The 66593-nt window shown below is 46.8% G+C and overlaps 1 long non-coding RNA gene across 2 annotated transcripts; it reads left to right on the top strand.

Annotated features, from left to right (window-relative positions):
* The first annotated feature begins 11047 nt into the window (after positions 1 to 11047).
* On the top strand, positions 11048 to 41027 carry LOC127023391 (uncharacterized). 2 transcript variants are annotated; one of them, XR_007767436.1, is made up of 3 exons: positions 11048 to 11224; positions 38689 to 38878; positions 40891 to 41027. It is a non-coding gene; the product is annotated as an uncharacterized LOC127023391 (long non-coding RNA). The 2 variants fall into 2 exon arrangements; XR_007767437.1 differs by lacking the exons at positions 38689 to 38878; positions 40891 to 41027 and adding exons at positions 12050 to 12137; positions 12723 to 12817.
* Positions 41028 to 66593: the final 25566 nt, after the last annotated feature.

Below are 66593 nucleotides of genomic sequence, written 5' to 3'. Positions count from 1 at the left end.
GTAAAACACATATATAAATTCTTAATCAACCTGTTATCTATAACGGCCCCAAGTAGTACAGCTGGTGGCACTGCTGCGTGTTGGTGTCTTTGCATATTTGAAGAACAAGCTGATTTTCCTTTCCTAGCGCTGTATTGTCTCTTGTCAAGCTGAGACCGCACACAGGTGAGTTTGGGGGTCCCAGGGTCCAGCTGAAGGCCTGGGGAGTGCCTTGCTTGTGTCGCAAGCCTGGATGTACTTTGATTTGAGGCAGAAAAGCTCAGCAAAGACTATTTCTGGACTTGAATTCAAAGTGGAAGAGCTGCCTACAGTGAAAGTTACACCCCTAAGCAGGTCTTTTTGCACCAGCAATCGTGTCAAAATCCTGGATTCTTCTCCCACCCCAGCATCCTTCCATCCTGGCTCCTTTGCAAAGCTGCCTGAGTCTGTGAAACTCCTCCCTGCATCGGCTCCGCACCCATCAGCAGCAACCATAGCTGTTTTCATGGGCGTATGACCCAGCAGTGGAGGCACAGGGAGGCTTTTTGGCCTCCCACTCGCTGATCTGGAGCAGGCTGTGCAGCCATGCTCGTGCACCTCCCAGGCCATCCGCAGTGTGGTACCTGGGTTCGCCTGGCTTCCAGCTGGCTGATTGTGTGTTTGTGGGGTAACAGCAACACTACCCCATGCTCGGCATTCTGGGTAACCTTATGCAAATGAATGTAAATATAACAAGACCTACCCTACTGACATAATGATGGGAATGGTTGCTTTGTCAGGTGTTAGCTCGAACACGTTTCTATCATGGTTCTCGACACACAGTGTCTGGAGATTTCCAAGACAGACTTTCGGCAGCTGTGCAAGGGAAAGCTATTCAAATGGGAGAGAGGGAAAAATGGAAAACAATCAATGTTACAACATCACTATCAAATATGTAGGAACCCACGGAAGAGATGTGTTCATTGTCTCTCAAACCATTATCGTTGTATCAAACACAAGAGCTCACTCTGGGATGCTTGTGCCCATGGCCAGGCATCGCACACTCAAAGCAGGTGCAATGAGCAAAAGTGTCCTTGGCCTTACCCCTTCGTCTCCTCCAAACAGCCAGTTTACAGGTTTTTTTGTAGCTTATATCAGAGTTAAAGTTAATCCTCAGCCTCACGATGGGGCAAAGAAATATTAGCCCTTTCTTCTCTGCATTAGTGAGGAGCTGAACTGTTGGCAGCTCCTGCAGAGGATGGGTTTGCAATAAGCACATCTCGCCATGCTGGGGTTTTGTCTGCTGCAGCTGCACAGCCAGCCTCAGCGAAGCTTTTGGCTGTGTCTGCCGACACGGTGGCAGCACAGTGGCATCCGGCATCGCTGTTGCAGCAAACCATCACTGTGGCTCCCGGGCTCCAATTTTGAGCCCGTGCTCTGGCCTGGAGGCAGCTGAGCTACAGCAAAGCAGAACCACTGTCAGGAGCTTTAATTTGCTTACAGGGGACTCTATCTGCTGGGAAAAATAGTGAGGGGTAAGTTAAAAAAGGTTAAAAATTGCTGTTCCGGCGTGCGGCGTCGGGAGGTCTCGCTGGAGCAGGAATGGGGGCTTCTACGGCCCCAGTGTGAGCAGGAGTCAGAGCAGCGCACAGACCTGGCATGTTAATGAGCAATTTAATGAGGAGCCACATCGACTGGCAGCTGTTGGCTGCCTGAAGGGACAGAAAACCTCACCCTGGTGCTTGTATCATGCGTTTTGCTGCTTCCCCGTGTGCTTTGGTACCTCCACCTGGGAGCAGGGGAATGCCTGCCAGCTCTAGCAGGAATTGCTCTAGATACTCGGCCATCTCTTTGTTTATCCAAAGTGACTAGCTGGGTGGGCTGGGGCCTTAATCAGTAAGTTCGGGATTGGAGTAACGGAGAAGAAGACCCAACTGCCAGATTTTCCAGTGACTTGAGCAGCCTATTCCTTGTGCGCCTGTGTTGACTCTCAGAAATTAACTGAAAAAAATCACAAGAGCTCAAAGAATCCGTCCCAGAGAGGATGTTCAGGGTAAAAGACTAAAATGTTACTTAATCATGTCATACAAGAAGTCGATAAAGAATAACGCAACACAGATCTGATGTGGCGAATTAATATCTGAATGCCAGACTCTGCTTTTATTATGTCCATAATATATCTCCATTGATGCAAGATAAATATGATCATAACATTTCATCTTAATCTTGAGGAGATAAAAATAATGCCTGTTGGCAAGATGGTGCTCCTGCTGTTTTTCCTGGCTGTTAGTCCACGGGAAGCGTTGTCTCACCCCTGCCGGGCACACGCTTTCTGGTCCTGTAACTTCCACTGAGCTCAACCAAAGCTAAGTTCACCCCAGCTGCATGGAGTATTCGTTTAAGCTGAGTGACTGCTCGCATCCCACTCTCTGCTCCTGCTCCTGTTGGCTCCAGAGGTGTGTGGTAACCTCCTGCAGCGTTGTCCCCTCCATCGTCCCTCCGGTGCAGGAGGGCTGAGCCCTGGCAGGACCCCAGGGGCCACCCAAGTCCCAGGAGGGAAGAGGCGAGGAGAAGCCCCCAGGATGTACTTTTCCCTGCTCATTTCCAGCTCATGGCAGAAGATCTGAAGCAGGTCTTGTCTCCCGCATGGTACCTCCTGGGGCATAACAATTAATCAGTCCCCAGCTGCTATCTACCTGGGAATTAGCTAATTTCCTGAGGATTAACCTAATTGTCTAATTATTCGTTATATCGCCTCTCCTCCCGCTCCTCATTCATTGTTTGATTGTTTTATTTGTAAAATATCTTTAGTCTCTTTTATTTGAAGACATTCAAGAGACTTATTTTGGGTTTGGTTTTGCATGCATTTCTTTTCTGAAAGGTCCTTGCTGACACAAACCTCTCCTCAGCCTCCCTGAGAGCAAGGACCGGGAGGTTCGGCCCTTACGGTGTGTCATCTCCCCCCTGCCTACATGAAAGGCCTCTAATCCATTTTTGTTCTTGTGTTTGCCTTGCCTGACTGGCTTCTGAGACAATATTACGCTGCAAAAGGGATGTGTCTCTAGAGAAGCTGCTCTACGGGAACTCCTTGACAGGAGTTTTAGGGTTAGGGCATAAATGTGATTTTCTCCTTCAGTGGGTGTTTAATTAATTGAGTTTGTCCGTGCCTCTAAAGAATCCACCTGCATTTGCAGAATCTGCTCCTGCCTCCAAGAAGCAGTTGCGTGTCGACACCTTGGTCTTTGTTCACAGGGCACAAATGGTCACCCCCCGACAGAAAAGCAAACAAAAAAAGGAAATCACCCACAGAGCAGCCTTTTGTGACTGTGAATGGATATGTTGGGAAGCGCAGGGATGGATTCTCATTCCCCTATTCCAGCTGCCTTTGCAGAGGGGCTTAGAGGATCCTTTAAAGAAGCAGCCAAATTGCTAAGTCCTCTGCAGGACCCTCATGCCGTGGGCGTACGAGCTGGTGTAAGCTCCAACCAGTTAGCTCCAGCTAGCTCTTACCAGCTGGTGTAAGCTCCAGCTGGCTTTCACAGCCTTCACCTGCAGTGATGTGCAGGGAGCTGGTCTAAATTTTGATTTGGGGCTGAAATACCCCTGGTTGTGTCCAGAGTTAAAAGTGAGTTAAAATACGCCTCCCTTGATGAAAAAGGAGTGCTTGCTCTTTCCTCTCCACTTTGGTACTAGAGGTAGGAGCCAACGTTGGGGGGACAGTCCGGCAAAGCTGCCACCGTCACTCAGGCAGAGAGTGGCTGAATCACTGCAGATAATAATCCTCTATTGATTTTGCCTTGTTTTTACAATCATTTGAGAATTTTCACTGAGCAGAACTAGAAAATCTTCTAATCCCCCAGAGGGTTCTCTTGTTCCTCTCGTTCTCTCAAGGAAATAACAACAACAAATAAACAAAAAACAAAGCAGAAAAATTAAACCCATGAGTAAACCATAAATAATGGGGTAATGCTGACTGAGAGCGCTTTGATGTTCAAATGCATCAGTTACTTGTTTCGGTTCTTTTCCTTATAATTTTCCTGTACTCACTTCCCTAACTTTTCATAGGCAGGATCTCAGTACCAGGCATGGCTCCTCAACAGTCCATGAGCATTTCCAGCCCTACGTGGAGAAGCATGAGCTGGGCTGGGCACGGGTAGTTTTGTTTCTTGGCTGGGTGTTTCTGTCAGAGGCTTTTGGGCATCTGCTTTGGGGGTCATTCCTCTGGGACAAGTCTGTCCGATAAGGTCTTAGCTATGTTTTGATGAGTTCCCAAAATATGTGTGTGTGTGTTTGTGCATTGGCTCACTGTGTATGTCTATGCTGGACTTGGGTGTCAGGACTGATGTAGGCTGGAGTTTGTGCCCATGTGGTGGTTGTCTCTGGGGATTCTTGTGGATTGGAGGTGACCCTGAAGAGTTTCCCATGGCATGGGGAAGGGGGGTGTGTGTGTGTGTGCATGCACGCATGTGTGCTTGGGGATGACGTTCTGCACATCTTGTCCTAGTGCAGGGTTTGCAATAGAAGCTAATTCCAAGTGCTAGCAGTGCTGTTCTGCTGCTCAGAGGTGCTTGTTGGCTCACACAACTGAAAAGATTATGACATTCAAAAGAAATAATTTATAAACAGCAGATGTTTCATAAACTATGATAAAAAAACCCCAACAACCAGAACACCAGCCCACCCAGTACGTGCATATGCCTCGACTTGGAAAAAGGTATCTAGACAGAGCAGCTGCTGAGAACGCCAAGGGAGGTCAGCTCCAGAGCAGCACTGAGATACACATGATGCCGAATGCCTAATAAGAAAATTAGAAGTGATACAAAGAAGGCATCTGAGGGAAATTAAACTCATGCATTTTTTATAAGAAATAGGGGGAAGAATGATATGAAGTGGGGAGATGTAAAGTGGGGAATGGGGAAGGAAGAGGGAAAAACAATAATGAAGATGCAGCAGAGCCAAGCCACAATGTGAAACACTTTGACAGTGAGCTCTGAGCAAAGCTGGAGCACTTTGCAGCCAGCAGGCAGCAGTGTGACCCTGTCCCCTGCCTTCCCGAGCCTGGCAGGGGTGAGAGCGGGACTGCTGCTGGGGGACAGGTCCTGACAAGGGGAAGGGGCAGCAGAGGCTGACACTGCTGTGTACCCCTTCCCAGAGTGCCTTTTTGATACAACTGTAAAAAATTCATTTCAACATCAAAGCATGTTTTAATTTGAGCTTTTAGTTTGATTGATTTAATTTCTTCTGTGTCTGCTAAATAATGACATGAGCATTTTCAGAAAATGCCCTTCTAGTGCTCTCTAACTGCCTGGTTTTGGCCTGTAATCAGCCCTCCTCCTCCTCCTCTTGGTCCCTGCAGCCCCTGCCCAGGCAGTGGCAGCAGCCAGGAGAAGGTGGACTCCCTCCTCCTTGTGCTCCAGCAGGGCTGGGCAGCTGGGGTGGAGCACCCGTCTGGGGTGCAGAGCTGCTGGGTGAAAGCCTCCATCCAGCTGTGCCTCCTGGGGACACATCTGCCATGTACCCCACGGACCAACTGCAGCTCGTTCCATCTCTCCCTGCTCCCACCACTCCACCAGTGCCCATCACTCTGCATCTGTATACTGTCGGGAGCAGCTCCTTCCTTACAGCCTTTCCTCCATGAACCCACAGATCTTCTGTACTTCTCCAATTTTAGTCCCTTTCACGTACAATTAGAAGACATCTCCTGCAGCCCCAGCCTTGGCCATCAGCCTCCCTGGTATGATTGCATAGGTCTCCCTAAGGTATTACAGGGATGTAACTCATTTGAAGGACCTTGTCAGTTCTTTCCCAGCTGGCTATTAATCATTGTGTTTGCCCCAGAAACCCTTTGGCAGAGATCCACATCTCTTGACCAGCTTTTAGCAACCCCCAAAATAGCCTTCGGGGCTAGCCAGTGAAGTAGTTTCCCATTCACACCCATAAGTGCCTGCTAATCTGTTCACCATCTGGATAAAGATCTGGATGAAACAGATGAATGTCTGGTATTGCCACCCGAAAACTACTGAGCAATGCAAACGAAATAGGGAGTATAGAAATGTGGAGTGAAGGAGGTCTCAGGAGGGATCCGGCCAGCACCTCCTCAGGGAGGCTGGATCAGGTAGCAGGTGCACGAATCTGTGCCCATCGTGCAAAAGAGTTGATAAATTTCGTAGGTGCCAGCCAGAAACCTTAGCTGGGATCTCAATTTCTCACTGGCTAAAGATGGAGCTTTCATGGCTCCCATTTTTGTGACTGCCATGTTCATGCCCTCCACGTTGCACTGACTGCCAGAGGAGACAGTTCACAGCACAGTGTCCGGGTACCTGGCACATTAAATCTGGAAAACACAGCCCCCTGCAGCCATAAGTTATTTTATTTGTTAAAGACTTTTGACAGCTGTTCCTCCTTCTAGCTTGTGTTTCCTATTACTTGTTCTTCCAGTTTGTCCCTGTCTGGGAGCCAGTGGGGTTTCTGGGCTTAAGGAACTTTTTCCCTGCTAGATGTGTAATGGTATCCAGAGCCTGGGTTTATGCAGCGTTGCAAAAACAGCTGAAACCAGTGTGGGCATCCTGAAAGAAGGAGGCCATGTTCTGGTTTAATAATAACTTGGTCTCCCTGGAGACCATCACATGTAGACAAGCTTCAGAAAAGGCTCCTAAAGGACCTTAGAAATACCCTTAATTTTCACTCCCCCTCCTCTTCGCATGCCCCAGGTCCATCACGGTTGAGTTACTTAGGCAGAGCAGGCTGTGCATTTGCAGGTGGTTTATTTTTTCATAGAAAGACAGAGAATTCATACAAACCTGGTGCTGTCTCATCCCCTGGGTCAGGGCTGAGGGCTCATGTTCATGTTCAGCATTGCTCATTTGTTCTCATTTCCATGAATGAATTGCTTTTTAGAGGATCTCCTTGGAGAGGTGCTGTGCATTAGATAGAGCTCATTCAGATAGGATTAGTGCTGTCACCATTACCGGCGCCATCCTAGACTTTCAAGCTCACACCACTTGCAGTGCTGTGTCCTTACAGAATCATGGAATGGTTTGTGTTGGAAGGGACCTTAAAGATCATCTAGTTCCAACCCCCCTGCCATGGGCAGGGACACCTTCCACTAGACCAGGTTGCTCAAAGCCCCGTCCAACCTGGCCTTGAACACTTCCAGGGAGGGGGCATCCACAACCTCTCTGGGCAACCTGTTCCAGTGCCTCACCACCCTCACAGTGAAGAACTTCTTCCTTACATCTAATCTAAATCTATGGTCTTTCAGTTTAAAGCCATTACCCCTTGTCCTATCACTACATGCCCTTCTAAAAAGTCCCTCCCTGGCTTTCTTGGAGGCCCCCTTTAGGTACTGGAAGGCTGCTATAAGGTCTCCCCAGAGCCTTCTCTTCTCCAGGCTGAACAACCCCAACTCACTCAGCCTGTCTTTATAGGAGACGTGCTCCAGCCCTCTGATCACCTTTGTGGCCCTTCTCTGGACTCACTCCAACAGGTCGATGTCCTTCTTACGTTGGGGGCCCCAGAGCTGAACACAGTACTCCAGGTGGGGTCTTACTAGAGCGGAGTAGAGGGGGAGAATCACCTCCCTCAACCTGCTGGTCACACTTCTTTTGATGCAGCCCAGGATACGGTTGGCTTTCTGGGCTGCAAACGCATATTGCTGGGTCATGTTGAGCTTCTTGTCAACCAACACCCCCAAGTCCTTCTCCTCAGGGCTGCTCTCAATCCATTCTCTGCCCAGCCTGTATTTGTGCTTGGGATTGTCCCAACCCATGTGCAGGACCTTGCACTTGGCCACGTTGAACTTCATGAGGTTCGCACGGGCCCACCTCTCAAGCCTGTCAAGGTCCCTCTGGACGGCATCCCTTCCCTCCAGCGTGTTGACTGCACCACACAGTTTAGTGTCGTTGGGTGCTTGCTGAGGGTGCACTCAATCCCACTGTCCGTGTCACTGACAAAGATGTTAAACAAACAGCGCCAGTCCCAATACCGACCCCTGAGGAATGCCACTTGTCACTGCTCTCCACTTGGACTTCAAGCCATTGACCACAGCTGTTTGAGTGCGGCCATCCAGCCAATTCCTTATCCACCGAGTGGTCCATACGTCCAATCCATGTCTCTCCAATTTAGAGACAAGGATGTCGTGCGGGACAGTGTCAAATGCTTTGCACAAGTCCAGGTAGATGATGTCAGTTGCTCTTCCCTTATCCACCAACACTGTGACCCCATCATAGAAGGCCACCAAATTTGTCGGGCACGATTTGCCCTTGGTGAAGCCATGTTGGCTGTCACCAATCACCTCCTTATTTTCCATGTGCCTTAGCATAGCTTCCAGGAGGATCCGCTCCATGTTCTTGCTGGGTACGGAGGTGAGACTGAGTGGCCTGTAGTTCCCTGGGTCTTCCTTTGTTCCCTTTTTAAAAATGGGGGTTATGTTTCCCCTTTTCCAGTCAGTGGGAACCTCCTCAGACTGCCACGACTTCTCAAATGTGATGGATAGTGGCTTAGCCACTTCATCTGCCAGTTCCCTCAGGACCCGTGGATGCATCTCATCAGGTCCCATGGACTTGTGCACCTTCAGGTTCCTTCGACGGTCTCGAACCAGATCTTCTCCTACAGTGGGTGGTTCTTCATTCTCCCAGTCCCTGCCTTTGCCTTCTGCCACTTGGGCAGCATGGCTGTAGCACTTGCCGGTGAAGACTGAGGCAAAAAAGTTGTTGCATACCTCAGCCTTCTCCATGACCCGGGTAACCAGCTCACCCATTTCCTTTCGGAGAGGGCCCACATTTTCTCTAGTCTTCCTTTTTTCACCGACGTACCTATAGAAGCTTTTCTTGTTGCCCTTGACGTGCCTGGCCAGATTTAGTTCTATCAGGGCTTTAGCTTTCCTAACCTGATCCCTGGCTGCTTGAACATGAGCAGCTGCTCATGCAGCTCGGACATAATCCCTGGCTGCTTATGGACATGAATTTCTCCAGTATCGAGGAAGACAGAGACCCAGCCTGAAGGTGTCTGTCATAGTTATGTCTGAACGGGCACAGAAGGCAACCCTGCTCACACGTGACGTGCAGGCTGTGCTTTGCAGAGCTGCTGCAGAAGCTGGACCAGCCACCCTAAAAGTGACCTTCTCCGGCAGGTCTCCCTCTTGGTGGGAGCTGTCTTGTGGCCATATGAAAATTTTAATATTTTCTTTATAGAGTGAGGGCTCTGAACAATCAGCCATCCCTGGGCTTTTCCATCAATAAGAGATTAATTTGGGGATGGTGGTTACCTGTCAGAGCAAAGGCCCATCTACCCCAGCACCCTCACGTCCAAAAGCAGCCAAGGGAATGGGTTGAATTCAGGGAAAACAGCGGCTGCGCTTCCCCAGCCTGCAGCCGCTCTCCCTGCCTGCAGCTCAGGCACTTTCTTGAGGGGCTATGTTTAATAATGTTGATGGGCTTTTTTCCCTGTGAATTTGTCTAATTGCTTTTTGTATTTCTGGATATCCATTTGCTGGTCTCATCCAAGGAAAGGTTAATGAATTAGAGCCCTTAAAAGTGCCCAAAGGGTTTTAAAAGAAACAATTCGCTAAACACAAAGCCTCATGTTCTCATACTGTCATTAATAGCTGCAGGGTTGTTTTGAGAGTGGTTGGTGCAAGTGTGGGGACCTCAGCCCTATCCTCCTCCCGACCCATTTCACAACCCAGAGAAACTGGAGTGGTTTCTCTGGGTCTGCCTGAAACCTGCCATTCCCATTAAAGCTATTTTGTTCTGCGCTTGGAGGGTTTTGATTCCTTTTATTTATTTATTTCCTGTTAGAGGAGGAGGAAGAGTTTGAACTGTTTTTATTTCAAATGCGCAGCCTGAAAAACAACACCTGCTTATTAGGGTGGGTTTCACGGGGCCCAGAAAGCGAAGGAGAGAAGAAAAGTAACGGAGCGAAATTTGGCACAAGTGGAAATGATCAGCATGAACACAAACCTGCTGGAGGAGAGGTGTCCAGAGGAGAGAGGTTTCAGCAACGTGGTGCTGCTGGCAGAGCCCTGTGGAATGGGATGTATGGCCGTGGTGAAGGGGGGACGGGGGTCCTCACTCTGCGCCCCCCATGCTGGGCCAGTTGTGCTGGTGGGGCACTTAAACATCTGCTGGGGGCTGAGGAAGCTGCCAGCCCCAGGGATGCTCTGCTAGTCCCCTCGTCCCCCTCACATCACTCATGGGTCTGTGCGCTCTCATATCTAGGCTGGGAGAGGACATCTGGGTTTGGGAGAAGCGTGGCTTTGCATCTGCCCGTGCATGGGCAGGGAGAGCAATTGCTCCAACAATGCACAAGGGCAGTAAAGGAACTAAAAAGGTGTTTGGGGACCATCCCCTCTGTTCGTGGGGTGTTGCATTTAAAAGCAGCGCTGGTCCGTGGCTCCTGGTGGAAAACACTGGTGGCTCCGGGGTGACAACAGCGGCTGGGGAGCAGCAGAGCGATGTGCTCCTGTCCAGGCAAGACTCCAGGGACAGCTTATGCAGGGAACGCACTGATAATTACTCAGCTCCCAAATCTGGAATTTGGGGGTGTAATTAGGGCAAGTAGGTTGTAATTAACCACAGGGATCGAGCACATAAACTCTCAAAGTATAAGAGGAGTTTAATGGTCTCCTGGAGCCTCCCACGGTGGTGGCTGCAGTACCCTGGCTCCTGGGAGAAGGTATGGGTACAAAACCCCATCTTGTCTATATAGCTGTGGGGGACCTCTGCAATATCACCTCTAAATGCATTTTATGGAGAGGGTCAAAGACGGGACAGGTGAGGTTACACACTGCATGGTGGGTGCCTCGTGCCAGTCTGGGAGGACAGTAGTGAAGCCCCAGCATCAGGGCTAATAGGGTAGGGCCAAGCCCCCAGGACCATGAAGGAAAGCCCTCCTGGAGGTCTGCATGCATCTCCAGGCTCTAACCACCCTGACCAGCCTCACCTGGGACCTGTTCCCACCTACCCACTGACCTCCAGCCCTTAGCCAGGGGCTGCATTTAAGCTCAGGCTCTTGGCACTCTTTGTTTGCTTGGCTGGGCTGTGTGGGTGCTGTACCTTGCCTTGCTCCTTGGCCCTGGCTTCAGGGTTGTTCTTGGACCTTCTTCATTGCTATGGACCTGCGTGGTGGCCATCACTGCCCCAAAACTGGCTCTCCTTGCTCTGGTACTGAGCCCCTTGTTGGTGAGGTTGCTGTCCCCCTTGGTTCCTGGCTCATCTTCCTTTGCAGAACAGCCACCTCTTGCTGCTTCTTGATGCTTTATCCCCAGGTAGGTCAGCTTTTGTTTTATTTTATTTTTGTTTAATGCTTTTTATTAATGGAAGAGCTGACATCAAGATGCGGTGCAGTTTCTCCCTGAAATTGTCTCATCTGCTGCCTGGACAGATGAGCAACCACCTCTCAGCAGTGAAAATGTCGGTGCAGACCCTGGGGAGGGGGAAGGTGTGGGGGTTTGTGCAGGAAGGACTGGGTTGTTGCAGGGGCTGTGTGTTATTGCCACAACTCTGGCAGCTGCTGGTGCCCTCAGGACCATTTGCAAGTGAGCAATGCTTGCTGATGCTGTGCAGACCCTGCTTTGTGGGGGGTGGAAGTTGCCCAGAGTAAAGAAATACTTTTACTCAGCTTTCCTCTCATATTTTCTTCCTGCTGTTCCCAGTCTCTGAAGGCTGAGGAGTTGGCTGTGCCAGGCTGCTGCAGGATTTAGGAGCTGATTTTAAGGGCTCAGAGTGAGATCCCACCCTCTGCTTCCAGCTGCTGGCAGAGTTTTAAAGCACCAGAGGCTGCCTCTGATACATTCTGCAGCACAGCTACTGATGGGGGCATGGAGGGATGGGTACAACAAGGGAAAAGAGCTGAGGAAGCACAGAGTGTGAAAATAAAGATGAACCGAGGGGAGGGAAGGAGAACTGGAAGCAGCTGGTGGAGGATTGTAATAAGGTGATAAGCTAACACTTTAGCAGCTGCTTGGTGCACTTGGTAACCCAACACATTTAATGAGATGCTGCCTGCTGCTAACTGAGAGGGCTGATTTCTTTAAATAAATATTATAATAATATGTGGGGGACTGCTCTGACAGGGTGCTCCGTCCCCCCAGCTCTCCCTGTTTCACCTGGCAGCGCTTTACTGAACCTGCTCTTTTCCCACATGCTGTGGCTACTTTCTGTGACCAGCTGCACTCCAAGGTGAGCACAGGAGGCTTGGGCTGTGGGGGGATGTCTGCTTCCCTGGCGCAGCTGGGAGCACTGGTTCTGCCTGCTCTCGTGGAGATGGGCTACGGCCTAAAGGAGGAAGGTTCAGGCAGGCTGCTTGGACACATCTTGGCCAGGTTGAGTGAGCGCAAAGCAAGCGCCAGGCACGGAACCTGGGCAAGCGTTTGGGCCAGTGCACCTCTGTGAGCCCCTCTCTCCTGGTCAGAAGCATAGTTATCCCTTCAGTGTCCAGTCTCAGATGCCTGTTGCCTTCAACAGTACCACAGCTGCTTTAGGCAGCTTAAAGCTGCCTCTGAAATCCACTTTAATTTCCCCTCTCCCATGCTGGCCTGATGACCAGTTACCAAATCTGGCTGCTGCTGTGGCTGCTTTCTGCACTGGCTGGGCACCTCTGAGAGCCTGGGAGGCTGCTCTTGCCAACCTGGAGAGGGTCTGGGCTTGGAGAGAAGGAGGGAAATGAAGGTTTGATGGACAGGGCTGGGCTGTGGGCATTTGTGATCAAACCCAGTGAGGATGAGTGTGCAACAAGACTAATACCACTCTGTAATGCGTGTTTAGACCCTCAGGTGAGATGCTGGTGTTCTTAACTAGGATGCTGAGTTGCTTTTTGGTGAAACCTGCTGTGGTTTTTATGGCTGCATCAAGGTGCTGACCAGTGCTTGTAACCAGCCTTGAGACTGGCTGAAGCAGCTGGGCTTAATGGCAGAGCAAATCCCTTCCTGCAGAAGCAGCAGATTGGCAGATTCCCTTTACTCCTCTGGAAAAGCCCAGAGCTCTTGAGGAAGACGAAGAGCTGGCAATAGTGGCCAGGTGATTGAAACCAAAGGAAAAGGTTAAAAGTCCCAGCTGCACAGCTGTAATAACAGGAGCACTGAGCACTTTGCTGCAGTACAAGTGTAAGATCATTCCAGACTTTATTGCTCCTCCAGGCCCTGTTGCAGCTGATCTCCTCCTCCTGTGCTCTGCCACCAGCTGCAAAACCAACTGCAAAAGGAAGAGGCGAGAGGAGCTGGGAGACCAGTAATGGACTAGCTGGAGCTCCTCTGCTTCAGCTCAACAGCCGCTTTGCTCAAAAGTGCAACTGTCTGTAATTCTTTCCATGCAAAGTGCTTGGTTTTAACCTACTTTTTTGATAGTTTCTCTCTAGCTTTTGTGGCCAAATACTGGTTTTGCTTCCCTGAGCAAGGTCAGGTGGCAATATTCCTGCTTCTGCTTTTCCTAGAGTGCTGGTTTTCTGTGTGGAAATAATACAGGTTTCTGCTGTTAGAAAATGGTTGGCAAGCTGAGTTGTTCACAGGTTGCAAATGCACCGTGGGTTGGCCCCCAAAAGCTGGGCAGGCACCATAAAAAGTTCCTCCTTCATCTAAAATTCAGATAAGTGCTCCTTTAGGAGCTTCATGTGTGGGGAAAAGCTTGTGTTGTTTGTTTCTACACTGGAAAAGGTGTTCCATCATGAAGAGCTCGAGAGATATGCGGGGTGTGGGTGGAGATGTTATGAAGTTGTTGGGGCTGAGGGCTGCTTTGTCCTGTGACTCGAGAGATTCCTGCTTCCTATCACTCGCTGCTAGCTGTGGAAGCCCCATGCACTGAAAGGGACAGCAAGAGAGAAATGCTGCTTGCTCAAGGTAGCCATGATAGAGCACCAAGGTGACAACAGATTTCTCCTGCCCCTGGTGTAGGCAGGGGTGGAGGACTGTTTCTGCCCAGCTGAACCTGGAGAGAAGCAGGGCCACCATCTAAACCAAACCTGAGCACTTCCAGACTGCAGGTGTTCACCTCAAGCCTGTCTCTGGGATATGAGCAGAAGTCATGTTGATCCGATTCTTGCTGGGGCTCAGGCTCTGAGCTGGAGGAGCAGCTGTGGTCTGGGCCACCAGTGGCCTCACTGATGTGATGGCAATGTTCTCTTCCATCCACCACATACCCATCATCTGTTTTACCCATAGCTTTGAAAAGTACTAGAGCAGCCTTAAAATAGATGGTAAAAGAGAAAGTGCAAAAACAGTTTAAACCATTTCTGCATAGTTTGCTCTATTTTTAGCCACAATTTGATAAATGAATGTAGGTCAAAAAATGGGGGAGTTTGCACTTTTTCTTTTGTACAAAATTCAAGAGAATTTTGGAAAACTGGAGCAGCTCAGGAAAGGACTAAGTAGCTACTGAGCACAAAGCTTGTTTCTGCCTGAAGAGCAGGCTCCTTGCATGGTGGGCAGGGAGAAGTTAATTTTTATTTCCTTCCAAAATGTTCCCTACTTTGTTGGAACACGTACATAAAATCTTACCTAAACCACAGGTTTCCACCTCACTTATGGAGATTGTGCTGTGGTGCAAAGGGCACTTTCTCAGGTGCCTGTGCTCAGTTTTGAGGAGAGGAGGGCTGGTGCAAACCTGCACTGTGCCTGTGGTGAGCAGCCCTGCTCAGCCACCATCAAGCCCCCCAAAAGTGGACCCAGCTAATGCATGGACCAGAATGGCAATCCTGAAAAGGGAGCTGAGGCTGGGATGTGGTGCGTGATCTGATAGCTGTGCCTTAATACAGCACTGGGTTACTTGTTATACCAAAGTTTGTTCTGCAACAAAGCACTGGGGGCTGGCTTCATTAAGGGCTCCAGACACTCCACTAAATTGTCTAATGGGAGAGCTGGGTTTTTGGGGCATTTCTTTGAAAATTAACAGGACTAAAGCTCCAAGGTTCTTGACTCTTTGGAGGAGGTGAGAGCAGAGACTTCAGTTTTTTTCAAACTTTTGTTTTTGGCTGAACCAGTTTGTTCATGACAAAGCTGGGAGCTGTCCTCAGTGTTCACATCCTGGTTTCCATGTTCTTCCACTGATGCTCTCTGAACGTAGGTGCTGGGTGTCCCAGGAGATTGTGCTCCGAAGCTGAGGTCGGGAGAAGGGACCACCGCCAGTGTTTGAGGAGCAAAACCCCCTCTGCCACAGCGAGCTGTGGAAATCTCTCCTTGAACCTTTTCTTCCAGGCAGACAAGGAATTAGTTGGTACCAGCAATAGCTTAATTTGCAGAGTTAAAAAATGAAACTTAAATGTTGGCCTCCTGCAAGCAGCCAGCTCACTCCTCTCCAGCCTGGGGGTGTACCTTTCGGTAAAGTAGTTCAACCAAAGACACCAATTGCTCCTGCAAAATATATCTCAGCCTTGCTCACCAAGTTACTACAGTAGTGTGTACAAATTGGGCAGGACGCTTAGTCCTCTGACAGGGGTGAGAGATGCTGCTAGATGGAACTCAGCTAGTCCAACTTAATTCTGCTAAACTATTAATATAATTAACTGTTTGATGCCTGTGATGAGACATAGGTTGTGTATCTATCATGACAGAGATATCTTTTAAAGGATAAGAGGTTGATTTGTATGTTCCTGACTCTTCTGCAGAGATCAGGGGTTTAAATTGTTCCTGGACAAATTGACCCTGTGAGCTGCAGGGTCGGGCTCTTGGGTGCAGAGCCAGACTGGGAGGGTTACTCAATCTGAGCAGCTATTCAATGGTTAAGGAAGAACAGCAGACTTCCCAGTATGCAGAAGTGTTATGTTCCTTATTATAGCTGTTACAGAAGTTATAATTTAACCTGCACTTAAAAAAACCTCCCCAGAATGGAAGTAGACTTGGTATCTTTTTTCAACTTATTACTTGGAGTATATGGCAGGTGTCGGCTGTTTGCTGCAGAGTGTTTGAAATACCCAGCAGATTTAAATGAGAGAGGTACTAAGGGGTATACCCAGGGCAGAGAAGCACTGAAGTCTCATCTTGGACACTGCTTAGGAGGGCTGTTGGGAGAAGGGCTGAACTTCGTAAGAGTTAAGAGGCTAGTATGGTCTCCCCCTCTGCAGAGCAGCAAAAAGGAGCCTCAGGGTGCACCAGGCCTATAAGATGACTGCTGAAGATGTGGAAAAACCCACCTGGTGGATACAGATGCAAAATCTAGTTTATTCTTCTGTCATACGTTTCTGCTCCATGGGAAGTTTTTGAGGGCTGGGTTTATGTTGGGGGGCATAAAACAGGTAGAGGTGCATGGGAAGGTGAACTGCTTTGAAATGGGACATAGACTTGACCTAGTCCCAGGTATAGCCTCAGCTGGGTTTAGAGAAGGTTTTTCACCAGGTTTTCTTGATCTCAGGATCCTTTGAAGGAGAAGAGGAAGCAGCAGTAATGTAATAAGGAGAGCAGTTGTATGAGGGACATGTGTGTTTTGATAGAGGATGCCTGAGGATGAATGTTCTTCTTCTCAGTACACTTGAAGGTGTTCCCCTGTCAGCCCCTCAGGAGGCAGATTACTGCTGTGGGTTGAATGAATCCCTTTGCTGCAGCAGCTGAATCCCATGGGGATGAGCCTGGAGTGCTCCCAATGCTGCAGTGTCCAGGAGGGATGCTCTGGGCTGTGCCCCTGAACAGCCCTCTTCCTGTCTCCTACTTTACTCCACCCTGCAAAGAAAAATCTGCCAAAATAACTTTCTTGTTGTCGTACTCAGTTACCTTCAGGACACTTGCTCACTCCTCTGCTAGCTTTCAGGCATATGCAAATGTAATTAATATGTTCTATATTAATCTTCAGCACACAGGGGAGCAAAAAGACACAACCTTCCCTGACTTTGTCCTAGTCCCCATTTGTCCTAATGATGGTGTAGAATAATAGGACTGCAAGAAAGAGCATTTAATATCCACCTGTGCCATTATGAAGGTGTGCTTGCAGCTCTCTGCATAGCCGGATAATCATTGTACCTGCTGCTGTTGGACTTCTCAGTGTGAGCAGGGATGGTTGGCACCTGCAGGCAGCCTCCCTGGCTTGCTCAGGCTTCAGCAAATGTCACTGCTGCATCACTGAGGAAGCTCAAGTGCCCCCTCAGCCCTCTCCCTGCTGGGCTTTCTCAGGTGGTACTTGGTGAGGGACCATCAAAGAGCTCAATGCCCTGGTCAACCATGCTCCAGCTGGGAAAGCACATTGCACACCAGGAAACCAAAGGACAAAATAATCATAACTTAAAAAAAGCAGGAAAAGTATTTGGTGGCTGCTGCAAATATTTTCCAGCCTAACTCACTGTCTGTATGTTGTGTTTTAACCACATCTGGAAACTAAGCCCCACACAGCTGCTTGCTCCCTCCCCCCCTGCCCCAGGGGCGTACCTGCTCTGTCGTGGCCTTATCCATGGCCAGATGCTTTGAGGTGCTCCAGCATGACCTCATGCACAGCCGCTGATGCTTCAAGGTGTACCTGCTGCAGCATGGACTTATCCACAGACACAGATGCTTTGAGATGTACCTTCTCCAGCATGGACTTATCCTTGGGCCACAATCCTTTCAAAGGTATACCTGCTGCGGCACAGACATATCCACGGCCACAGATGCTTTGAGGTGTACCTGCTCTGGCATGGACTTATTCACGGCGACAGATGCTTTGGGGTGTCCTGCTCCCATGTGGATTCATCCACAGGTCACAGTCCCTTCGACTCGAGTTCACACTGGAGTTCCAGCCTGTCCAGTACAGCAGCACAGAAATGGCAGCGATGCCCTGGCCATCTGCCAGCCCAGGCGCGTGGCCATTGCTGTTATCAGAATGTTCCCAGGCACAGCAGAGTAAGATGATCAGCAGTACAGCAAGCAGTGAAGGCAAAAAGCAGCCACTAATGAGCACTAGGCTTTAATATACACTAAGGCAAGGAAGCCCCATGGCAAGCTTAGAAGCCTGCCAGTTAATAGCTAAACAGCAATAACAGCTATAAATTCAATCTAGCACATTCCAATCAAATCTGTTATCTCAAACCCTTCGAGCCCCATGCTAGGTGCCAAAAAGGACTGTCATGGTTTAACCCCGGCTGGCAGCTAAGCACCACCCAGCCGCTCGCTCACTCCAGCCCACTTTTGCTGGCACATGCAGTGCTTGGATGATCACTTGTCCTGGTTTCGGCTAGGACAGAGTTAATTTTCTTCCTAGTAGCTGGTATAGTGCTGTGTTTTGGATTTAGTAGGAAAATAATGTTGATAACACACTGATGTTTTCAGTTGTTGCTAAGTAGTGTTTATACTAAGTCAAGGATTTTTCAGCTTCTCGTGCCCAGCCAGCAAGAAGGCTGGAGGGGCACAAGAAGCTGGGAGGGGACACAGCCAGGACAGCTGACCCAAACTGGCCAAAGGATATTCCATACCATATGACATCATGCCCAGTATATAAACTGGGCGGAGTTAACTGGGAGGGGGGATCGCGGCTCGGGAACTAACTGGGCATCGGTCAACGAGTGGTGAGCAATTGCATTGTGCACCACTTGCTTTGTATAGTTTAATTCTTTTAGTATTGCTATTGTCATATTATCATTAACATTGTTTTTCATTCCTTTCTGTCCTATTAAACTGTCTTTATCTCAACTCACAAGGTTTTTTTTTTTCCTGATTCTCTCCCCCATCCCAGGGGTGGGGGGGCAGTGAGCGAGCGGCTGCGTGGTGCTTAGCTGCTGGCTGGGGTTAAACCACGACATCACTGAGAACGTGTTCAGCCTGGCCTGAGCCTCTGCTCCCAGCTCAGTCCTGCCGCTGCATTATGTCCCTGAGCCGTGGCACCTCCTGCCTGTGGTGGCACAGTTGTGTCCCAAGCTGCATGGTGGCTCTGGGAGCGCAGTAGCATTAACTTTGGGAAGTTTCAAGAGCAGCAGGTTTTTGCATTACTTCTGTCTCATTTGTCTCTGGTCATTTAAAAATATTTATGTATTAGTGGGAGATATGCCAAGTTGCTTGTGTCTGCAAATCACGTGTTTAATTATGGTTTAACCTACATTAACAGCTTTTTATCTAGAAACCTCAAAGCAATTGGTGAGGGGAGGAGATGCGTTGCTGTGACAGTGCAGGAGGTGCGGAGCATCACTGTGGGGATGCGGACGCCTGTTCCCATACCATGTGAGAGGCTGTCGGGGATGGCCGTGGCCTGTTCCCGCGTGGCTGGATGAACCTGTCTCCCTCTGTGTGTGTGTGCATGCACCAACCTGGCTCTGGACTGCAAGGAGACCTGTTTGCACGGCCCAAGAGAAAGCCAGGCCCTTCCTTGCTAATCCCTGGCTTTGAATACCTACTCTTACTCCCCACCCAAAGTGTTGTTTTCCCTCGAAAGGGCATATACAGATGTCAGTGCTTATGTGTCTGCATTTGAAAATCTGGTCTCTAATGTATCTTTCCAGTGTTTTCTACAGATATACTCACATAATATCAAAAGCCTCTTTTGTTTATAGATTTGTTAGCCATCGGTGGCCAGCAAGTGGTCTACTTGCACATGCTTGGCTTGTGGCAGAAAAAAGTGGCTTGACTCTTTTTTTTAGACTCAGCTAAAGCAAGATTAATGGAAAATCAACATGTGTGCTGTAAATTCTGTGTAGTTAATACATACAATACTTTAAAAGTACAAAATAATAGAAAAGCAGGTAGGGTAAAAAGACAGTAATTGATGGATTGCCTTTGATTTTTGTAGAGAGAATAATTGTGTGTGTAACTCTGAGATGAGGCACTTAGCAAGCTGACATGATGTTCTGCAACTCTTCCATCCATTTAGTCATGAAAATCACTGTTTTCAGCGTACCTGGAAGGCTGCAACAGAGAACAGTGTAGCACATTTATTATCAAGTCTCAGAGGTATGTTATACATGAGGAGCAGCTGAGAAGGCTGCAAATGTGACTTGTAAAATGCTAACCTTGTGTTTTGTTGGATATGGACACTTTCTCACGCACCTTGTGTGCTGACTCCCTCCCATCACCACCAGTGAGTGTCTTCTAGGCGGCAGGACTTGCTTCTCTTAATGGGTAGGAAATTGTGCTACCCTTGGTATCATTTTTGCGATGAATGCCTGGTGAGAAATGGTTCACTAGCTGCTAACTGTGTTCCCAACTCATTAAATCTCACGGGAGTGAACACTCCCTATGCTTAATACTTTGTCGAATGTAGCCTACTAGGGAGTGACTGCCTGTCACAGCAAAGCTCAGCAAAAGCCTGCCCTGGGGTGGCAAACAAGATGAGTCCCTGGTGTCAGGCTGTCTACAGAGAGAGGGAGTACCTCTGATCTTAATAGCTTGTAATCCGAGTAAGTGACTGGACAAAGTGCAAGAAATAGTGATGATGTGGTGTTTTTTTGCCTATGGTCTCAGGACCAGGGAGGCAGGGACAAAAGCAAAGCTCCCCAGTTGCAGCCCTATCTTCTTGATGGGGAGATTGGGCAGAGAGGGATCCCTCAAGTCAGGAGCCATCCTGAGATGGACAACAAAGCTCCCTCCAGGGATGGTATGTTATCATCCTTAACTGCTGCATACTTTGACATCCTGCAGGGGTGAGTGGCTGTTGGAGGGACTCCAACTTTGACTTTTTTACAGCTGTCCTACTGACAAGGTAGTATTTTCCAGAGCAGGAAATCTTTGAGTCAGCCACATCACCAGCCTACCCCAGGGAAATATAGGCATAGGTGCAGGTTTGTTATGTAATGAATATTTAAATTTGAGGATGAAGTTTCCCCTGGAGGTCCAATTTAGTCTCCAAGAGTTAGTGTACAAAATATCATATTCCATGACGGGTGGGGAATAGAGTTATGACAGCCTGCAGAGCAAAGAAGTCTATCAAGGAAAGATGTAGTACTTAATCTTCACGCCTTAAATGGGTTACCAGACCTTCTGGGCAACAGTCTCATTAGCTCAAGATACACAAGCATCTCTCAAAAGGCAGTGCGGTGTCCTGCTGATCATTCCTGAGGTGGTTTATTGGATGAGGTCTTGACCAAAACCTCCTCCATAGGAAGAGGAGGGTTGGCTGATGGCAGCATAAAGGTGAGATTTTTCCGTGCTGCTCTTTAACCTGGAACTGGCTCTGTGAGAGCTGCTTGGATCCATTAAAATATCCAGCATATTGAGCACTTGCAAGCAACTGATGGCAGTTGTGGATGCTAGGAAGACTCCTCAAAGGCACAGATGGCAGGTCAGGGCCTGATTCAGATCGCTGTACAGGAGCCAGGGCCCTAGGAGACTCCATGGGGGCGCAAGGACCTTTTCCTGAACAACCGAGTAGCCCATCCTAATTGTCTGACTCTGTTGTACTCTCAAATCCCGGTGCTGGTTCTCATCTTTATTCCCCTGCAGGCACCAGGCTGTGGATAGATGCTGTAGTGCTAGCTTGCACCTATGCAGCAGGAGTGTGGGATGAAGCCTAGCTGGAAATTGTACCCTGAGGAGCCACTTCTAGAAAAAATTCAAGATACTCTGAAATTTTCAGGCATGAAGCAAGTACTATGCCGACATAGCTACTCCTGGAAAGGCTGGTCTTTTCACTTAAGATTGATTACTCTGCCTCAGCGTGTGTTATTAAACATAAAAAATACAAGGATGCAAGGGAATAAACTCTAGTATAAAAACCCAAAGATTTATGCTTGAGCTTTTCCACCCAGCTTCTGTATTTGTTTTACTGCTTACTTAAGGGGCTCAATTATGTCTTGGAAGAGGTGGGAGGCAGAAGGTGGGGAAGAAACCTGTCACCTAAATGACAAGGCACAGTGCTCACACAGTGAGGTGTAATGCCTCTTGGCTGCTGGTGGAAAGGAAGAGGGACCGGTTTGGATGGCAGTAATTGGGCAATGCTGTTTCAGCAATAGCCCTCTTAGTGCATGTGTGGCAGATGAAAGTCTAGCTCTGAGGATGGGTGGGATACGAATGCTCTTGCTACTTGGACGCTCTGCTGTTCCAAAAAGACCTCAACCTCCTGCCTGCCTCCTCCCCCCCAAACCTCAAAGAACAAACATTAGCAGTTCCTGGTGGAAAAGAAAGAAGAGTAAGACTCTCTTGGGGAGTCTGTTTTTTTTTTTTGAAAGTAGAAAAGTTGAACTTTAATGCAATTCAATAGGCAATAGAATCTGAGTTATGGATGTCTCCTGGATTCGGTATGTTCCTTGCTGCCTTAAAACTGTTCTCAGTTCCCCCAGCAGCCTGCAGGAGAAGGCAGTGTGCTCTTTCCATCGCAAAATAATCCCACACAGGGGACAGAAATGCCCCTGCAGTGCCTCAGGCTCAGGGGTGTCTGTGTGGGGTGCCAGCAGGAAGCAGGGATCGCTTGGGCAGCAGTGGCTGCTCGTGACAGGCGGGTTTAGGATGAAGCAGGGAAGTTATGGGGCTTGGGGAGGTGTTTGCTGCTGCAGTGATCCTGGCTGCTCTGCTGGCACCTCAAATAAGCATTTTGCCAGAAGAGGGGCATTTTCTAGAGGTGTGTCGTGGTTTAACCCCAGCCGGCAGCTAAGCACCACGCAGCCGCTCGCTCACTGCCCCCCCACCCCTGGGATGGGGGAGAGAATCAGGAAAAAAACTCGTGAGTTGAGATAAAGACAGTTTAATAGGACAGAAAGGAATGAAAAACAATGATAATGATAATATGACAATAGCAATACTAAAAGAATTAAACTATACAAAGCAAGTGGTGCACAATGCAATTGCTCACCACTCATTGACCGATGCCCAGTTAGTTCCCGAGCCGCGATCCCCCCTCCCAGTTAACTCCCCCCAGTTTATATACTGGGCATGATGTCATATGGTATGGAATAGCTCTTTGGCCAGTTTGGGTCAGCTGTCCTGGCTGTGTCCCCTCCCAGCTTCTTGTGCCCCTCCAGCCTTCTTGCTGGCTGGGCACGAGAAGCTGAAAAATCCTTGACTTAGTATAAACACTACTTAGCAACAACTAAAAACATCAGTGTGTTATCAACATTCTTTTCCTACTAAATCCAAAACACAGCACTATACCAGCTACTAGGAAGAAAATTAACTCTGTCCTAGCCGAAACCAGGACAAGGTGGAATTGCAGTGAGTTGAGGGTGTCCTGGTGGGTCTGTTAGCCCTGGAGCACAGCGGGGATCCCGGACTTCTGATACTGATGGGTGCTTTGTTTTGGGGAAGGCACATGGGGGTTTTCCCCAACATGCCCTGAGAGCATGCCCTGCTGCTGTCCCCCATCACCCAGAGCTGGATGATTCCTCTGTTTTCTCACTTTCCCTTCCTCTGCCCCAAGAGGCACTAAGGATGCTCTGGCCAAGCAGTGCCTGGGGTCCCCAAATACGAAATGGAGTTGGGGCCCATTCCCCTCCTCAGGGCACAGCCAATTGCCAAGGACTTTGGACGTGAAACCTCTTTGGTGGCACGGCTTTGCTAGGCTAAAAACATAAACAAGGCAAGTAATATAGTCAGCCTAACTGATATGTTTTAGAAAAAGCAAACAAGTGGTCAAGCTAAGAAACTTTTTCTTACTGTTAGTCTTAGCAGCAGCTGGTTTTTGTTCCATATCCTCCGGATTTCCACCTCTTTCATCCAGCAGTAATTTTCCTGGGGTTATAAAGGTGGTTGTTCTTACTCTATACAAATACACTTCTGTCTTTCAAACTTTCACTCTTTAAAATATATTTAATGGAAAAAGCACACTGAGTAATTTATTGCAGCTGTTTCTGTCCTGTCACCAGGGAGATACTGAAAGAAGAACAAGTCTGGCATTGCAAGAAGGTGGGAAGGCTGGGGGAGAATTGAAATGGGAGATGGAAAAGAACAGGCAGAGGGAGGACAAGAAGCCCCTTCTGTGTGTGTATAGACACGTATGTGTCCATAACATGTGTCTGTGTGCATACATTTACATACACATATATGTACATATAAATACATATCTATATTTGTGTATGACAAACCAGCTCAAAGAGTTTATTATTGCTGTTATTGGCAGGAACTTTTTCTTCCTTTGCCTGAATAGCAAGAAAAAAAATCTATATTATTGTTTCATGCCATGTTGTACAAGATGCCAGTACACAGGTTAATGAAAAAAATGCATGAATTTGGATAGATATATAAAGGTCCCTTGGGTGTTCAGTCATAAATCTTTGTAGCTGGAAGGCAGAGCAGACATAAATAGGCCTGATATAACCAACTGTTTTACATACAAATGAATGCTTGCCTTTTATTTAGTTGACAATATTATTATTTCGAATCCAAGGAGAATATTAAATGAATTCTGTTATGCTGTCTCCATTAGGAGTGATCCTTGATCTCTGAATTGATGGTAGTGCTGGCTTTGGGCTCCATGCAGGGTTGTACAAAGCGAGGGGGTGTGCGCACGTATGTGCATTATTTTATGTAATGGGGCAAGTGTCACTGAAATGCACTCGGTTCTTTACAGAAATGTGCCTTCCCCATAAAGCTCCACCGGGAGGTAGGAAAAAAGGGAATAAATTGGCTTATGATGGTCCCATACTCGTAATTAAAGGTTCTGTACAATGGACTTCTACTGAACCAACAGCAGCAGAGAACTTATTTCTTTTTAGATACAAATTATTTCTTCTTTCTCATTCCAAGCAATATGGTGCTGGTGTACGCTGCCAGGTTGGCAGCGCTGGGGTCCATGTTTGCTTTTATCTGTGGGACATGCACAGGTAATAAATGCCTTCCCCTCCCTCTGCCTGGCAGCAGGAGGGGGTGCACAATGGTACGCTAACCCCAAACACCCCTCTGGTGCTCTTCCCACTGCAAACAGAGACAGAAGCCACCGGTTTATTGAGCCTGCTGATGGGACAGATTCATGCTGCAGCCTGCTCGGTGTCAGACTTGCAGAGAGGCCTTGGAAGGAAAAGGCTCCGCATGACATCAGTCTCTAGAGTAAAAGAAAGATGTAACGTGGGATTTCCCTGCAATACCACCCAGTTCCTTGTAATTACTGGGCAGTATTAAAAACATAAATAAAATAGTTGCTTGTTTTTTCTGGTTGTCCATTGACTGCAAGCCTAGCAAAAAAGGACTTGCTGCACTTTACTGTGCAGTAAAATGTATCTGGAGTGAACACACAAAGGGCAAGCAAAGAGATGAGGCTTTTTGAGCGTAACTAATTTTATGAAGCATAGCACTTACCAAGAAAAGGGGAGAAGAGTTGGCTTATTGGCTTTACACAGCTTGTTCTTTAAGCCATTTGTGTGTCTTTGCATAAGCAACATTAAAATGACTCTAAACACTCTGGGGTTTTTTTGGTAGCTCACTGACAACCGCTATCACTATTTTTTAATTGCAGGGAACAGCATCTCTGTATGTTTTTCTGGGAGTTGGGATTGATCATTGCCGAACCCACTCGTTTGCTGATGAGAGGTCTTAGCACAGCTTGTGGCTTTTTTGAAGATATTTAGTAGGGTCTGTGGCTCTAAGATCATCTCTGAGTGCTAGAATATGTGATTTCCTCACCGGTTTTGTGTCTTCATGCTCACAAAGTCCATAGTAGGTAGGAAAGTGTAATTATTTACACTTCACAGTGTATGGGGGCAAAGGAAAATTAAATGATTTGGTGAAGGTTGCACAGACAATCTGTAGCAAACTAAACAGCTGAGCCCAGTTCCCCACAGCCAGGACTCAGCTCCCACCCATGGGCCACCCTCCATCTGTAGCAGTTTGTGCAATTTTAGTTTTCCACCATCTTTCTTTGGGTAGAGCAGATGGTACCACAGTACCAAAAGGTGCCTCTGCAAGGGTTTAAGCAGCGTGAGGGAAAATTTAAACCTAAGAATATTGTTGGATGTGTGAATTGTGTGCTGAGGGTGCTGCCATGTAGAAAGGTCTTTGGTCACCCTTCCAAGTTATTCCTTTGTTATTGGGTAAAATAGAAAAATATGTTGGGATGCCCGAGACACCTAAAATAATTTCTTTTTGCCACAACTTGCTTTTTTTTTTTTGGCTGCTGCAGTGTGCTGACTTCACTGCTGGCCCCAGCTACATGCAGCTCTTCTTACTGAGCTGATGCTCAAAGGCAGATGAGTTATGCAGAAAATGCCCTCCCTGGTGCATTTGCGTTTTTTAGCACTGCCAGACACACCGTCCTGCCTTCCATTCCCCGAGTTTAGTTCCACGCTATTTCTTGCCTCTTTGGGTGCACAGAGCAAAACCCAGCTTAGTTAGTTTGCTACAGGTCTTTGGGGTCATCTTTGCTCTTGGCTCACCTAAGCCATGGAAATATTGTAGCTATTAAAATCTATATGAAGGGAAGTGTAATTTTAAAACAAAGCCTTCAAACAGTCAGAGCCAGCCAGCTCAGAGGATTGTACTTTCCAAAAAAAAAAAAAAAAAAAAAAAGAAAATTAGCATTTGAAAGCGAATCTCTTTGATTCTATATTAATCTGGAAAATTAAGATAAAAAAATAATTATGGAGCACTGCAGTATTCTTATTCTCTCAGAGCTGAGAAGTTGAAGTCCAAAAGTGGAGGGTGCTCCTGAGTCTAAAAATGCTGATGCTTTTATATTTTTATCTGAGCTCTCTCTTCGTTCTCAGACAGAGCTGACCCAGCCGTGGGAGGGAAGCGGGGGCCTCAGCCACCCTGTCCCTGCGTGAGCAGCTGAGCAGGTCCATTCCTGGGCCGGGTGCCCTGCTAGTAAACTGTGGGAGAGTTTCTTTTCCTATTTCATAGGGATGTGGAGGAGAGGGGTGGTGGCAAAGTGTGGGGTCTTCCTTGGCACGTGGGGAGGTGCCATCTGCCAGCGTGGCTTTGAACAAGCCACGAGGCTCCGAGACTGCTGGCCTTGTGGATGGTTTCCCAGCTCAGATTGGCTTTCCATCAGTGCGAGGGGTTATAGGCTGGTGATAAAAGAGCTGGCAGGAGAAGAGGGCAGGGGGAAAAGGCTTCTGACAAATATGCATATCCTTGAACTACAAATGAAATAACAAGGAATAATGTGCGCCCTTTGCCTCTGTTGCTGGATCCTCTTATTGCCTCTGTGCTGCAGTGAGATTTGTTGCAAAGCCAAAGTTTCCTTTGAATAATTGTATTTAAAAGGAGTCTGACCAGCATGGGGCTGGCGGGTATCTGGCCCCACAGATGGAGCCAGACAGAGCAGCGCTGATCTGCTCCAGGGCCAGCTGCTGCTGCTCTGCAACAAAGCACAGGCTGGGTAATCATAGCAGTGTGCAGCAGATAAATGTCTCAGAAATTATTTTTGGAGTGAATTATAATTAAAAATAACTGCAGGACAGAGCGAGCACAAAATACAGAGAAAAGATGCAGATGCATTTGCAAGTCCTTTTTTTTTTTTTTTCTGTTCTGTTTTCAAATACTGCTGAACTGGAAATGTTCGGGCAGCTGAGGGTGTTATCTGTTAGCTGGTGAGAGCTGGCACTGCCCCATGGGCCTCGTGGAAGGAAGGATACCCTCCTGCACGGGTGGCAAAGCTCTCTATAGCAGTCACATTAGGAACATCTTTGGCATCCAGCTTCTACCTCCATCGTTATCAGCCCAAAATATTTCCCAACCTTAATGAGACCTGGTATGGATAGCAGCAAAGGCCAGAATTGCCTCAGACTGCCCAACTTTTTGCCTCGCTGTTAAAAGTAGCTGAGGACCACTGGGTTCACAGTCACTTGCTATGGATGCCCCAACACCAGTTTATAAGCTTTTGTGCCATTGTGCCAGAGATTCATCCGTATCTCAGACCCCCTTCCTCCAGGTCTGCTGCACGATGGACCTTCATGCTTCTGGGCGTTACTCTGCTAGCTTCTCAGGATGTTGTATCTTAAAAAGCCATGTTTCTCTGCTGCTGGAAATGTTGCAAAACAGCTTTGTTCAGCATGTTGTAAAGGGCTAGTGCTAATAGCTAATATTCTGTGTTCCTTGTTTAATTTGTCAGCTATAAATAAGAAAAAAAAAAGACAACAGTGGACAACACTGGCTCTGTGGCATGTTTGCTAATGTGGGAAGTAATTACTCACATGACTTCTGTTCACAGCTCCAAAAACAAAGAGAAAGAAGGAAAAGCCCTGCGAGCTTTGCAGAAGCAGTTAGCAATTTGCACCGAGGGCTGTTAGGGAGCTTTGGCACCTTTCCTGGGAAATGCTTCTGCGAGCCCCTAATCGTCGCAAGCTTCCCTACAATGTGCTGAGCAGCTAACTGCAACTTAACTTATTCCTCTTTTATTTGCATTTAATGTGCTATGGCTGAATAGAGATGCAAGTCCGTGTAACGAACACAACTGCAATCTGTTTATACAGCAAATAAGAGTAATATTTTTCTTGTATAATGCCCTGTAGCCTGGTGAAAGCTTCATTGAGCGGGGTGCGCAGGGACTTGGTATTCTGGCTCCATATCTTCTACGGATGCTACTTCTGTGTCTGTCGTGACCCTGGCGTGGTTTCAAGTCCTGGGTTTCTTGCAGATTTCTCATGGCAAATTTCCTTTGGTGCCTAAATACGAGCTCCTGGGCATGCTGAGAAAAGTCTGAACGCTGCTGGTGCAGAGCAGCTGGCAATTAAGAGATCAGGATCTGTGAAAGGGCTGTTGTCACTCAGCATATTGGCTGATATGAAGTATTTGTTGGCATTACTGATTTAAGCTTTTCTGTGTCACCTACTCCCTGCCACTTGCTTGGTTTTGGTGGTTTAAAAAAAAAAAAACAAAAAACAAACCACCCACAAACCAACAAAAATCTCACCTCACTGACACCTTTTGCTGGTGTCCAGCACCAAGGGAGGGATGAGCTGTAGCCGGCGTGGGAAGCAGCAGGGGATGGGGATGAGTTGTGCCTGGGTTGCCCCCAGCCACGGGGCGTTTTGAAGCCAGAGCTCAGTTTTAGCCCAGGACCCTCATGCAGAGGGAGCTTCAGCATCAAAGTTGTGGCTTTAGCCCCGAGCTGGCAGCAAGGCATGGAAACACTATCTTTTTGCTTTTGATCTCAAGCTGAAGTGATTGAAATTTCGTCCTTTATGTGCTGCAGAGGTTCCACATCTGTTCCTTACCCCACGCTACAGGAGAGAGCTGCCTTACACTGTGCTTCCCATTGTTGTGTGAATAGGGCCAGGAGCAGAGACCAAAATGCCGCTGCAGCTGTCTTGGACGTGCGTGTAAGTTATTTGCACGTGGCCCATACAAAGGAGGCAAACATACCTCTCTGTTTCTGCCAAAGGAGTTAAATGCTGCTCATGCATATCATCACGTGTATGTGGGGGAGTGGGGAAATAGGTCTAGGAGTTAGAGCTCTGGGGAGGGTTGCTGAAATGACTCTGCATGCAAAAACCTTGTGTTTGGATGTATGGGGGGCTGTTGTACTCATATTATCAAAATGTAGCAGTGGTTCAGATGTACAGTCGGTTAATGGGAGGTGTCCCTTTAGGGAGCAGCAATCAAAGCCTTTATTTGCTGCTCAGATGCAAAGGAGATCTCACTACCCTGCCCAGAAATGGGGACAGCTTATCCTGCAAGCTTCAGAAAGATCAGTGCTTCCTTTAATAAATGTTTTCTCCAGAAACTGGCCTCAGTCACAGCTGCAGGGGGAGCAGCTCTTAACTATATGTCCCCAGGATGAATCTTTCACAGCCTGGAAGAGCCCATAAATTGTGGTTTGGTAGCACTTGTACGAGACAGATTTGATACCTGCGTGAGACTTGTCATAGATGGGGCTCACGCTGTGAGATCACTGGGTGTTTATATGGTACGGAGCAGGGTGGGACCTCAGCTGCAGCTCATCCTCTACGAAGGGGTTGAGGACTTGTTCATTTATGGCCTTGCTGCTGAAGTGGGATAGTTGGGGATGCTGTCCTTACTCTGAAGGCGGTGAATGTGGGCAAGTTCAGAAGATAGAAAATGCTCCGCAATCCATTATTTAATCTTTGGAGTTGGAGAAAAAAAGCCATGTGTACTTATGCGCTTTTCTCTGGCAGCTGCTCTTTTGTATTGGAGATGGGAACCTGAGCAAACTCCCTTGTGAAAACCCACCGGGGAGTAGCCCTTCCTCAGCCAGCCCTGACCCTCACCTCGATTTGGGGAGGCAGATGGAGACCTGGAGCTCTGTGCTGAGCTGGGCTGCTCTGCCACGGCCATCGTCAGCATAAGCCGGTGGTGGCAATAGGCAACGCTGGCTCTTGACTTCCAGCTGCGTAAAGGGATTGCGGCATTTTCAGCTGATGCTCTCTAAAATTTAGCAAGGGATATGAGTGTTAAAACAGGGCAGCTAGAGCATGAGAGGTGTTGGCAGCTGTGAAACATAGACTGAGCAGAGATAATGGTGCGTATTATGTGAAACTCTTCCTATATCTAACAGGCTGGTATAAACGTTATTAGTTTGCTGCCCTGCTTCCTTTGGTGTAATCCTCATCAAAAAATGAACTCTACTGTTCTTCCAACAGGACTGGGGGTTTCCTTGTTTTCATTTCTTTATCCTGAGGCTTCCTACATCTCACCTTCCATCTGCACAGAAAGGGGTGGTAAATACTTGAGAGGAAAAAACAACAATTGGGAACACCCACTTATTGATGTTTTCTGCATTGTCTGCCCAAGATAGGCAGTCTCCAAGGCTGGGGGCAGAAGGTGAGTTCCCTGTTTGATGGATTAAAATGAGAGAGCATCTTTTAAGATAAATTCTTCCTCTTGTTGCTCACTTGTTCATTTCCAAACAGTGCTTTGTTGCTTCATGGGGTGTATTATTTCTGCTTTTTCTATCTCAAGGAGGACTCAGATTCTTCCTACTTGTTTTCTAGGGTCAAGCTTGGCCTCTAAGGAAGCGAGGGACGACTCAGTGACTCCTCTCCTTCTCCACCCACCCTGAGCTGCTCCTGTGTACAGCAGGGCCAAGCTGCAGCTGGTGGGAGAAGAGGAGGGGAAACCCCTCTTTACATATGTTTGAGGGTTAGAAATATCAAGGATGGGGAAGGTCATGAAAAATGTATGTCCCTCATGTGGGGGCTGGCCTACATTTCCCACCAAATGACTCTATGCCTCCTGGCCAACACTTTGAAGATGTACCCTGTGTGTTGAGTTGTTTTTCTGTTGTTTCTCTTCTACCTGCATGAATTGACTTGGGTGATCTCTCATTCTCCCTGCACCATTAGCACCCCTTGGAGGTGGTGCTGGGGATGGATGCACTGTCTTTGTGCCATCAGTGAGGTGATGTGTCTGGAGCGTGGCCACCGGGCTGCAGAGCCCCAGTGTCCCCTAACGTTCAGTGGAGCATGCTTTTCACGAGGAAGTTCAGCACTACTGAGCTCTGGTGAGAAGAGTACAACGTGCAAGCTGTGTTGATGGTACTGGAGCTTTTTCCCTATCCGGGCACAAAGCCCAAAGGGTTCCTCTCGCTGGTGTGGGCACAGGGGCTGAATAAGCTGTAGGGGAGGGGACACTAAACTCATCATAAATTAATTTTTATCTCTAGGCAAAACTGGTCCCCAAACTGGGTGACATTAACAGTGGTGCATCACCACAGGGGGCTGCCAAAACTGCAGAATGGCGTGGTTTTGTATGTGTGGGTACATGGGCTTTCTATAAATACAATCACATGAAAAAGAAAGAGCACTGACTGGGAGACTGCTCCCCCACATCTGTGTATTTCACATCTACTGCCTGCATCTGCCTGCGTCTACCTGCTCGTAGTGTGACTCTGAAATACCGTCCCCTCTGTTATGCATCTTGTATTTTTCATCCTTTTCCCAACTTAACCTGTTTTTCCCTTTGGAAGAAACTGCTGCTCGGCACATCTCAGGTACTGGATTGCACTTGCAAGGAGGGATGTGCACAGACAGGATCACCAACAAATTTAAATTAGAAGGGCCCTTTGGGGGTCCAAGTGGTCCCAGGCTGCTCGGGACCCGGGATGTGCATGCTGTGGCTGTCCTGCCTGTAGGCTTCTCCTGAGCTCCCTGCCATCTGTTCTTGTTGGTGTTACAGACAAGGACACTAATAAGTTAAGTAATTACTCATGTCCAAATCAATTTGCTGTCCTGTCTGCTTCATTTTCTCTTTGGAGACAATATCAGCATTGATTCCTGAAGTCACCCTTCACATCTCCAGTACTGTGCACAGGCATATACTTTGAGTGACTTCTGGAACAAGGTCTGAAGGAAGACTTCTTCGTTCAATGAAACTTGTTTGCTACTGTTGTGGTTTAACTCGGCAGGCAGCTGAACACCACACAGCCGCTCGCTCGCTCCCCCGCGGTGGGATGGGGGAGAGAATCAGAAGAAAGGTAAAACTCGTGGGTTGAGATAAGGACAGTTTAATAGGACAGAAAAGGAAGAGAAAAATAATACTAATGATAAAAGAATATACAAAACAAGTGATGCACAATGCAATTGCTCGCCACCCGCTGACCGATGCCCAGCCAGTCCCCGAGCAGTGGGCCGCCACCCCCCGGCCAGTTCCTCCCAGTCTTATTGTTCAGCATGACGTCATACAGTATGGAATGTCCCTTTGGGCAGTTGGGGTCAGCTGTCCCGGCTGTGTCCCCTCCCAGCTGCTTGTGCACCCCCAGCCTCCTCGCTGGCAGGGCAGCATGAGAACCTGGAAAGTCCTTAACTTAGTGTAAGCACTGCTCCGCAACAATTAAAACATCAGCGTGTTACCAACATTATTCTCACACTAAATCCAAAACACAGCACTGTACCAGCTACTAGGAAGCAAATTATCTCTATCCCAGCTGAAACCAGGACAGCTACTTTTTTGTAGCAGTTGAAATACCTTGATGGGGGTGCAAATTATTTTTCTGGTAGATCTCAATGATCTGGCAAAAAGGCAATCGGAATTTAACGTTGTCGCTTAAAGGTAGCAAGAGACTGGTGTAATAACAAAAGTGGGGTGCAGAACAGGGCTTGCTGTCTGAATGGGCTGTCCATTGGCTTCCACCACTCTGGAAAATTGGATTCTAGTGTGTGGTTCAGCTGGCTGGAGATCTCTGGAGAAAAACCTGGGATTTTGCAGAAAACGTTAGTGATTTGTCATTTCTCCTGGTTCAAGGCTGCAATAATGCACCAACAAGTGTTGTTTCTTTGGAGGAAAGCAAAGCTCTTGCTCCTTGTCGTGCCCGAGAGGTGCTATGACTTCTTTTGTTTAGCTTTCAAAGCACAGGACTGTGACCCTGGGAGCATCTGTAGCTGTACAGGCACATGTGGTCTTCCCCTGCTTGTGGCCTCTGGGCTACATGCTCCAGAAACAGGGATCCAGCAATGGGCAAGCACAGGGTGGTCCTGCTGCAATGAAAATGAAGCCTCTCCAACCTCCACCCACAACTTGGAAAGATATAAGACTTTTTGTCACCTTTAAAGTGCAAAAAGCAGGATCGCCATCCAAGCTCGCTGCTGGCTGCGTGTAAGGGGCTGCCTGGTCCTCAGCATCCATCCGCCCTCGTCTTCTCACCCCTGTGGGTTGCAGGAGAAACAAGGTGTGCAGGGATCAAGGCAGTGTTGTACTCTGCGGGGTGAGGAACTGTATCTTTAATTTTCATACGTTAAAGTTTCAGGAGCTTTTGCACCTATGTGCTCTCTCTGCTGGCCTAGGTGGGGCTGCCCTGGCTGATGCGGTGGATGAACACTCACTACATCCAGCTGTGGGTGTTAATCTTCTTTTCCTGGGAGCCCTGATTTATGTTCTGCCTACAAAGGAATCTTTATAGGTATGGCAGATAAAAATAGATGACTTTAAAGTCATCAGGTTTTTTAAACTAGAAAATTAATTGTGAAATTCTGACCATCTATATAAAGATCTTAATTTAATACGTTTAAATAACTTACATTAAATGAAAATGCTAAAGCAACACGTTTACTGCTGAAGTTTTCTGACGCATCAAACCACTGAAAGGGTAGATGTAATCTGGCTGAACACCTGCAGTGAGCCTTGCTGAAGGGCTGCCTCGACTTTAAAAGCAGGTGTTTTCAGGAGTTACAGAAAGAATAATTTTTTTATAGCAGTTTTATCCAGTGGTAAAGCTCAAAAAAAAATTAATTCAAATTTGGTAAAAACAAAACCAAAAAACAGTCCAGGAAAGCGGTTTTCCTTCTGCAACCTCTGAATAAAAATCAGGAGCAAGAAGATAATACCTATTAGCTCTAACATCTTGAAGATTTTGGCCCCAGGTATTGGAAACAATCAGTTCAATTTTATTGACCGCATATAAATCTTCTTTTGCTTAGTAAATCAGATTTAAATGCAAAGCGTGTTTTAATAAAAATATTTTTATTACCTAGCACACATGAAGAACTTGTAATTGGTAGAAAGCTATTTGAAATGCTGATTTGTGCATTTTCATTCAGTTCCAGTTGTTGTCCAAATACGGTTTGACACAAGTGAAAAATAAAATATCATTTAGTAAATAGTAAAAGTATCACTTAGTGTTGTTTAAAATGGCAAAAAATTGGAAAAATTCAGACTCTGAACGAATGCAGGTATCTGTATTTGCTTAAATGTATACAGATGAAGCAGTGAATTGAATGTAAAGGCTAACTTTTATTGCAGTTCATGATTTAATTATTTCCCACCAATGAGAATGAACCTTTCTGCTCAAGAGTCACTCAAAAGTACGAACAGAAATAGGATTGAGGCCAGTGATGCTTGCTGATTTGAAACACTTTTATATGAATCAACCCACCCCTGGGAGGGAGGGAATAAAAAGACCTCTCCGTTATCAGTGCAAACCAATGGCTCCGGAGAGTCGCGGTGCCTCTCAGTGGGTCGGCAGGGGATGGAGCTTGGGGGGGCTGCTGTGGTCCCTGGTATCGAGAGCTGAAACTGCCATGTTTTCTCCAGTTCCAGGACAGAAAAGAAAGGTTTCCAGTCCTTCTGAGGGCAAACAGTGAGAAATAGCAACTAATCAAATGGGGCATGATAGATTGCTGTTAAAGGAATAAAAACCTGCCTGCACTGATAATAAACATTGCAGCTGCTTCCAAAATTACTCCCTAGGGCAGCTTGTTCAAACTTTAGTTGTGGAGGAAAAATAACTGTGCCCAGCAGAGCCAGTCCATTCAGTAATACAAAAAAAACCATCAGGGAAAAGCCAGTGTGGAAGAGTGGCATCGGTGCCTCTTGCGACTTTTGTCAAGGATGTTGTGCTGAAGTGATCCCGAGTCACCAAGATGGGACTGTCCAGCTGGGTCTGAGCCTCAGCTACTCTACCTGGCTTCAGTCCTCATGTCCTCAGCTCCTTCCTCATGTCCTTCTTCTGTCTGTTGTGATCTTCAGGTTATGTTTGGCCAGAAGTTTCTATGTAGGTACATAACTGGAAGGAGGAAAGGAGCCAAGAGCTGATCTAGCACTTTTTGTGTGGTTCTTCTGAGTGGTTTGGGGATGCCCTCATTGATTCTGCTTCTGGCTCCCTGCACCATCTGAGGCTTCTCAGTTGGTGTCCGTGTGTCTTGGCTTCCCACGTCTAAATTTGGTATAGCACTGATCAATCTTGCTGGAGGACTGGGAGGCCAAAGGTGTGTAGGGTGAAAGGGCAGGTGTTAGGCTTTGTAATGCTCCATGGATGCAGAGCTTTACCTGCTCCGGGTATAGCTTTTGGGAACCATTGCACTTCAAGGAGGAAAATCCCTTCCTCGGTCCCTTTCTCAATGAGAGGAAGCACCTAGTGCCCTTTTGGAGACCTCTCTTTGGCATCAAGGGAAAAAAACAGAATGATGTCTGCTCTCCCATCTCCTCTCCTTCCCATAGAAAAGGAGCTGGGGTCTTTTGGTCCTCACCCTCCAAAACACCAAGAGAAGTGCAAAACCAGTCTTGCTCTCACCCACCTCCCTCCCTTTTCAGGAATTGCTTCTGGAGGCTCCTCCTTTTGCCTTAGCAGCTTAATTCTAGTAAAATTATATCCCCAAAACATGGTTCTCATGAAATGCTATGCTTAATAAAATGTGTTGCACATCAATAATTTAGGTACTTGTGACGACACGTAAAACTCTGTTAAAAATATTGCAAACGTGGCCCGGTGTTCTTGGTAATTAAAAATGGATGTAATGGCAAAATATGTTAGGTGTTAACTCTATTTCAGATTTTCCTTGTGTTTAAACCAGGGGCCATCAATTTTAAAATACCATAAAAAGCATGACAAGATTGTACTATTTTAAATATATCTGATATATTGTCCCATGTAGTTAAATTATTAATATGCAATGCAGCCAACAGGAGCCTAAATTCTACCCAGCACAAGCTCTAGGTGATCGTTATAGGAGGAGCTTGGTAAGCTACGGGGGAATGGCGATAAACCTCAGCAGCTGAGTAATCTTCTTTGGGTTTGAGTCTCCTCTGCCTTGCTCCATATGGAGCCATTTACACCTGTGCTAAGTGGGGATAAAATGCTGCCAATCTGAATTCTTCACTGCCTTGCCCTCGAGGTTGCATTTTACATCTGGTTTGCATTTGTAGAGCCAGATTGCAGCCTTATCTCTGCTGTTGTAGCCTAGACATTACAGCAGGGAAGTCAGGTCAGTTGTTTGAGATTTGTGACAGGGTGGCTGAGAGCAGAAACCAGAGTGTTTTTAGCATGGGAAGAGAAAATCAACCGCACATGCCTGGAATTAGTGACTCACTGAATGCAAAGCTGGGAGTCGCTCCGACCCTGCTAGGATGGAAAGGTAGGGAAAAGAGGTATAAATTAAATGGAAGAAAGTAGAGATTTGGGCCAAAAACGTAGGCTTACTGTTGGACTTCAGGTCAGACGCAGCACACTGATGGTGGAAATCTGGAGAAACCCCAAGTACTTGCTCTGTGTTAGCAGTTACTCAGGTAAAGTCTTGTTTTCAGGGTTATACTTGTCCCAAGGTCATGGATGAGGGGGGTTCTCCTGATGCAGATAAGAAATCTGGGGACCTTGGGCAATGCAATATAAAGATATGGCCCTTGTTTCCCAGGGCATGCAGCTCCCTGGGGGTCATCAGCAGAAGGTAAAGCGTTGACAAGGCCCCAATATTTTTCACACTCATACACAGGGCCAAAATAAATCGATCCTTTTTTTGTGCTTGCTCCAGGCTGTGCCCTACTGCTGTGGCTCTGTCTTTGTTTTGGGACAAAAGAGATGAAATGAAAAGGTAGTTCAAATTTCTTGGGCTTTTTATTTAAGGATTGCCTACAGGCTCAGGAGGGCATCATCTCTGCTTTACCAGCACCTCTCTGGGAGCCCTGGCTTAGGGAAAATCTTATTTTAAGGAAATAGAGTTGGTGTGGGGTCTGGGGTGAGAAGGGGATGTACCATGAAGTCCCTGAACACAGGCAAAATACTCCGTCCTGGGAATTGCACCTTGTAAGAGCCTACAGACTGGGGTGTCAAAAAAAAAAAGAGCATTAATTCAGTTTAGTTTTGCATGCTGTTCCTGGCGGTGCTGTTTTCGGAGGTGGTGTCTGAGTGCAGCACTTAGTGCAGCTGGCCAGCTGATTAATATTTTCTCATGGGGGGAATTTATTCCTGGCCTGACACAAGTGGGTGATTGGTTTATGCCTTTGATCCTGAGGATTTACAGCGCTGTGCCATTAGGGAAACTGCGCATCTGTGTTTGTTCAGGGCTGGCTGGATCCTGCTGTTGTCCGGAGGAGCAGGAGGATCCCAATTTCCTCCCCTCCCCTTTCTCTGCTCCTTTTAATTTTCCGCTGAGGGGTGATTCATGCACTCTCCCCTTGGCTAAACCAGTTGTGTAAGTGCTCCTGGCTCCTATGTTGTATCAACATCCTTTTTGTTCCTCTGAGGGCATAATCTGTAGGTGATATTTTAGAGAAATCAATGTGAAGAGAAAATTGGCAGCTTCGGCTCTGCATGAAAATGACAAGTGCCTCATTATTGGCCCAAAGATTTTTTTTTTTTTTTTTTTTTGGGAGGGGGGTGGTGGTGGAAAATGTCAATGTTCTATTTTTCTTTTTAAATGGACTCAGATTATTGTGGCTGTTACGGAAGCGTATTTTATTTTCCGTTTAGTACCATCTTCATTAGACACTAGAATGAATCTCTCCATATGGCAGAGTACATCATGGAGAATTAATCGTTCTGTTCATAGAGGTAGTATTTTCATGAGTCACTAATAGTGATGAGTGTAGTGCTTCCTTACAAGATTTTTTTTTTCCTTGAAGAGAAATAAAAACAGATAAAGAATAATAAAAAAGAAAAAGACAAAGAGCATCCTCCTGATGTGCAGTGTACAGTGTGCATCTCGCTGGGCAGCCAGGCAGGCAGCTGGGTGCTGGGAAGAGGAGTTCAGGATGGCTCCACCTGCCCACCCACCCCTCCGAGTGGGGTGTTTTAATTGATATCATCCTCCATGTTTGTTTGCCTGACCTTTCCTCAAAACTTTGGGGATGGATGTTTGTTATGCTTTCTGGACAGTCGGTTCTGGTGCTTTGCTACCCCTCAAATTCAACAGTTTCTTTTGACGCTGACCCTAAATGTGCATTCCTGCAATTCAAACATGTTCATTCTCACTTTATCCATAGCAGATACGGAGGACGATCTGTCCGTGTCCCTCTCTGAGGCTGCGGCACTCTAACATGAGGATTTATCCTAATTTCCGTCTACAACTTCTCTTCTGTAAACTGAATCCCAGCTCCTTCATCTTTCCTCACAGTTGCCCCTTCTTGGTTTCCCAGTCCATCCACCTCGTTCCCAGATGGCAGTGCCCCGGCGGGCAGGCTGCAGGTGCCCGAAAGCCTCACCACTGCCCCGTGGCTTGCCCTACCCTGCTTTCCTCACCGTTGGCCCCGGTTTGGCTCAGGATGGTCCTTGGCTGATGGCCACGTGCTGGGTCTTTCCTACCTAACCGTAAGTTTCTGCACAGGTCCTTGTTGACCACAGCCTGCTGCTTCTGCGGAGCGCTTCCCTCGTTTGTCAAGACTGGTCCAAGTGCCCATTGTCTCCCATTTGCTTGCACCGCTGCCCCAGCTGATGTTGTCTCCAAACTTACTGTTTCGCCCAGGTCAGACAGTGATAATAGTGACCCAGGACAAATCCTCACCCAGTGCATACAGGTATGTTCCTCCAGTTTGACGATAAGTCATTGAAAGCTGCTTTCTGTTTTCCACCTTGTGCATTACCACCTTAACAATTTCACCTAATCGTACTTCTGCAGCTTGCTTAAGACAATGTCATGTAAAACGATGCCAAAGGCCTTGCTGAGGTTGTCGTATACAACAGCGACCGCGCCTCTCTCTCCCCCCGTGAGTCTTGCTGCCCTGTCATAGAAAAATATGAGATTGGCTTGATATTTGTTCTTGACAAATCCATATTGGCTGTTCCTCACTGCCTTGTTATCTTTTAGGCGCTTAGAAAGTGTTTGTTTGATGATTTGTTGCAGTATTTTTTCTGGGAATTGAAGTTAAGCTGACTGGCCTGTAATTCCCTGCTATGTTTGCTGTTCTCTGCTCTTCTGGGACTTGCCACAGTCCCTGAGTTTTCAAAGATAAGCGCTAACAACCCTCAGATTGCCTCCACCACTTCTAAGTACCTGGCAGTGAATCTCAGCAGACCCAGCTGATTTGAAAACATGTAATTTATATAAATATCTTCCGGACTATTGCTTCCCCCTTGTAATCTGAATTCTTACCTTTGTCACAAGTAACAATTGAAATATCTATACAAATGAATCCATCATTTTTAGTAATGAAGCATTACCCTCTGCAATGACAGCTGGTAACAGCTTTGCTGAATAATGGAGGAACTCTTCTCCTGGTCATTGACTTATTACTAATTTGACTTAAATTTTTTTGTTATTATTTAGGTTCTTTGCAAGCTCTACAGCAATATATAACTTGACCTGTTTTTTATTGTAATTCCTAAGTGCATGCTTTACTCATTTACACAGTCCTTAGCCATTTGAATCGGTTTCTACAACCTATATTCTTCTGTCCTGCCTGTGGTCCGGGATGTGGTCCTCACCAGATGCTTTTCCATAGTTTATTTGGTGTATTTTTTTTTTTAAGATTCAAAAGCAGACAGGTCAGAGGGTGAGAAGATTTTATGCTGGAGATGGTAGAGATTTCCTAATGTGACACAACATCTCTGCTGTGCCCTGGCAGGCTTCAGCAGCCGACGGCTGGGGTGGGCACCCTGTGTTATCCCACCGGCCACAATGCTTTGTGGACAGGGCCAGGGCAGCAAATGTGCTGCCGTTCTCAAATATCTTAACTTTCCAGGTGAAAACATGTCCTTAAAATAGACCAGAAGAATTTTCACTTTGGCACTCTGACACTTTACATTTACTTTTATCTTTGTCTTGTTTTACCATCATTTTGTGACACCATGTTAATAGTGAGGAACAGATTTCACTGATAATGGTATACTATGACAACCTGTTAAGCAAATCACACTGATGTTTTTCTTACTTGCATTAAAGATGGCTGGGATTTGGCTTGCTGAATGAAACATCAGATTTTTTCCTGTGTTTCAAAGTGCTTCCCATCTAGTTTGCAATGAAATGGTTTGACAGTTTTCACGTAGGCAACACTTTGATCTATGTGTCAACTTGCTTCATTGGAACAAACAGGAGATGTTTTGTTTTAGAGAAGAAGTTTTTGGTATCTGCTGTCCCTGATAGTTTAAAAATAAATAAGAAGCCTGGTGTGTCATGCATTCTGTCATGGTAGAACTTGTCAGTCATAATAACATGTATTATAAGTTATAGTGGATTTGTCATAAAATGAAAAAAAACCCCACCAAAGCAGTATGACAGAATCACAACTACAATTTCACAATTCTGAAATGAAATTCTTAATGGAAAACTTGAGACAAGATGATGTCATGTCACTTCATAATTTCCTAATGGCAACTGACAAATAACTTCAGCTTCAGTAGAACTGAATCTTTTTCAAAAGGACATTTGGATGAAAAACAAAACCGGCCAAACAAACAAAAGGTTCTTGCCCTCACTGTGAGATGGACAAGTGTGACCCCTGAGAGCCTACATCGGGTGCTAAAGACTGGATTGTGTTGGGAGATGCCTCTTCCTGTGACTCATTCAGTCTTCTGCCTTATCTGCTTTCAGGAAGAACCCTTTTCTCGATGTAAGAGCCTTGCTGGTGAACGCGAGGCCATGGAAGAGCCAGGTAGCTCCTCACCTGTAGGAGCGCTTTCCCTTGCTGTCCTGCATGTGATGGTACTGTCATTTCTACCTCTATGGCTGGCAAGGTAGGTCCATTTCTTTTGCCTAAGTATAAATATTGACTGCAACCTCCTCTCTGTGGGGAATCTCAGCCTCTGAAATGCTGCTGGTTGTTGTCTCCTGGGATCTCTCGATGGTTTTCTCTTCATGAGGGAAGCTTTGAGGTAGAGAGGAGTAAGCTGAGGGCTTGGTCCCTCTGCTCAGCTGAGATTTGGTGGTACTGGGACTCTGGGAAAGCTGGCCAGGTTGGGCTGTGTTGCCAACGGGCTAAGCTGGCTCCTCACTGCACCGTAATTGGTGATGGTCTGGCTTGCCCAAGGAGATAGACCTGGAAAGGAAACTGGGTGAACGTAACACCCCAAAATAAAGGAAAACTGCTCCACGCTCTAGTTTTCTGCCATACTAAACCCCCCCCACCTCTTATGTTCTATAAAGGATGATGATCCCGACACTAATTAGTACCGTATTAGTGTATTCCTACAAGACTGACTGAAAAGAGGAGTACCACAGACTGATTCTTTACCTCTACTTTTTGCAGTTCTTATGCTTTTCAGAAATCCACTGGATCTGTACAATCTCTGCCCCAGGCTGGTTGCTTGTGCCAAGTAGCAGGTTTGGACCTCATCTGAATGTTTCTTTGCAAAAGATTTACATTGGAAGATGGTGGTTTGATGAAATCTTACGTTTCTGCATGCGCAGCATGCAGAAATGGTATTGATTTGACAGTTTAACTTCGCAGGGAAAAAAGGCAGTATTTTGGAAATTGACTGGATTCGAATCACAAGTTTTGATATTTTTAGTTTGAAATAACCTTTTATTTCAAAATACAAAAAAGGCAGAGGGAGGAGAAATCAAGAGTCAAAACTGAAAAGAAACTTACCGGTGGATGAGATTCTTTTTCTTCCCTTTGGAAAGGTATTTCATAATTTAACAAAGGAAAAAAAAAAAAAAAAAAAGATTTTGCATTTCCACTCAGGACAAAAAAAAGTCTGAGTCTCTCTGTGGCCAGAGTGTCTACCAAGAGCGAAAGAGCTGCAGCTACGAAGAAAAGGGTTATTTCTGCGGTGTAAAGCCTTCCTTCCCTTCACTTTTCATGCAGCCTGAATCCAATCATGGAGAATGTTTATTTTGAAAAGTCATCAAGGTAGAGTTAGAGCTGCGGTGACCTGGTGGCTGTTATTGAGATCTCAAACAGCCACCTTCGGTCTGAAGTCTGACAGCCCGCTGTTGTGCTGCCGGTAGGATTACAACTAGTGCAAAAGTCTTCGGCTTTTAAGGCTCGGCACGTAGTGAGGTATTCTGGGGTTTGCATGGAAATAGAGATATAGTAGTGAGTGTGTGCATGAGCGTTTTTCTCATGAGTAACTGCTAAAGCCAGCGTCAAGCTGCTAGATATGCGCCGTGTTTAAGTTATGCAGGATTTGAAAGGTTTGGGTCTGAGCACTACTGCTGGTAGGTCTCTGCAGGGCCCAGTCTAAGCTTGCAGGTTGGCTGGCTCTGTAAGCAAAATAATAATGAATATAATTATGAGTAATTTCCAGCTTGTTCATAGTCAGAAGCCAAGCTGAATAACTAAAGAATCCTGATTTCCTTGGTACAACGATGTCCTGTTCAGGATTGGGCAAATAGCACAGAGTTTTCCATTCATATTCCTGTCAGCGTCTTAAAACAATTCCTCTCCTCCCTGCTCTCACCTTTGATGGATAGACCACTCCTATTAATACTGATGCTCTTGGGGCCACGAGGCTTCCTCCGAGTGGGGCTGCTTTGTGCTGAACAGGGGCACAAGGGAGCAAACGGCGGCACCTCTCCTGTCTCAGCAGACAGGACACAATGGAGAGATGCCACCCTCAATCAAGGGATGGATCTCGTGATAACGCGGTCCTTCAGCCCAGGTTCTGTCTGCAATTTGCCCGCAAGAAAATGCAAAAACCCCAAGTGCACTGCTGCTTTGAGATGGAGGCTCTGGGAATAAAGGGGTGGCAATGGCCTGCATCTAGGGGCAAATCCAGGACAGTTCCTGGGAATGGAGAGGATAAGGGCTCATCTGGGTCCTGTGTGGCAGCACCCGTTAGGATTTGCAGCTGTATGCTCTTTCTTATACAGCAGGAAAAGTGTCCCCTTCTGACAGGGGAGATGAGAAGCCCTGAACACCCTGCGGCAGCAGCAGGAGGTCAGGGCACATCACGATAGGGCCTGCAGCTGAGACGGCAGGGCAGAACTGCAATTTGCTGAACAAACGGTGCTTGGGCATGTTTGATATGTAACTGGGGGATACGGAAATGCTGGGAGGCAGGTTTGCACTTTATGCACTGCCATGCCAGTGTGTGATGAAGTAAGTCCTTTTGGTCTTGAGAAAAATGCTGCAAGATCTTTGGTGATTGCTAGTCGTCAGGAGAGTATCCTGTCTCTAAAGGCTTTTGTTTGCTATAAATCTCCAAAGATACTTAAGAGCCCTAATTCTTACATGTGAAAGTCTACTGCTAAAGCCCCGAACTAGGAAATATATATATGCACGTAAAGAGCTTCGCACACAGGAGGGCTCACCTCCAGCTCAAGAGCATTACTCACATTTGCAACATTCGTCCCCAACAAACTTGGTGCATTGAGACATAAAACTCGGGGAAGGGGAAGGCTTTGCTCAGGTTGCTTCTGCGGGGAGCTGCAGGCAAGCTCGGGGGGTGCACGGGCACAGGGGCTGCTGCAGCAGGGCACAGGGTGATACACAGCCGCGTTTCCCAGGGCAGGTTCCCACCCCGATGCCTTTGGCTTGGTGAGAGGAACTCAACTGACTCATGGCAGTGGGAAAGGGAGTAGATACCCACAAAGGATAAAACATCTGTCTCTCGCCTATTTTGCCCTCATTTTGAGTTATAGTTTCACTGCTGCCACTATTTTTTTTACTATTTCCAAACTCAAAAGCATAACAAAGGGGAAAGATAAAGTCTGAAATCCATTAAAAGCTTTTTATTCTGTGGACTTTTAAAATGTCGCCTCACCTTGATGTTGTTTGAGTTCTCAGTGGCTAAGCTGAATTCTAATTTTGCTCCAGTAGCTTTGCTAGCCAGCTATATCTTTCAGGCTCGTATTACATGGAAGATTAAAAAAAATCATCCAGATTTCATTTTTAATCTGTTTCACTTTAAACAATTTATCCTTTTTGAGATACCTAATTACCCATCCTCTTTTAGATAACCACATGATGTGTGTGTGTGTTCCATCTGTGATCACAAATGGAATACCTGATCCCTATGGAATCATCCACTGGGGAATGAGGGTAATTGGTCTCTAACAAATACAAATTTGGAAACATCTGTGCAGATTTAAGTTTAGGGAGCAGGACTGGGGAGCAGGTTTCAGCAATGGGAAGAGAGCGAGAAAGCAGAACTCAAGGTACCAGGCAAATATTGCAATTAAATTAGTCAGCTTGAGGAAATTAAATCAAGGGAAATTGGAATGTGTCATATTTTTTGATCTGGATTTCTGGCTGTTATGAGATGTTGAAAAGAGCCAGTGAAGAAAATAGAAGCTAATAAGTTTTAATTTTTTTTCCTAGTGACTCAGAGGAGAGCTGGATGAAGCCCTTTCCGATTTTGTGATAATTAATGCAACTCCCATGGCAAAGTGAAATGCAGTGATTAGTCATAAGTCAGCTGAACTCTCACAGCAGATTTTCAGACAACTTCTCATTGTTCAGTCTGCACAACCTTTTTTTTCTCTTTCCTTAAGCCAAGTACTCTTGCACGGGCCTGTCCTATCTACAGGGCCAATCTTTGCTGAGGAAATCTGGTTGGAAACTTTTGATGGGCAGTCAGTGATTTTTTGCTGATTTTTTTCTCTTGGGGGCAGGTGGGGACTGGCATTAGCTAATGAGCAGATCTGGGCGCTGGAGAAGCAGAGGCACCTGAACCTTTTGCTGTGTGTTTATGAGAGTCTTAACCTCTGGCAGGGCAGCAGGATCCCAGATTACTGGAGTTATGTCTGGTGGTGCTTCTGGGGGACGGGTCAGAGAGAACCTCGTTGCTGATGAAAGGGTAGAGCGTGCTCTGTGCTCCCTGCCACCGCTTCCCGCAACTCGCCTTACGCTAGCTCTGGGACTCCTTGAATGCCTCCAGGAGCCAGTTTGGCTCATTAAAGCAGCGGGGAGAAACCTAGTTTTTGGCAGGAGAGGTGAGCTGAATTGGCTGGTGGTGGGTTGAGGGCTCCAGGGGCACCCTGAGATGGAGGATGGGGCAGAGCAGAGGTGCAAGTCCTTCCTGGCAGCTGTGAACTGTTAGACTGGCAGCATGGGGACTGCAGCATGAAAGTTAAAGCTTTTATTTCTGATTTACTGGAGAACAGCTTCAGAAATCTCCTACCTTCCTATGCGTTCAGAAGATAGCTTCATTTTTCACACTTAAAGGAAAGAAAGAACTTCCCTGACTTTTAGGGGATTTGGATCAGCTTCCTTTACTTGTTCTCAACATTATTAATTTGATTCTCCTCCAAGGTCTGCATTGGGAAAAGTAGTTAAGCATATGGTTGAAGTGCATGGTTGGGTATCAATAGTTACGAATAGATGCTTAAATGCATTCCTGAAGAAGGACGCTTCTGAGCTGTGAATGTGCAGATTTAGCTATTCCTTTAAAAAAAATTGTGCAAGATGCTCTGAGTGCCTTTATAGCAGTGCCCATGTAGTGATAAGTAGGGCATGTGGTCACAGATGATTGTAAACCAGACCCAGGAACCTTTCTTAAAGAATTCTGCTTTCAGTTTCTAATTTGACTGAAATTTATGCCAGTTTGTAAACAGTGTTAGTTTGAGTACAGTTTTGGTATCCTCTTGCAAGCCAGGAGGATCACAGGCTATCATAACCCAGAGCTCCTGGGCTCTTAAACGCTGGAGAGAGGAGCACTCCAGCAGCAGTGCAATTCATTTCCCCAGTGCTGTGCCGGGCCCCGCGTCCCCAGCAAATTTAAATTCAGCAGTGAGAGCAAAGGAGGCCAAAGGCCCTTACACACGAGCAGATGAGTTACAGCTTCATTTTTCATGATTACTCAGGTAGACAGCACAACGCTGACAGTTAATATAGAAAATGGGATGTGTCCTCCTCCATGGAGATTGAGCAGGAGAGTGAGGAAGGATGAGTTGATGGAGAGACCGGCAAACTCAGGAAAGCAGCAGACCTTCCTGTTGCTGTGCACTGCGGTGCAAACGAAGGCGCACGAGAGAATTTGCAATTAGTATCCAAGGAGGTGCAAATTAGCCACCCCGTTCTGAAAAGTGTTGCCACCAGCTCCTTCCTGAGCCTGATTTCTTCTCCTTGCTTGAGCTGGTGTGTGAGAGGAAACCCGGGGATGTAGTTCTAACTACATCGTGCTTCGAAGGGCCCACGAGGAACGTGCTGCAGAAACAGCATGTGCCTGTTCTAAAACAGCAAAAGCTGTTAAAGTCGAAAGGTTTGCAGAGCCCTGAATGAGCTTCCTGACAGAGCAGGTAGAGGAGCGGAAGGTGGGGTGAAAGCAAAGGTTTAGTATCTCCCCCTCCCAAGGACTTTACAAGCTCCTTCCAAGAGCTACAGGAGAAATGCTCTGGAGCCTTACTAACCATGCAATACTTTTACAAGAGGGGGAGAGCAATGTATGAAGATACTGGGTGATCTGCTGCTGCTGGTCAGTGAAGCAGGCTGTCCTCCCATAGGTGTCTTTTTTTTTTCTTTTTTTACATCTGTTGATACTATGAGCAGAAAGGTTTTCAAGACTGCGTGATCACAAAAGGAGACTTGCTTTCCTTTAGATGAAGTATGTGCTGATGTCGAGTGTCTATGACTGGTTTTTGCTCACTTGTTGCCCCAACCCCATGAGTGCAAGGGCTGCTGTTGAGTATTTTTTGCAATACATAGGAACTTTGCTTTTGGAAAGCATAGGCCAGAAGTAACTTGAATTATTATTTTTCAAAACTGTCAACACAATCTCTTAGACTTTTTCATAGAAAAGGCTGATGTTCCAAAGATTTGTGCAAAATCTTTCCAAAACGAGCCATTATTTCTGCTTGTAGAAGAAGAAAATAAGTGTTTGTGGGCTCACTATGGAGCAAAGTAAGGGCCTTAGTTTATTTCCATGCTGCCCCAATGATTTTATGTTAATATATACCATGAGATTGCTTTTTTTTTCCTTTCTATTTGCACTTTATTGCATCTCAAGTATTTATTTCAGGTTCCTGACAGGCTCTGAGAGGTACCTCTAGTTATTTTAAACAAATAAATCATGTCTTGTCTGTAGGATCCCCCCCAGGGTGTGGAGCAAGCGAGGTACAATTTTCAAGCACTGCAAGTCCCCAGGCGGAGCGTGGCAGCCCGGTGATTGATTTCTGCAGTCCTGGGGCCAAGCACCGTCCCCACGCTGCAGGCCAGGGCAAATGACCTGCCAAACTCGATGCGTTTACCTGATAGTAATGCAAACCACACAGATGTGCAAAGAGAAGGCTGGGATGGCGGAGTCATCTGGGAAGGACAAATTTGTGTTTGGACACATTTTCTTTGGTTTCTCGCTCTAGGTTGCATGTGGGAAGTTTTTGCTATAGTTTCTGAAGTTCTGCAAATGACCCTTAGTCTGGGTCTTGTTTCTATTGTTTCTTGGTCTCTGATAACTAAATGTGGAGTTAAATATGGGAGCGCAGCAAGAAGAACGCAGCATACCTCCCATCTCCTCCACTTACAATGTCATTTCTTCGTGAATGTTTGCAAGTAAAAATAGAAAAATAAATAGATGTTGAAGTGAATCCTAGATACGATCTCTAATTAGATTAAGACCCACAGTTATGGAATAATAAATCATCTAACTACCACGGTACAGCTTCACAACGCTTTTAAGATTGATTTTTGCCTGAGGCCCTGGGAAAGTGACTTCAACAAAACTTAAAGAGATTAAGCCTGATTATTAAGTGAAAATACTTTTTTTGATGCCCCTTCCAGACACACGAGCGATTCTTAATGACCCTGTTAAAAAAAATGACACCCTATGTAACTTTGGCAGCTGCATGGAGCATGGCTTTGGTCATTTACCTGTGCCCAAAGCAGAAGTTAATAAGTCAAATGCTGACCTGGAAATGTGAGAGAGATGATTTTTTACTTTCAGCCCTTCTAAATTAAAACACATGCCCCGGTGTTTCAAGTATGAGGACTCTATTCATTTCTGTCATTGTGTTGTGTCTGTAACTCAGAAGTGATTCGCAGCACCATCCATCTCCAGTCTGCTAATTTTATCAAGCTGAGCCATGCAGGGTCCATCGCTAACAATGAAACTTTATTTCATCTCACCCATTTGTGGTGTTAATCAGCAGCGCTTTTCTCTCCAGCGGGTTGCTCACCCAGTGCTCCCAGCAGTGCAGGGGCAGCCAGAGCCCTTTCCACGGGCACAGGAACCAGCAGTGCCAGGGGAAGGCTCCTGGTTTGGAAACGGCGAGTTCAACCCCTAAAAAGTCGCTCCGTCTTTCTGTGCATCACTTACCCAGCTGGGGAATGCTGGCCGTGCTTCTGGCCATCCAGGCATCCGCTGTGCTTGAAGGGCTGGATGCTGCACGTGAGACAGATAAGTGCCTGCCTGGATTTTAGGCCAGGAGACTTGACCTAAATTCTAATGGCCCTGGGATACTGATTTTTTTTTTTTTTTTTTTTAATAGCTTTGGGCAATAGAAGTGTGTACCTGGCTTGTAGGAGTGTTAGCAAGCAGTAATTAGACTATGTTTGTACGTGGCTTTGAGAGCTTGGGGCTATTATTTCTCACCTGCAGTATAGCTAACCATCCATATACTTTTTTTCTTCACAGCACGCTGCAAGTAGTATGTAGAAAGGAGTCGCTATCTGCCACACAGGAGCATTTGGAAACCATTATTATTAAATTAATCCAGATGGCTTGACAATGCCATTGTGTAGGGCACTGGCCTCTTACCTCTGGACATGCAAGAACACTCGGTCTCATAAAAGTGCACGTTACTTGCCATCCATCTTCACTGCGAAGCTCTCGGTTTTGCCACTGTCCAAGGAAAGCCTGGCTTGCAAGAGCCAAGGGAGTCAGTATGTGCCAAGATGCGTGGAGAATCAGTTCCACCCGGGAATTTTTAGCAAAGCTTAAACTGATGTGTCTGCAAGGCAGTGACTTCCAGGGTCCTGTCCCGAACACCGGCTGCGTGCAGCGTCTGACAGCTAAATACATCAATTGCTCATTTGCCATCGTTGCTTAAAAGAGGTGAGCAATAAGCAAAGCTTGGAATAGCTTCTTCATGGAAAATCAGACTTTTGATAGGGCTTTAAATATGCAGCTGGTATCTACTGGGGGCCGCAGATTGCTACAAAGGCTAAGGGGCTTTTTCAGTTTTGCTGCCATGATGCTCCCTGCAGAATTTGGCAGGTGCTTGTGGCTGGAGTTGTACACAGACTGTGTAGCACCCACGCAGCAGAGGGTGCGGAAGGGCATGTGATTTTCCTGATGAACAGGAGGAGGTTTTCCAATCTGTAACATTTAAATCAGAGCCCAGGAGTGAGCGTAACCAGTTGAAAATGCACCTCTCTCTATGCCTTATTTCATATTGGCAAAAGTGAGTTTTACCACCCCACGAGCCCACCTTAGCTTGAAACTCTTTGGCCTTTTGTAATCTCTCAGCAATTCTGTGTCACCTGCAGATTTGGCCTCCCTGGTGTTATACTGCGGGAGACACCTTGGTGGTGGAGCAGCGTGCTGTCACTCCCATGCCGTGGTCACTGCTGCCGGTCCTACCCACACGCTGTACTCTGTCCCTTCCTAATGGGTGGCAGGGCTGGGCCTCTCACCTCGTGTCCACTTATTCCCCTTAATAGTTTCTTGTGAAGACTTTGACAAAGGTTTTTAAGAAGGCCGAGTGCTCTACTTGGCCTCCTTTTAGTCATTATTTTATTGACGTTTTGCAGAAAACTAATTAGAGGCTCAGCTGCTCCTGACGGGAACTTTGCTGTTTTCTCCTGTCACATCATGTTCCCTGTGGTACTTCATCCCTAACTCGATCCCTGTCTAAACCAGAGGTAATGTCTTTCAGTGCTTTATGCTCTATATAAACAGCAATCGTCTTCTCTGTTTGGTCAGACTGCATGTCATGAGCATTTAATTTAGAGTAAGGGTTTGTGCTGAGTAAGAGGGGAGAGCAGAGGGGAGCAGGCGATGGAGGGGGTGGATGCTGGCAGACAGGAGGGATGGGGCTGCCCCAGGGAAAGGAGGGTGCTGGGTGGGCAAGCGGGCCCTTTCTCCTTTAGGAAATCAGGTCTATCCCTGGGCCCTGCATGGATATGAAATATGAGTGATTTTGGTTTTTTTCCTGGTGGAAAAGAAAGGCGAGACTGTTCCCTAGCCCCATGGCGTGACCTGACCTGCTCCTGCCGGGATTTACAAGCTAAACTTTTCCCTGCCTCTCAGGAGCTCCTATGACAGGGTTATACGCTGTCGAATAACAACTTGCAATGCCCTAAATGCTTGAAATGGACAAAAATAAGTGAACTACACTGTGCAAATAGTTCCTAAAGGCATTGGCATAGACTGTAATCTTGTGGCAAGAGAAAGCACATAATTCAGGGGCCTGTGATATGCAGTTTAGGTATAGTGAAGTGAGGTGTCTCACCAGGGGGTGAGTACGTGCTGGGCTGGGGCACTGTGGGGCCCAGAAGAAGTTTTTAAACACTTGGTCTTACGCTGGGTGCAGTGTCCGTCTGCGTGGAGCTGGAGTGGGCACCATGCCTCCAGGCTGTTGAATGTAATTTTTCGTTCCTTTTTAAGTGATATTGAGATCAGGGAGGTGTTAGTAAGCCCCGTGTAAGCCCTCTTTGGAGGTGGCCTGTCTCTTTCAGTGCACACGTGGCCAATTTTACCATTTCTAAGGGCTGCCATAATGTGGCAAAGCAGGGCCTGGCTGCTGGCAGTGCTTTCTCACTCGCTCACGGTCTCTGCGGAGCAGCCTCTGCAGTGAGCTGTCACCAGGGCCCCCTGCCTCTCTGCTTCTGCTGCATGCAGAGGGGAGGATGAATTGCTCTTTCCATGAGTATTAAATATTTTATTTTGTGACCTTCCTCTAATCAGATGCTTTATCTCAACCATATATTAAAAGAAGAGTAATAAAAAAAAGATTTTAATAAACTTAACCTTAAATTGTGTAATTGTCACTTTCCCAGGACATTAGGGAAGCTGTAAGGGAGGAAAAATACGTACAGAGCAGTTTTTGGTGCATCGACAATTTATTATCTAATAATCTCTTCCACACTATTCCCAGTTTTCTCGTTACTTGTATGCAGCATAACGCCCCGTTGCTAGCAGCAGGTTGCTGTGCTACTGCAGAGCCAGATCTGCTCCATGTCGGTGTCGAACATGCTGGTGGCGGGAGGAGGAGGGACTGTGCTGGGTCCAGGCGCAGCCAAGACCTGAAGCTGTTAGTATTGCTAAGTGAGTTGATTTCTTTCCTAATGCTGGGCTGATTTTGAGAAGCGCTGCCTTCAGCAGAGTAGTGGCCAGCTTTCCTGCACCGACAAGCCATGGCAGGTGTTTCTCAGAGGTGCCAAGCCATGGCAGGAGGTTCAGCCCCATGCTAAAGAGAGCCACCCTTGAGTAGCCCAGGGGACATAGGTTGGTCACCCCTTCTCTTGCGTTAGGATGCTCTTGGGTCCATATGTGGTGGGGCCTGACCATCACGTGCTGTGGCTGTTCCTCACAGGACAGCTTTGGGGGTGACTTGCAGCCTTGGAAGAAGAGGAGGGATACATTCATGTACAGATCAGCTTGCTTTGCACCTCTGCATACAGTGCTTGCCAAAGCCTGCAGGGCCATTGGAAAGGCAAAGCGCAGTAGCAATCCTCTGGGCTGGATCCTAGCATCCCAGGGCCGTGTCTGTGCTGAAAGATGGCGCTGCTTGAACCTCTCTCAGTGTAATTCAGGTGGTATTACCGAGAGGCGATACTGAGAGTGGATGTGATTGTCACGGTGTAGAAGGCAACAGTCTACGTACCTCTGGTATGGGACTCTTAATTTGTTCCGTTCCTTTCCCCAGCGCTTACAGCTGGCATAACTAGGGTGGAAAAACGTATCAGAGCAGTTCCAAGTGCAGCTTAGTCTCTGTTCCTACTAGGGGGCAGATCCATCCTTGGCTGTGGTGGGCACGTGTATCCTCAGGCAAGTGGTGGGTGAAGGTGATTTCCACGAAGTTGCTCAGCTAGCTGAGACTTAGGTATGAATCAGACCCTGTGGATTCCCTGTTTCTCCCAGGGACATGGCCCAGATGAGTCTTATTCTGGTTTGACTCATTTGAACGATACTGATAGAGTTTGTCTTCACTGTCTTGAATGCTGCACAAACATATCAAGAGCACAAAGTACCTCCTTGGAGAGCTCACAGACCTGCAGCATCTGCTGCATAAAGGTTGTGTTTAGGTCAAAGCAGAAGACCTGAGATAGCTGAGGCACTGCAGGATCCTGGAGGAGACAAATCAGAGGGTGTGCTTACCCCGAGCTGGCATCTGGAACTATCTGGAGAACACTGGCTTAAAAGCGACCTGCCTTGGTCTTCACAGGGATGCGGGTCTACCAAGTTGTCTATGGAAATGTAAAATGCATGTGGTCCTGGAGTGCAGAGGTAGCGCCAAGCCAGATGCACAAGGGGAAACAGAGGTACAATTGGAGATACGACTTCTACTCTCGCCAGTTTCCCATAGTTAAAAGAAGTGGAGAATTCTCTCCTTTTACAGTTTACCTTCATATGAGAATTTATGTGACAGCTTTACCTACACCAGAGAGCTTCTCCCAGAGATAAATTCATACAGCAAGTCATCTCTGGATCAGCAGGTCATCAATGAAGAGCGAGCATGGGTCAGATAACTGATGCCTGCTGCAATTTGCAATTACATACTGCGTTTGGGAACACACATGAGAGTGTTACCATCGTTAAGCTTTGGGCTGGGCAGATTGATGGATGTGATTTGATTGAAGTTGTGTAGAGGGTGATTACAATAAGGCGCTAGGAAATTAAATGAAAATGCTACTGGTTAGGAACCAAATGTAAATGATTTGTTTCTGTTCTTCAGAGCTGTATGTACGTTGATTTGCATCTACATTGCCAAGGAAGGTGCAGTGTACGGGAAACAGAAGATTACATGTGCTGAAGGCAGATAAATGTGCTGTGGCTATGACTTATCGAGCAGAACCTCAGCTTTGACTACTGGACAGGCAGGTATTACTCTTCAGAGAGCAGAGCTGGGTAGCCTTGCTTATCAAGGAGAAAAACAGGATGGTGCATGGGCTGGTGGGTAGGGCTGGTAGTTGTGAATGAGGAGACCTGAGTTCTCGTCTTGCCCCTGCATGTGTTTGCTGAGGGCCTGCACCCCCTGGGGAAGGGGTCGATCAGTCACCGGTGCTGGTGACAGTCTGGGAGTGCAAACTGCTGGGGTTTTGTAGGTATTTATTTAGGTATTGTTACGACTTTAAATGCAGGAAAAGTCCTGCAAATGCAGAATCAGGAAATCGGTGTGCAATAGCTAAGAAAAGGATTTTAACAGATTTTTTTTTAACATTTGCTTTATGGTCTGAAGGCACAACTGGGTAGTTGGAGGCCATGATGGGAGAGAAGGAGAGTCATTATCAGAACCCGACTCCTGTGTATTAGTGGCAAAGTTCAAACCCAGACCTAAACTCAGCTGCGGGGGGAAAGGGCTTGGACCTTATTGCTGCCCAATCTGGCCATGGAAATTGCTGCCTCTGCCCCTGCCCTGCTCTGCCCTTGATTCTTGTGATTTTAAAGTATGATCAGTCTTATTATTCATGAAAATCTGGGATGTCTCTCCCCACCAACAAATGGGATTCTGATAAAAGAGTCAATAAGGCTAATGTTGTTTTCAGTCACTAAATTTGACTTAAAGCTGGCCTAGGAGAAAGGGAATTCATATCTGAATACATTAGTTGATGATTGACAGGAAAATATTGCAAATGATATAGTTGGTGTATGTTATTCAGTCACCTGTTAATCTGGCTGAATATTGGAAAAATGTTTTTGCAAATGTATTGTAATAATTGGCAGAAAAGAAAGAAATGAATATTATGCAACCCTTTCCCCCACAAATTGCTCCATTATGTACCTACAGAAGCAAGAGCTTCCTAAACCAGGAGCAGATTCAAGATGAAAATCTCCATCGCGGGCTCCCCAGGAGCTCTGCAAGGCGTGGAGGTGTGCTGATGGGGCGGGTGGGCTGGAAAAGGCTCCCCATAGCTCCCTCTGTTATTTGTAAGCGAGTGTGTCTCCCTGAGAGCACACACCTCTTTTCGGCTTGTGGGACTGCACAGCACCGTTTCAGACCTGATTTGCACAAGTCAGAGACCCACCGATGTGGTGTGAGCTGGAAGGTCTCTTTGCTGCAGCAGATAGGATGCTGCTTTCCAAGAGAGGATTATATCTGCTAGTACAAGAGTCTGCATTTGCCAACTGACATAAAAATACTGCAGATGATATCACCAGGGTGATGTCACCTGTGTGCGCAGCATGTCACGTGCCCAGGGATAGGCACTGGCTGGTTCTTGCTGGCCACCTTGCTGTGAGCAACAACAGTGGCTCTGAGGCCATGTAAGGGAAATTTCCACCTGACCAACCCAATTCCTACACACTGACAGCAAGTCTGGAGCAGGGGAAGAAGTCTGCAAAAATCAATGAGAATGACAGTTAGAAAAGATAATAGATAATATTGGCAGGTGGGAGAGCAATGGAGTAGGAAGAGGAGGAATAATCGATGAGATAGTTCATAATGGAGATGGCGGGTCTCAGGAGGCTGTCCAGGGCACGCCTAGCCTCTGTGTACTGCATCAGCTCCTTGCCAGAGGGACCCTCTATTGAGTTTAAGATTTAAAAAATATATATATATTTCAAAGGCCAGTGTACCAGTAAGATTCAGAACAGACTTAGAGACTTTAGGACAGATTTCCATTGGCTCTAGCCAGGATTTGATGTGCTGACTCAGTTTTCCGAATGAAGGACATGATGCTTTTCCCTCCCTTTAACCTGCCTGCTTTGTGTGCGTCTTCTCAGGCTATCAAAAGCCTTGAGAATTCTCCAAGGAGCCAAAAAGGAGCTGAGGAGAAATAGGACAGACTTTGTGCCCTGTCTCATGGAGCAGGACACACACGAGCTCCTATTCCTGCTGGCTGGGTCCCCGCCACACATGTTTATTGTGGCTGTTGATTTCTCCTCTGACTGCGTCCCATGGATCTGAAATGAAAGCAGTGTAATTGGATGCACCACCATAGTGGCCAATGACAAAAAGCATTTTTCTGAAAGCATTTTTCCCCCTCTGTTGCTGAAAGATTACATCTGATGTTATAAACCAGCATCGCTCCCAGTTGGTACCACCACTAAGTAATTTACCCTTCTAGAAAAGCTTCTTGTTATTGCAGCATGTTCACTGCAGCCACCTAGGTGAAATTATTTCTTTCAAGCTAAAAAAAAAGAAGACAAGATTTTTGTCCTGTGTTGTCCAATATTTCAAAACCCTTTGAGAAAAATGAGGTATAGATCCAGACCAAGATGGGACAACAGCCATTACCAAGTTTGATTTTTTAATATAAGAAAGTAGCAAGGGGAGCAGGATATTGGTGGGGAACAGAGGGGTGCAGGCAGCCTGGAAGGATGCTGACCCTATTTGGAAAGGGCTTACATCAGGAAACCTTGAATAATACGGTTCAAAGTGGGATTTGTGTAGGAATTTCCCCTGACCACAGGTGGATATTTCAAAGGAAAGAAACCAAAGTTTCATCAACAATGCCTCAGCAATTTTGTGAATCTATGGTGGGATATTTGTAGGAGGCGGAAGATGTGATTTGACTACATTTGATTGCCCTTAATGTCACCTTCCTTCATCCAAAGAGAAACTTTTCTCTCTCCCTACACACTCATGCTTACTTTCTCTTGCTCTTTTATCCCCTGGGCACCTGGAAGCAATGCAAGAGGTTTGTAGGAGGTATCCAGCCATGGCTACCTAATGCTCAGAAATCTGTTCCTCCCCTGGGCTCTGCTTTGGCCGTAGCTACCCCAAAACAGTACTACGCTCAGTGTCTGCTGCCCTCTACTATATACAGACCAAAGCTGCAGGTCTCCTGTGTGTCTGGGTTGCTGTCAAAGACCTTTAAATCTTGGAGTCCTTCTCCAGAACAGGGGTAGCAGCAGGACACAGACTATCTGAAAATAAAGTCAACATAGCTCGTAGTTGAGGCATGCAATGAAGTGTGCGAATTTGCTCAGAAGTTGCCAGTGATGTCCAGCTCCCCTGTGGTGTAAACTGTACCGGCGCGACGTCCCTATCGGAGCAGGCAGACGGAGCCAGGATATTGGCATCAGATTCAGAGAGTGCAAAACCCAATTTAGATCCAGATCAGGATCCAAACTGGAAAGGCTTCTTCTCTGGTTTAACGCTGCTGATATCTCAAAGCCCTGTCTGTCTCCTGTGCTTCCCTCTGATTTGGGGTACATCCCTGTGAGGGGTGATTTCAGATCTCGGCCTCCACCTGGGCCTTTCCCCGTGGTCCACGGCAGCCTGTGCTGGCTTGGGGTTTGTTAATCCCAGAGGCACCAGCCTCATCACACTGGCTGGGAGGAGGGAGGTGTGTTTGTTGGGTTTTTATGCTTCTTTACTGGAGAGAACAAGGGCTATGGGAATACCAAATGCATGTGAGTCCTCCTGTCAGACTATTCTTGCTAACTTTTGAAGAGTTGGCCAATTTCAACGCAATTTGACAGACGAGAGCTTCAGAAGCAATAGATTTCTGAAAAGATCTGTAAAAGTAGCTGGGCAGGTGAAGAAGAGTCTCTTCCATGCACTCAGCTGAGAGAAAACCTGCAGCATGAACTCACATCTTAGGGGACATAAAAAATCTGCTCGGGTGCTTTCCATAAGAAAGTAGGACTTGGTAATTCTCCTGGCTACGTAGGAACTTAAAGTGTGGGGGCCTTTGTTTTTCAGCTAAAAGAAAGGGGGGGAGCTGGGGAGTTGGATGTTCATGGTGTCCCATGCTTGGGGGCCTTAAGGACCGTTGGAATTAACCTAAATTAAAGTGGACATTGATCGGAAGAAGAATCAAGAAGGGACAAGACTATGTTCAGTGGGACTTGAAGGAAATAATGGGAGTAGCCAGTTCTAGGGGAAAATTAATAACTTGCAGTTCTATCATACTTTCCATTCAAGGATGCTGTGGCACCTTTGTAGGAAGTTGGTGGGTATCTCCATCGCTTTTTTACAAGTACAGAAGTGGAGGCACAAGGGCATGGAAAGTCTGTGCCAGGACCAGACATGGTCTCTGAGCCTCCCGGTTCTCATCTCTGAGCCTCAGCGCAGGACACTTCATTTTCTCGTAGTCAAGGAGAAGCCAGAGGAAAAGAAAAAGAAGAAGCTGTTGGTAGCTATCATTTCTTATGAAAAACTTGGTGGTATTGTCTATTTTTTATTACAAGTTTTTTAGAAAGACTGCCAGGATTGATTTCAAAACTGTAGAATTAGAGAATCTCTGATGTCTGTAGGTCTGTTGTTCCAAAGGTTAATAATTTCTATTAAAAATAACCCTTTGCTTCTTACAGAGTGTTTTGAGATGGAGAATGAAGGCACAGCTCTGCTTTCCTTGATGCCTTTTGCTTTGCTGGCTGCTAAAGCCAGAATTTCTTCCAGAGCCTCTGCGTACCGACAGTGTGGATGCTAAATTTAATATTGCTCCCAAATGTCCAGACATGCAGGTGGGTGACCTTCACACCTGGCTAAATAAATCTGCTCTGCACTCCCTGCCCTATTAGGAGGTCACATGCGAAAGCCCCGTGGTGGGGCTGGCAGGAGCCTGCCCTCCTGGGGGAGTATTTTGCAAGCTAAAAAAGAAAGCTTAAAACCATCAGGATGTCTCTCTGTCTGAGAAAGAAAATCTATCAGAGATTATTCTGAGCCTTGTTCCCAATCAACCCGAGGCAATGGGAGAATTGTATGCTCCTGTGATTTAATCAAGACAGACGCAGCGTGGTCCAGCCGTTCCTCGGAGGCTGGGATGCTGCTCCGTGCGTGGGGTACGGCAGCGGCAGCAGGGCAAACGCATCCCCCGAAGGCAGCAAACAGCGGCCTGGGTAGATAAACTATCTGAAAAATGGTTACACTCTATACCCTGCTTAGCCTCTCCATACACGAAATGGCCAGCTAATAACAGACAAATCCTCAAATCACTATTGAAGGTGTTGTGAGAGAACTGCCTCACTCTGCTAACTTTCAATAATCGGTGAAGCAATGGCAATAGAGTTTGTGCACTGCGGTGGAAGAGATCCATTAAGAGTCCTTTCCAAGCCTGTGCTGCTGAGGAGAACAGTTAATTGAAACTATAGTGCTTATTTTAATTGTGTCTGTCCGTAAGCTTTTGCTCGAATTGCTCTGTCGAGGTTGTTTCCCCATTCTGCCAGCTCTGCTCCTGAGCTGGGTGACGCTACAGTGTCAGTAAGTGTTTTTTACAGCAGATTTGGTTTTACTTTTGTGAAGTGCAGCAGGACTTCAGAGCTGCACAAAAATCAATCCCTCAACCTCTTTCCTGCAGAGAGACAGGTCTGTCTTCATGCTTTCTGCATCGGGCACTTATGGCCTGGCGGGGTTTGTCTCCAGCCTGCAGAGCATCGTGTGTTCACACTCAGCCAACTTGCTTCTCGCCCCGAAGGAGAACAGTACCTTGGCACTGGTTTTGGTGCTCAATAATCCAGACCTGGGGCCTTGCTGGGCCGTTCGTCTTCTGAGTGCAGAGGCAGCATCTCTGAATGCTGCAGCACTGAGATGCACAAGCTCAGGGCCAGTTTGGGGACAGACACAGTGTGGCTTGTGTGGCAGGTATGGACTCAATTAGTGGCAACGGTGCATGTAGAGAGTGGGACAGGGTACCCCTGCTGAGATGGAGAAGGGTAGTTGTGCAGTGGACAACTTCAATACGGTCCGTCCCACTAACTGCTGGGAGTGCTGTCGCTGCTGACACTGGCCAGCCAGAGCAGAAGAGATCAGGAAAAATGGGATACTAGTGATTAAAGTGATCCCAGCAGACTGGGTCAGTAAGGAGCAGTGTTAGAAGAGATACCCAAGTCAGAAGCCGGATTAGTGCGTAGTGAGCACTGGGGCGGCTGCGGCAATGCTGGGGCCGGGAAGGGATAATCCTGCACGGGAACAGGCTGGCGAGAGGGAGCCAGGGCTCATTGCCACGGGCTTTAGCCCAGGGTTGTGCCAGAGCTGTGCTGTTTGCCAGGCTGCTGCAAAATAAAAGAAAGCCCAATGAACAGTTCCTGTTGAGAAATCCAATTTGTGCCGGGGAGGTCAGAAACCAGGCTGCGCTGCGGGTCCCCTTGGTGGGTGCTGCTTTGCCAGGACTTGATCTACGGGAGAGAGATGAATGTTGAATTTTGATAACTACAGAGGCAACATTAATGAGTGCAGTTTATCAGTGTCCTGTGTTAGTCTAAGTCTCCTTGTTTGGCCATTCCTTCCTTCAGTTAAACGATTGTTTTGCCTTTCAGGAGGGTCTGGCTGCTGGTGTGCTGAGCAGGAGCCAGGAGCCCTGGGCTGTATTGCTGGGTGGCTTTGCAAGTCATGTCGTCTCTGCCTCTCCCCTTTTCCTGGCATGAAGTGAAGGCAATGGTATGATGAGGGCTTTGAGAGAGAAAATTCACCATTGAGCATGTAAGTGGCAGTAGCTATTACATTGCTGGGAGGCAGATGGGTTAAACCAAGGGAGGTACCAGCCTGGTGGGGTCAGGCAGCCATCTCAACTGGGGAAACCACCCTGGGGGGCTCGGCTTTGCTCCTCGGTTCCTGGACCCATCCCTCCCCTGCAGAGGAACAAAATGAGCATTCAGCATGCTTGCTTCCCTACGCAGGCTAGCCCCAGTGCTTGTTTTTACTGCACCAGCAGTGTGAAGGGGACTTAGTGTAAATTAAATTGAGTGTAAATTATCCTTATTTCAAAACCGCTTTGCAGTGCCAAGAAAGTATAAACTGGTTTTAAGGCTACATGGGAACCAACTTGTTATTTTAAAAATCTGATCACCTTGAGCTTGGGACCCCTGGGAGGTTTCAAAAGTCTCCAGCAGAGTCTTGCTTTGTTTGCATGGATTAAAAATGTAAATATATTTAGGCTATGAATGCAGAATGGGGAGAAAAGAAGAGATTAAAAAATATTATGCATTTCCGATTTTTAGATTTATGCTCTTCCTCATAAAAGTGTGAATGACATTTATTTGGCTGGCTGCATAATCCATGTTAACAAGACAATTAGTATGTGCTGGAAGTTATTATTTTCCTCGGCACGTCAAAGTCAGGACTGCTGCTGGATTTGGAATGGAGCCTTGATTCATTTCTTCTTCGCGGTAAAAGATAATATTGAAGTTTTCTCCAAAGATCTTGGCAGCATGTAATTAATACTTTTTTTTTTTCCTGCCTTAAAGAAGATGGAGCAAACCACAACAACCCAGCTGGGGAAAAATTCAGACAAAAATGAATATTTCTTCTTTAATCATGTATTGAGTGAACTCCATGCTTCTGAAAGGCAGCAGACTGACCGCCATGAACGGCTGCAGCTCTCTCCTCGTTCACGGAGCAGGCACAGGGCTAGCAAAGGCACTATGGTTTTTGCAGGCACCTGTGCCATGTCTCTAAGGGGTAACTTTGCTGGAGTTTCTCACCTCTGTTGGAACCGGCTCAAAACAATTCGGATGGCAGAATCTGGAGTTCAGCAAAGCCCCAGATGCCGCTGCATTAAGTGATTGTGTATTACTTAAACTAGTGCATAAATACTGTGGTCACTGCTCGTTTCTGTTCAAGGTGCAACAGCCTCGGCCAGGGCTCCATGTTAAGTTGGTGCACGTTTCTTCTACAGCAAGTCTCTGGTTAGTTTATGAAGGCTTGTGTCTGTGCATGATAGGGGGCTTATAAAAGACCATTTTATAGCAGTGTTTTTCACTTTTTCTTTTAACTTTTCCTGCCCTTCTCCCCTTTCCACACACTGCAGCTGTGTGAGCTGGGGTGCTGCCTCCCCAGCATGGCAGCAGGCAGCTCACGGGAGGGATCTGCTTGGCTTCAGAAAGTTTTGCAGCCACAGCTGAACTTGTGGCCGTTGCATCAGAAAGACCTGAAACATTGCATGTAAGAGCTCCTCTGGTATCTGCTTTTCAGCCAGCCTTGGAGGAGGACAGCATCTCTCTCCCATGCCCAGGCGAGGTCGGGGCTGCAGCCGGGCTGGAGGCAGCGCGTGGGCAGGGCTCAATGCCTGGGGTGCAGGACAGGGCTAGAGGCACTTATCTGAGACCTGCTCTGAGCAGAAAGGTGTGGCATTGCTGGGGAGCATGTGGATGACTCCATTTCTCAAATTTCATGTTCTTTTTGAGTATAGGACTTTGGTTCCTAGCAATAGGTGGAAATGAAGCCTGTCTTGGCTGAGGAGTGGTGGCAGCTGAGGCTGGGAGGAGGTAAACACTGGAAATCCAGAAATGCTCCGTTTTGGCTTATCCATTTCATCCTGTAGTCACTGACTCTGCCGTTCGTTCCCATGACACTGCCCAGAGTAAGAGTGGTGGTGCCATCGAAGGGAACTGAGATTGAAGAGCAAAGGAATTGCTTTATGAGCAATTTGTATCGAAAGGGAGACAGAGTACAGAAAAATAGGGCAGGTGATGCTGGGTCCATCACGGGTGAAGCTGTGTGCCCCTCCCTCATGCTGAGGGGGTATCTGGTACCCGAAGTGGTGGTCACCTCCCCAGGGAACGAGGCTGCTGCTGATGGGGCACAGCCAGGGAGGTGGGGAGCATCCTTGTAGGTGTGATTTCTAGCTCTGCAGTTGGTTTCCTCCAGGCATCACGGGTCTCCCTCTGCCTTGGCTTCCCCACTTGCAACAAGGGCAAGAGCAGATTTCTGCTTTCTCCTGGGAAGAGGCAGAGAGCGGCTGATTAGTATTTGTGAGGCAGAATGATGAACACTCCTGGAAAGACCAGGAATAATCAAGCACAGGGGCTGGAGGGGTGCAGTAAATAAGGCAGAGGTTCCCCATTGAATGAAAATGAATTTAAGCACTGAATAACTCTCCTGTTCCCCAAGCAGTGTCTATCCTGTGCTGCAAATGAGGCAGGGGTCCTGTGGATAAAAAAAGTGTGATTAAATCCCAAAACATCCTTCATCCAGGCGAGGAAGCTGGGAGGATGGGCCAGCAATTAGTGAGGAGAGAGCCCAGCAGGATGAGGGGAGAGGGCAGGTCTGCACGTACAGAGCTGATCCCACCCACCCCAGATAACGCTGCTGTCTCCAGGAGTGGGAAAGCAGGGTGGGATGGGACCAACTAGCTTTGACAAATAGCAAACGTGGCAGGGAAATTGATGAAAAACTTCAGAGAGGTGAAAAGATTTAGGGTTAAGTATGAAAAATGTAAGTGTTCCTGGCAGCATGACAATCTTCACAGTCATATTTCAATTCGTAGATGCGAGTGTTTTATTTAGGAAGGTCATCGGTTTCCTGGCTGGCCACCACGAATATGTGGCCAGATTTGCCCCTTTTGGAACATTGAGGCATAAACAGAATTGCAGCATGTGTTTTCTTTTTATTCGAAATCAACTCCGTTATCGGTTTTTCCCCATCTCCCTGCAAATTGTTTGTTGATGAGGGACTTTAATTGCTCCAGAGCTGGTCCTCTGGGTACAGCTTAATTCCTCTTATCTGGCATCCCAGTGCATCCGAGCTCAGCTCGCTCCAGACCACAGTGAACTCTTTTAAGCTATCCGCTGCGATGGAAGCAAGTGTGAGCCTTTTGAGAAATGCTGTTGGATGACATGTGCACGTCAGCCCCAAATAAAGGTTAATTTCATTCATCAGGAGATGCAATTAAACCACTTTAGCTGGTAGCCGTTGTTCTGGGCTATACCACCTATTATGAACATCAACACAGAGCATTTCAGGAGCCGTGATTTCTGTGTTTTCTCTTGCTGTTCAAACACTAGAATAAATTAGGTCCCAACAACCGTAAACGTAAATAATTCCTACAGGGTTTTTTTGTCATATCTCGGCCAATCACTGTTATTATTTTCATAATTATGCCATTCTCCATCTGCTTGATGGAGTTAATGTCTCACTTTGTCAATCACTGGCCCATCTTCCTCCAGCATCTCGGCAATGGGCAGCCAGAGTATACAGAAATTAGGCTATTTTCCAGGCTTTTAAATGACAGCTTTTAGTGCATGTGTGTTCATCTTTGCGTGTATTCATTGACTGGCTCCTCAATTCTGCCTCATCAGGGAAATAAGCGGGCGCAGGAGGGGCTGAATCCTGTGTCTCGCCACGCTGGTATTTCATCGTGCATTTGGGCAGAGCTGCAGTGTTGTTGATACAGCAGAGTGGGACTTGTCTCTCTGGCTCCTATTCTCTTCCAAAACTTGACACCCCTCCCCAGAAGGCAAAACCAAGGAAAGACCTGCTGGGGCATGGCTAGAGGCAATCAAGAGGGAGCATGAGAGAGAAGCAGCTTTGTGCACTGCCACATGAGCTGTACAAAGCCCCTATTTTCTTGTACAAAGCCCCTATTTTCTTGTGCAAAGTCCCTGTTTTCTCATTTATGTGATAATAGCCACAGGCCTCAGCAAGAAGTGGGGCGGGGCAAAGTGCTGTCAGGTGTCTTGTTGTTGGGTGCCTCCAGGAAGGGTCGGTTCTTGCTGCCCTGTCTTTTTTAGGTGGAGAACAGCCCTCTGCGCTTTTCTTCTCCTATGTTTTACAAGCTCCAGCCTTGCCATAAAGGAGCGAGACAAAAGAGAGGGCAGGGTCACCATGCAGGGACTGCGGGCTGGGTGGGTGAGCAGGATTTAAATGTGCCGCTAATCACAGAGCAGCTCAGCGCTGGCTGTAAAACCTGCTGGAAATCTGGGCAAGTACCGACCAGGCAGCCCACCCTGACCCGGCACTGATGCCAGCAGCACCCTCTTGCGTGCCAGCCAGCGGGGTGGCGGGGGGACAGGAGGTGCTCCTCTGCCTCGTAGCAGGGTAGAGGGGTTATTAACAGCATCTCTGTGCTTACCCATGGGGGCACTGAGCATCAGAAGGTTCAAACGGACACGAATAAAACTGGGCAGAGAAACCGCGGCGTGGTGTAGCCCGGCTGTGCCTGCACATCACTGAGTGGGGCTGCACAGGCTCCTCAGTGGATCCTAATATGTCTTGCGTCTCCCCAAAGCTCATTATTGTGGTTGAAGCGCAGAACCTGTACAGCACCCAAGCTGGCTCAATTAAAGCTAGTTTGAGTAGCTCTGCACAGACATACCCTAAGGGGGAAAGCACTGATTATTTGTTCTGCACAGCAGTTTGGCTACTTGTAAACAGGCATGCATCCTGCTAAATGCATCCGTGGTAATGAGCTGAGGCCGTTGCATAATTAATATTTCAAACATTCCCAAGCTAGATTGATATACTGTAAATGAACAGTGTCAGATGACAGTGGAAATTAGATAAGGAGCAGCTGGAAGTGATCTGCTTGTATTTAAGATCTAGCACTGCTTGGAAACTGCTTTTATTAGCAGCAACTTGAAAAAACTTCAGGGATTTTCAGAGAGGTACTATATATACTGGGTGAGAAGGGGGGACTCATCTTCTTGCTCCCTGTACCCACCGTGGGGACCAGATTCTTCATTAGCACAAGCCAGCATCACTGTACAGTGTGGTACCAACCACATTTGTTAGCTGTGTGTAATGGGGTTTCCAAACCCTGTGGTTTGGAAACTGCATGCAGAGTTTGGGGGCAAAGGAGCTCTTTCTGAAATTCATAATAAAATGAGGAATTGGGTAGCTGAGCACAGAGATTTGAATTTCAAGTGAGGATGCTCCACTTCATGAAAGGTAGGATTTCTTTGGTGATTACTAAGGGTTACAATTTGTAGGTTCCCTGAGCAAAAATACAGCTACACCACCCGCATCCTGGTGACAAATTTGCCTATTTCTCTTAGTTATTATCCATCTTGGTATACAGTTTGCAGTTCATTTTTGGCATGTTATTTGTAGAGTGTGGATTTGATTCCAGATCTTTGATCGCTAATAGATTATTCAGTTTAATACTGTGTTTTGTGTTGTACCTGCCTTGAATATTTGCCAGTTTCATATTATTTACTTCAGAGGAGATGCTATGTCCCCTTCATCCTGAGTGGTTAAAAAAAGTTTGAAGGCTGGCTGATTTGTTTCTGTCAGGATGAGAAAGCAGTGATATGTAGCAGCTACGTTTTCTGTGTAGCCTTTTTTTTTAATCATTCACACACACACAAAAAAAGGAAAATGAACATCCATCTTGTTTCCTTAAGCACAATAGAGATAATTCAAGCAGATTCTTAAGCCAGAAATCAACACGTCTGCCACACCAGCGAGTGCTGTGACTGGAAAACTAAATCTCTCAAGTTCCAAATTTGTGACTTTTCTTGGCTTTCTGCCGCTGGACCACAAAGCATGCGAGCAGAAGGGCAGCTCTCTGCCCTTGCCTGCCTCCTGCCCGCACCTCCTGCAGTCTCCCGACTGCAGGCATCCTCGCTGACGAAGGGTCCTGACTGGCAGAAGGACTCCCTGGCAGGCTGGCCAGGCGGTCCAGATTGCCTGGCAGAGACTGAGTCTGAGTCTCAGCGTCTTGGAGAAAGTCTTCAGGAGGCTTGTTTTGTACCAGATTTTGGAAAAGGCAGCTGGAAGATGTCGTTGTCCCATATGACACCATCTAGAAGACAGGATTTCTTGTCTCTCGCCATCACGGCCAGCCCTGAAATATACTGTTTTAGTATCATTATAGGATACTGTGGACTGCTTTTCTTCTGATAAAATATATTCTGTTCAATATTGAGTATACATCTACTCTATTCAGTATGTGTTTGATACTCGTGGGTTTCAGGGGTCTGTGACTATTCCTGGGTCCAAAATATACCTGGTAGCAGCCATTAGCCACCTGGATTACAAGTTCTGTTGGGAAACAAAACAACTCTTTAGTCCTTTACAAGGCATGGCATCAAAAAGAGGTAATTTATTTTCAGTTTGGATGAAGAACCCTTGCAGAAAAGAAACCTCTACGATAGTAAAACTCATTTCAAAAAAAGAAGAGGAAAATATTCCTTTTATGAAACGTAAAATCCCTGCTGTGGAAAACTATTGAGGCAAGTAGATGAGTAAGATTATAAAAAGGATTAGATATGGATTATCCAGGATTAAGGCAATGAACTCTCTTGGATAAAATTCACAAGAGGTTTTCATCCTGGTGTGTTTGGGGTCCTAGATAAACTGTTACTTCTATGTAGGAAAAAACTGCCCTCTCCTGCATTGCAAGGATCAACAGATTGTTTGGATTTTCTCCATTTCATTCTTAAAAAACCCCCAAACTCCCAAAGTGACTAAGGGCTGAATGTAAAGACCTCATAAGAGTGAGTGGTAATACAGTACCTGATGACATTCAATGTAGTTGAATATAAAGAATGCACATGGGGGGGAAAAAAAATCCAGTGTTAACTGTATATGTATACATACATATATATATGTGTATATATAGTCTGATGGTCCTTGACCTGACTAGT

Source organism: Gymnogyps californianus, chromosome 17 (assembly GCF_018139145.2).
Source record: "Gymnogyps californianus isolate 813 chromosome 17, ASM1813914v2, whole genome shotgun sequence".
Classification (NCBI taxonomy): Eukaryota; Metazoa; Chordata; class Aves; order Accipitriformes; family Cathartidae; genus Gymnogyps; species Gymnogyps californianus.
Note: the sequence above shows the minus strand (reverse complement) of the source record. Positions and strands in the feature narration are given on the sequence as shown.